The 72,089-nt window shown below is 41.4% G+C and overlaps 1 protein-coding gene across 4 annotated transcripts; it reads left to right on the top strand.

Moving 5' to 3' along the window:
* Nucleotides 1-21,758: 21,758 nt before the first annotated feature.
* ATP6V0A1 (ATPase H+ transporting V0 subunit a1) lies at nt 21,759-70,292 on the top strand. 4 transcript variants are annotated; one of them, XM_006199229.4, is made up of 21 exons: nt 21,759-21,879; nt 23,776-23,939; nt 29,976-30,054; nt 31,229-31,326; nt 32,270-32,398; nt 37,877-37,959; nt 38,274-38,400; nt 40,205-40,287; nt 40,880-40,973; nt 43,366-43,578; nt 45,446-45,596; nt 46,825-46,964; nt 47,784-47,941; nt 48,376-48,466; nt 50,750-50,868; nt 51,438-51,654; nt 52,037-52,144; nt 57,029-57,136; nt 62,625-62,742; nt 63,033-63,204; nt 68,888-70,292. In XM_006199229.4, the coding sequence occupies exons 2-21, from the start codon at nt 23,823-23,825 to the stop codon at nt 68,979-68,981; spliced, it is 2,499 nt and encodes an 832-aa protein (XP_006199291.1). In that variant the 5' UTR covers nt 21,759-21,879; nt 23,776-23,822; the 3' UTR covers nt 68,982-70,292. The 4 variants fall into 4 exon arrangements, with proteins under 4 accessions (XP_006199291.1, XP_006199289.1, XP_072795410.1 ...); XM_006199227.4 differs by having other exon boundaries at nt 37,856-37,959; XM_072939309.1 differs by lacking the exon at nt 68,888-70,292 and adding an exon at nt 68,598-68,863 and having other exon boundaries at nt 37,856-37,959.
* The last annotated feature ends 1,797 nt before the right edge of the window (nt 70,293-72,089 follow it).

The raw sequence follows: 72,089 nt of genomic DNA, 5'->3' as shown, positions 1-72,089 counted from the left end.
TTAACAGTCAGCTTTGGATTCCGATATGTCTCCTAAATGCCAGGCTCTCATCTCCCACTGCTTCTAGCCCTAGTTGGGTATGCCACCATCATCCCACCTCAACACTTATATAATCTATATTTTATATCTTTCCTCTCAGAACCCCTCAGGACTTTGTTACTTCTATTGGTGGTACCAACTTCCTCTCAGTCACCAACCTTGGAGTTATCTGTAACTCTTCTCTCTCCCTCACCTCCCAAAGCAAGTGAAATCCCAAATCCTGCCTGTCCTTCCCCCAAAACTGTTCTCCTGTCATTCCCATTTCTGTGTTTCTCGCTGTCACTAACCTCCTCCCTCCAATTCACCCAGCATGCACAACGCTGCCAATTAATCTTCCTAAAATGTTACTTTGATTGTTATCTCCCCTCTGCAAAAAAAAAAAATAATAATCTGTGGTTTACCTTCTTTACTCAAGATAGTGGAGATTTATTAGTTTTTGGTTGCCAGATTTTGTACGATTTAATACACATGGATTATTATTATTAATTCCTTATATTCCTTTACATTACCATCCTGTGATTCCAGTTTGCCTGGTAAAGCCTGTTTGAAAGCCATGCCATGAGCATCGTCCCCTTTGACATCTCTTGCATTATTATTTCTTTCTGTGTTTGCTCTCTCAACTAAGTTTTTACAAGCTTGGACTTCTCCGAAAACTATGCAGTGCCTAGCACAGTTTGATACATTTGGAAGTTACTCGGTTTAGAATTATGGCTTGAAATCAGTGAATTATGGAATCAGTAAGGGATCCTACTAGTGCAATATTCTTTCTGTTACCAAGTCCAAACTCCTTCTGCTTGCCGCACCACAGGCCAATAAATCAGGAGACAAAGGCATTGGGGCAAGGAATAGCAACTGTATTCGGAAAGCCAGCAGACTGGGAAGACGGCAGATTAATGTCCTGGAGGACCATCTTCCCCAAGTTAGAATTCAGGCCCCTTTTAAAAGGGGGAGGGGATATGCTTGGTTGTTGCAAACTTCTTGATGTAGGAATTCTTTGTTCTTGGAATCCTTTGTTCTTGCAGCTGTCCACGTGGGTCAGATCATCGTGTCCCTGTAAAACCTCCAACAAAACAAACGTTATTTTCTATTCTGCAACTTTTCTTTCTATGAATGGTAAAGTGTTAATATCTTTAAAGTCAGAGCCTTGAGAATAGGCTATGCTGTATATTTCAGGCTATAGGCAACATTCCTTTACAAAAGGTACAGAACCAGCAAGACTAAGCTAAGGGAATAGAGCACAGGGTTAAAATTAAAGGAGTCAGATTTGTTCTTTTCTTTTTTTTTTTTTACATTTTTTATTGATTCATAATCATTTTACAGTGTTGTGTCAAATTCCAGTGTTCAGCACAATTTTTCATTCATGGACATATACACACTCATTGTCACATTTTTTTCTCTGTGATTTATCATAACATTTTGTGTATATTTCCCTGTGCTATACAGTGTAATCTTGTTTATCTATTCTACAATTTTGAAATCCCAGTCTATCCCTTCCCACCCTCTACCACCCCCCCCCCCGGTAACCACAAGTCTGTATTCTCTGTCCACGAGTCTATTTCTGTCCTGTATTTATGCTTTGTTTTTGTTTGTTTTTGTTTTTTAGATTCCACATATGAGCGATCTCATGTGGTATTTTTCTTTCTCTTTCTGGCTTACTTCACTTAGAATGACATTCTCTAGGATCATCCATGTTGCTGCAAATGGCATTATGTTGTCGGTTTTTATGGCTGAGTAGTATTCCATTGTATAAATATACCACATCTTCTTTATCCAGTCACCTGTTGATGGACATTTAGGTTGTTTCCATGTTTTGGCTATTGTAAATAGTGCTGCTATGAACATTGGGGTGCAGGTGTCATCCTGAAGTAGATTTCCAGATTTGTTCTTTTCTATCACATTTCAAGATCATGTATTACCTTAGGGATTATCTGATTAAATGTTTTTTAGATGAGGAAGGCCCAAAGAGGTGGAGTTCATAAATGGAAGCTTGATTCAATGTGAATCATTTTAGAAAATCATTTTAGAAGATGAATTAGCAGGATATAAATTATAGAATAGTAAACAATTTTGAAAAGAATTCAACTTTATTATATCCTGTTGTGCATAGTTACTCTGATCACAAAAAGTTTTCCTAGTAGAGATTATGCTTCATCCTTCTGTGATAAACAGATATGTGGAATCTGAAATTAGAGCTATTCATTTGCATACCAGCAATACTTAACACAAATCCTTCTATTACTTTTTTTAATGAGTCCAGTGTCATCTATAGGCAGAATTGGTGGCAGTAATGAGTTTCTCCTAAGTAACCTGGACATATGGCTATCCTTTGAGAGTCTGACAAATTTAATTAACACAGTTTGAATGTTCACAATGTCTCGTGGACATTGAAAATAATGGCTTGCTTGAGTTTAATCAGAGATACCAGCAAGCCAAAGAAAATAAGGATCCTGGGCCACGATAACAGCAAAACTTTATCCCAGTTCAAACTGAATTATAATAAACAGTCCACTTATCCAGAAAGATAAAGGAGGGTTCCTGTTAATTTAATATTTGGTTAGTTGAATGTATATCTGATTAGAATAAATAATACGCAATCTGTTAGACCAGGAGAAATCCATTTTACACGAAACATCTGATGAACAGAATGTTTATTCACGGTTTTGCCTCCAAATTGGTGTGTGAATTCAAGCAAATGACTTTCCTTCTCTTAGCTCTTCACCTCCCCCTTAGTTTTTTAGTTCTTAGTTTTTTCATCTGTAAATGAAAAAATAGGCATAGACGATTTCTAAGGTTCCTTCCAGTTCTGACATTCTGTGACTCTATGATTCTAATCTCTGATAACTCAGGAAGCCCTTTGGGATCTTATAGTACTTCAGAAAAAGTTCATTTTGAACATCAATTAATTTAAGCAAACATTTAACAAGCAGTTTTCAAGTGTGTATAAATTGCTAGTTGTAGTGCTTGGAGATGGGGACCCGAAGATGTACAGACATGGTCCTTGCCATCAGGAGCTTATAGTCTAATATCAGAGCTAGATATGTACCTCGGCAATTACAGTTTAGTAGGATCACTGCCATGGAAGGCAGCATATACAAGGAGCAACGGGAGCACAGGGGAAAGAATGCTTACATTCACATAAGAGACACAAGAGACATTTCAGAAGAGTTGAGTAGTGGCTTGAAGAATGAATAGGCGTTTACTAAGCAGAAAAAGATAGCTGGGGGTTAGGATTCTAAGCAGAGGAAAGGTCTTGGTAAAGACATGAGGACATCTGAGCCTAAGGCAAAACAGCTAATTGAGGCTGGAGTATAAGATGTTTGGAGGCAGAGAGGCTAAAAGTAAGGCTGGGCAGGAAAATGTCACCCAATCACAGAGCATCTGGAAATCATGCTACGAGATCTGGACTTTATCCTAAAGGTTATAAAGCACTATTTAAGGACTTTAACCTAAAGAGGGAGAGGAATTGATTTGCATTTTAGAAAGAAAATTGATTTGAGGAAATGTAAATGATAGTTTGGAAGGGGCTGAGACTAGAAGCAGGGAGACCTAGCAGGAGGCTACTACAATAGTCCCAGCAAGAGAAGATGACTATCTGAACTAAAGCAGTGCAATGTATACAGAGAGAAGAGATCTGATGGGAGAACCCTATAGGAGGAAAAATCAGTAGGGCTTGGTGACAGATTACATGTAGAGATTGAGGGAAAGGGAAGACTCTAAAATATTACAGTTTTCATGATATAGGAGTATAGGTGTAGAAACCATAGAAGATTGAAGTATATATGTACTAATCCTATGGTATTCCCTGGAAATGCTTTTATTTTTATCTTTTGTTTATTTATTTATTTTATTTATTTTTTAAACTTCAGTTTTATTTATTTATTTTTATATGTACATTTATTTATTTATTCTTTGTTTTGTTTTGGTGGGGAGGTAATTAGGTTTGTTTATTTAATTTTTTTAATGGAGGTAATGGGGATTGAACCCAGGACCTCATGCATGCTATGCATGCGCTCTATCACTTGAGCTATACCCTCCTCCCATTTTTTTTGAGGTGTAGTTGGTATACAGTATTTTATGTTTCACGTGTACAACAGTGATTCACAATTCTTAAAGGTTATATTCCATTTATAGTTATTTTTTGTTTTGTTTTGGGGGAGGTAATTTATTTACATTTATAGTTACTATAAAATATTGGCTATATTCCCTTTGTTGTACAATATATCCTTGTAGCTTATTTATTTTATACATAGTATTTGTACCGCTTAATTCCCTACCCCTATCTTGCCTCTCCCCTCTTTGCTCTCCCCTCTAGTAATTGCTGGTTTATTCTCTATACTTGTAAGTTGGTTTCTTTTTTGTTATAGTCATTAGTTTTTTTAATTTTCCAGATTCCACATATAAGTGATATCATACAGTATTTGTCTTTCTCTGTCTGACTTATTTCACATAGCATAATACCCTCCAAGTGCATCCATGTTGTTGCAGATGGCAAAATTTCATGCTTTTTTATGGCTGAGTAGCATTCCAGCGTGTGTGTATACATATACATACACCACATCATCTTTATCCATTCATCTGTTGATGAACACTTAGTTGCTCCTGGAAATGCTTTTAAAAAGAAATTCCTGATGTTAGTTTATTTCTTTATAATTAATCTCTTTCTCTATATAAATAGCAAAGTATGTATAGAAAAGCATTGTTAGCAGGGAGGGTATAGCTCAATTAGTATAGTGCGTGCTCAGCACGCATGAGGTCCTGGGTTCAATCCTCAGTACCTCCATTAAGTAAACAAATAAATAAACCTAATTACCTTCCCCCTCAAAAAAAAAAAAAGAAAAACATTATTAATTTACTTTTCCAGTTGTTTGATTTCAGATAATATATATCAAATATGCTTAAATCCATGAGTTCAGAATAATGCTAAACAAACAAAAACTCTTTGGAAATCATCTTTGGAAAATACTAGAGAACCAACTTATTCTGAAAACTGGAAACAAAGGGAAATAATTAAGCACTTACCCTAACTTTTCTGTGTGAATTGTATCTCAGGACAATCAAATAGTTGGTGAGGGAAAGTTCCTATGTATGGAATAATATCAGCTCATAAATGAAGAAGAATTATAGAGTGAAAATGCCACTATTTTGTAGCCTCTAGTGAAATAATGATCTAGAAAATGATCATTAATGCCTGCTAAAAATATTAGGTGGAAACTGATGGAGAATTTTATAATTGTAGTTGTTGTATCAGACTAACAACACCTAAACCCACTCATTCATCTTTTTCTGGCAGAGGTGGTGGGGGAAAATAGTCTGTTTCTTCTTTTGCTTATTGAATGAAGATTCAAGAAAATGCCCCCCCCCATACTCATTAAAGGTAACATCACAAAAAGAAAAATGATTGGTATTATGTGTCTGGGGTGTGATGTAACAGGAAGTACACACCAACACCTATGACGTATTCTTGACAAAAACAACAGCAAAACAATCAAACTTGAATCTGACCAAAAGTCCAGCTCTAACCACCAGCTTATAGGAAATATAGGGGTCAGGAAAATATATTAAACAACACTGTAAGAATGCAATAAGCAAAATCCAGAGGTGGGAAATTCTACAGGAAACAACTCAGTTTCTCCAATAAACAAACTGTAGAGATAGAGGAGTAGGGGAAGAGGAAGAGATGATGATGATGAAGGGGGAAACCACTAAATAGTCCTGTATTGCATATTTGCATATGCATTTTCAAATATTGCATATTTGAAAGTCACTAAGAGAGTAGATCTTAAAAGTTCTCATCACAAGAAAAAAAAATTCTGTAAACTATGTATGGTGATAGATGTTAACTAGAATTACTGTGGAGATAATTTCACAATATATACAAATATCAAATCATTATGTTGTACACCTGAAGCGAATATAATGTATGTTACCTCAAAAAAAGCCTATTAAAAAAAGAAAAAGCCAGTCAACCAATTACAATATATGGACATTATTTAGTTCCTGATTTGAACAAATTGTAATCAAAAAAGGTTTATGAGACAATCAGAGAAATTTGAACACTGATTAGGTATGTGCTGACATCAAGAAAGTATTATAAAATTTTAAGGTGTCATAATGGCATTGTGATTATGCTTGAAAAACAATCCTTATAGTTAAGAGATACATGCTGAAGTATTTACAGATGAAATGATATCACATCTAGGATATGATATAAAATAATTCTGAGGGAAGTGGATGGGGATATAGATGAAGCAAGGTTGGCCATGTATTAATAACTGTTGAAGTAAGCAGTAGGTACATAGATATTCATCATATTATTCTCCCTACTTTCGTCTACATTTCAACTTTCCCATAATAAAAATAGTAAGGTTGTCTGAGGATGAAATGTGTTCGTGGCACATGTCTGAATAGTTGAATTGGTGGCAATAAATGTGCATGACCCTTTTCCCTTTGGTGCACTTGAACCGGTCAAGAACTGGTATTCAAAAGGACTTTCTGTTAAACCCATTCTGTTGCACATGAGAGGACCCCCCCCCTTCCTTTCAACTTTGCAGTTGGAACCAAAACCAGATCCTTAAAACAAGACACTCTCAATTAGCATAGTTAGTATTTAGCAGCTATGCATATTAAGCCAAACCATTTTATTTGTGGAATCTGGCCCTTTCCCCAGGAAATGATGTTTCCATTTCACAATGTAACAGAACAGGAAGAGTGTGAACCCTTGTTCGGATATAGATTGCTGGTGCTCCACTCAGATTCCCACATTTCCATTGTGGCCTAGGCGGGTGTGAGTCCAGCTGTGCATTGGTAGAATGACTCATTTTTCCACCAAGGCACGTATTTCTACAAATCCCAGGGGCTACTGATTGGTGTGAAAGGGCAATCAGCACAGACTTGGTGCCTGGATCCATCATATGATTTAAGACAAATGGTTTAAAGTATTTTGTATGGACTCAAAATGAAAGAGCCAGTTCAACTATTTAGATAATTCATGCTCCAAAACCTTAGGTGTTTACAAGTAGTTATTAAGAGCAGCTACTTGATACCACAGGGAAATACAAAAGAAATAGAGGCAAAATTACATCCTTTGGGTGTTTAATACTCTTATTGAGAAAATAAATGCACAAGAAGTAGAAGGAGTTCCAAATGAGTACATGATATCCAACACAAATGTATATAAAATATATCCATTGATGTTTAGGAGCCCTAGGATAATAAAGTGATCAAAATAGAAAGAGGCTATCTGGAAATTTTTTTCATTTACCAAATTGTTAAGTTTTAAAAAGTTACAGAAAAGCTTCTTTAAGTACAATAACATCATTTTTTTATGAACCATTTGAGAATAAGTTGGCAACCCGATGTCTGGTCACCCCTGAATACTTCAGTATGACTCTTCTACAAACAAGGACATTCTGGTACATAGCCACAGTACAACCATCAAAATCAGGACATTAATACTGATACAGTCCACCATCTGGTTCTCAGCAGCCTATCAGATGTCATCATTTGCCCCAGTAGTGTCCTTTATAGCTTAATGATCCAATTTAAGATCACACTTTGAATTCAGTTGTCACATCTCTTTAGTCTCCTTCAATTATACGAATAGTTCCTCATTTTTTACTTGACTTTCACAATGTTGACATTTTTGAAGATTATAGGACAATTATTATGCAGAATATTGCTCAGTTTGGGCTTTCTGATGTTTTTTCATGATTGGATTTAGGATTTTATCTTTGGTAGAAATATCATGAAAGGGATATTATGTTCTTTTCATTGTATCCTATCAGGTGGTATACAATTTTGATTTGTCCTTTGCTAGTGATATTAAACTTGATCAGTTGGTTAAGGTGATGTCTGTCAGACTTTTCCAGTGTAAAGTTACTCTTTTCCTCTTTGTCATCCATAAGTAGTTTGCAGAGTGGTATTTTGAGACTAAGTAAATACTCCATGTTCCAGTTCCTTGAAAAACACAAAACCACAACTCACCCAATATGAAATAGATAGTTTGGGTAGCTCTGTAACTGTAAATAAATTTGATTTGTGATTTAAAAGTCTAAAAAAGGGAAATTTCCAGGTCCAGATGGTTTTGGTGGAGATTCCACCAAACATATAAAGAAGAATTAACACCAATTCTACATAATCTTTCCTCAAAAATAGAAGAGAAGAGAACCCTTCCCATCCCATTTTATGAGAACAGTATTACTCTGATATAAAAAAGCCAGATAGACAATATAAAAAAAAAAGAAAACCACAGGCAAATATCCCTCATGAATAAGTATATAAGAATCCTTAACAAAATATAAGGAAATAGAATTCAGCAATATGTAAAGAAGAATTATATACATGGCCAAAAGGGATTTATTCCAGGGTTGCAAGGCTGATTCAGTATTCAAAATTCAATCAGTATAATCCACCATATTAACAAGGTAAAGAAGAAAAATGGCACGAACATATCAATTGATGCAAAAAGTATATTTGACAAAAGTCAACACTCATTCATGATAAGAACTCTTAGAAAACTAGGAATAGAGGAGAATTTCAACTTGATAAAGAACATCTACAAAAAAAAAAAACAACCTACAGTTATCATCATATTTAATGATGCTACTATCATTTAGGGGATTCTTTCCCCCTAAGATTGAAAACAAGTTGAAGACATCTGCTCTTACCACTCTCATTCAATATAGTACTGGAAGAACTAGCCAGCACGATGAGAGAAGAAAAGGAAATAAAAGGGATGCATACTGGAAAAGAAGAAATAAAATTGTGCCTTTGTGCAGATGATATGGTGTTCTATATAGAAAATCCCCAAGAATGTATTAGAAAAAAAAAAAAACCAAACTAGAATTAACACATGAGTTCAGCAAGGCTGCAGGATATAAAATAAAAGGACAAAAATCAATTGTATTTCTACACAGTATCACTGAACAAATGGAAACTGAAATTAAAAATACAATACCATTTATAATCGCTCAAAAAATAGATATGAATCTAACAAAATGTGTAAAATAAAGTAAGTTTTGTTCATTTATAGTTTTTAAATAAAATCACCCAGTCTATTAAAATTTTATTAACATTTATTAACAATTTATATTTATTGGGGGGGAGGGTATAGCTCAAGTGGTAGAGCACATGCTTAGCATGCAGGAGGTCCTGGGTTCAATCCCCAGTAGCTCCTCTAAAAATAAATAAATCTAATTACCCCCCAAAAAATGTTTTTTAAAAGTCAACAATTTATATTTATAATTTTATATAATATTTTCATGTTTTACATTTCTTCCATGTCTGTTGTTAAAACCAATTCTCATTCTTATAATATTTTTAATCTTTCTCTCACTCCCCTTACCAGATGTTTTCCTATTTTTTTATTAATATTCAAAAAGAATAGGCTTTTATATTTGTTATCCTTTAAGTCATTTGTCAAAATATATTAATTCTGAACTCATGTTTTAGTACAAGAGGCTTGTTTTTTTTATTTTTAAATACATTCCTTGGGATTTTCTACATAGACCACCAAGCCATCTGCACAAAGGCAAAATTTATTAATTTTCTCTTTCTGCTTTACTTGGGTTTATTTTGTTGTGTTTTTAAAACATGTTGAGAGGGGAGTGGCCAAGATGGCAGAGTAGGAAGACCCTGAGTCCACCTCCTCCCATGGGTGGACCAAAATTACAACTATTTGCAAAGCAACTATTGACAAGAAAGACCTGAAGACTAGTAGAAAAGATATTCAACAGCCAAAAGTATAAAGAGAGAACCGCAACGAGACAGGGAGGAGAAGCTGAGATGTGGTATAGTCTTACAGACCCATACCCCAAGGTGGGCGACCCACAAATGGGAGGATAGTTACAACCTTACTTGTGATTGAGGGTTCTCACCAAGGAGCAAGGGGTCCAAGCCCCACGTTGGGCTCCCCAGATCAGGGTTCCTGCACCAGAAAGATAAGCCCCCAGAACTTTTGACTTTGAAAGCCAACAGGGCTTACTTTTGGGAGAGCCAGAGGGCTGTAAGAAACAGAGACTCCACTCCTAAAGGGTGCACACAAAATCTAACACACTCCAAGACCCAGGAAAAAAAGCAGCAATTCAAAAGGAGATCCTGGAGAGACTCCCAGGGAAGCAGAAGGCATCTGGAGCTCACCCTGTGGAGATACAGACACAGGTAGCAGTCATTTTTAGGAACTCATTCTACTATGAGGATACTGTTGCTGGCTAGAACAATTTTGGAATCCTCCCTCTAGCTTATTAGCACTGGGACCTAGCCCTGCCCACCAGCCTGTCTGTGCTAGTACTGGGTGACCTCAGGCCAAGCACCTAGCCAGGTAGTGCACAGCCCCACCCACCAGTAGCCCAGCTCCCTTAAGGCTCCTTGGTCCTCCAATGTCCTAGGACCTGACCCTGTCCACTGGTGGGTTCATATTAGCCCCAGGACCAGCCTCAACCACAAATGGGTAGGATCCAGCCCTAGGACCCCCTGAGCCTCAGCCCCACCCACCAGCAATCATATCAAGGGCTGATATCAGCTTCAGGATACCCTGGATCCCACAGAGAGCTGTGTCAAGAAACAGCCTCATCCACCAGTGGGTCAACACCAGCTCCAGGGCTCCCAGGGCCCTATATACAGAGACCCTGGGACCCAGCTTTTCTGACCAGTGAGTCTGCACTAGAACTGGAACCACAGGGCCCTGGCCTGACCCACCAATGAGCCAACACCAACTCTAGGAACCCTAGGGCCCTGCAACCAGAGACCCCAGGACCAGTTCTACACACTAGGCCAGCAGTAGCCCTGGTATACCCTGCCCTGCCCACTAGTAGGCTGACACTAGATCCAGGACCCTTGGCCTGCAACCACTCATCCTGGAACCTGGCTCTGCCCACCAATGGGCCAGCACTAGCCCCCAGACCCCCAGGGGCTCCATAGCCAGGCACCTTGTGACCTGGCCCCACCCACCAGCAACCAGCAGACTCTATGCAAGGCAGGACCTGGTAACCAACTGGACCAGGGGCCAGCAACACCTACCAGACTACCCACAGTAGTCAGCCCACTATAAAAGAAGGGCACATGCAGCCCAAATAGGGGGCACCCCTAGAGAGTATAGCTCTGGTGACCAGAGGAGAATGCATTGCTGGGATGCATAGAAAATCTACAAAAGGCCACCTCTCCAAGGTTGGGAAATGTAGTCAGCCTACCAAATATATAGAAATAAAAATAGCAAATTAGGCAAAATGAGGCAACAGAGGAATATATTTCATATGAAGGAATAAGCTAAAACCCCAGAAGAATAAAGAGGAGATAAGCAATCTACTCGATAAAAAGTTCAAGGTAATGATCATAAAGTTGCTCAAAGAACTTGGGAGATGAAGGATGAGCAGAGTGAGAAGTTATAAATTTTTAACAGAGGGAAAATATAAAGAAGAACCAAACAGAGATGAAGAATACAACTAATTAAATTTATAAAATACACTAGAAGGAATCAACAGTAGATTAGATGATACAAAGGAACAGATTAGTAAACTGGTAGACAGAGTACTGGAAATCACTTAAGCTGAACAGAAGAAAGAATTTTTTTAAAATGAGGACATATTAAGTGACCTCTGGGACCACATCAAATATACTAACATTCACATTACAAGGGTCCCAAAAGGAGAGGAGAGAGAGAAAGGGTCATAGAATATATCTGAAGACATAACAGCTGAAAACTTCCCTAACCTGAGAAAGGAAACAGACATTCAGATCCAGGAAAAGAGAGTGTCCCAAGCGGGGTTGACCCAAAGAAGACCACAGCAAGACATACTGTAATTAAGATGGCAAAAGATGAAAGAAAACAAGAGATTATTAAAAGCAGCAAAGGAAAAGTAACAAGTTACATGCAAGGGAACTCCCATAAGGCTGACTGACTTCAGCAGAAACTCTGCAGGCCAGAAGGCAGTGGCACAATATATTTGAAGTGGTGAAAGGGAAAAAAACTACAACCAAGAATAAACTTCCCTGCAAGGCTTTCATTCAGATTTAATGAAGAGATCAAAAGTTTTACAGACAAGCAAAAGCTAAAAAAAAGTTCAGCACCACAAAACCAGCTTTATAAGAAATGTTAAAGGGACATCTCTAAGTGGAAAAGAAAAGGCCACAACTAGAAATATGAAAATTATGAAAGAAAAATCTCACTGGTAAATGTAAATATACAGTAAAGGTAGTCAACCATATATAAAGTTAGGAGAGTTAAAAGACAAAAGTGTTAAAATTATCTATATTCACAATAAGTAGTTAAGAGATATATACAAAAAAAGATGTCAAATATGATGTCAAAAACAATAAATGTAAAGAGGGTGGAGTAAAAACGCAGGGTAGTTAAAGTGCATTCAAATTTAAGAGATCAGCAACTTAAAATCATCATCATATATATAGCTATATATAAACCTCACAATAACCATAAACAAAATCTACAATAAATACACAAAAAAGACACTAAAGATAGTCATTAAACAAGGGAAGAAAGTAAACAAAGAAGAAAGGAACAATAAAGAATTACAAAAACAATGAACAAAGTGTCAATAAGTACATACCTATCAATAACTACTTTAAATGTAAGTCAGCTAAATGCTCCAAACAAAAGACATAGAGTGGCTGAGTGGACACAAAGACAAAATCCGTATATACACTTCCTACCAGAGACTCATTTCAGATCTAAAGATACACACAGAGTAAAAGTGAAGGGATGAGAAAATGTGTTTCATACAAATGGGAATGAAAAGAAAGCTAGGGTAGCAATACTTATAGGAGACAAAATAGATTTTAAAACAAAGACTGTAACAAAAGACAAAGAAGGACATTATATAATGATCAAGGGGTCAATCCAAGAAGAAGACATAACAGTTGTAAATATGTATGCACCCAAAATAGGAGCACCTCAATACATAAAGCAAATATTAATAAATATAAAGGTAAATATTGACAATAACACATGCTTACATGGCAGTTAATCTATGACAAAAGGAAGCAAGAATACACAAGGGGGGAAGACAGCTTCTTCAATAAATATTCTTGGGAAAACCAGACAGCTACATGCAAAAAAATCAAACTAGGTTACTCTCTCACACCAGACACACAAACAAAAAATTCAAAATAGATTAAAGACTTAAATTTAAGACCTGAAACCATAAAAATTTTTGAAGAAAATATAGGCAGTATACTCGTTAACATCGATCATAGCAATTTTTTGGATATGTCTCCTCAGGCAAGGGAACTAAAAGCAAAAGTAAACAAATGGAACTGTATCAAACTAAAAATCTTTTGCACAGAAAAGGAAACTATCAGTTAAATGAAAAAGCTGCCTACTGAATGAGAGACGATATTTGCAAATGATATATCCAATAAGGGGTTAATATCCAAATATACAAAGAACTCATACAACTCAACATCAAGTAAACAAACAACCCAATTAAAAAATGGGCAGAGCATCTGAATAGACATTTTTCCAAAGAAGACATACAGATGGCCAGCAAGCATATGAAAAGGTGCTCAACATCACTAATCATCAGGGAAATGCAAATCAAAACCACAATGAAATATCATCTCATGCCTATGAAAATGACTATTATCAAAAAACAATAGACAAAAAGTGTTGCTGAGGATGTGGAGAAAAGGAAACTCTCGTGCACTATAGGTGGGAATGTAAATTTGTGCAACCATTATGAAAAACAGTATGGAGGTTCCTCAAAAAATTAAAAAAAAATAGAACTACCATATAATCTACCACTCCTGGATATTTATCCAAAGAAAACAAAAAAACACTAATTAGCAAAGATATGCACCCTCTATGTTCATTACAGTATTATTTACGATAGCCAAGATATAGAAGCAATATAAGTGCTCATCAATAAAGAAGATGTTTTCACACATGTATATATGTATATATTTCATATATACATATATGAAAACAATGAAATTTTGCCATTTGAGACAACATGGATGGACCTAGAGGGCATTATGCTAGGTGAAATAAGTCAAAGAAAGAAAAATGCTATATGATTTCACTTATATGTGAAATCTAAAATCTAAACAAATGCACAAACATAATAAAACAAAAACAGAGTTATTGATACAGAGAACAATTGACACAGAGAACAAACAGATGGTTGCCAGAGGGGAGGGGGATGTGGGGAGGAAAGAAATTGGTGAGGGAGATTAAAAGGTACAAACTTCCAGTTGCACAATAAATGAGTCATGGGTATGAAACGTACAGTGTGGGAAATATGGCCAATAATTACATAATATCTTTGTATGGTGACAGATTGTAACTAGACTTATCTTGGTGATCATTTTGAAGTGTATTGAAGTATCAAGTCACTATGTTGTGTAGCAGGAGCTAACATAGTGTTGTAGGTCAATTATACTTCAAAAACAAACCAATAAACTCAGAAAAAGAGATCAGATTTGTGGTTGGGGTGGGTGAGGGGGAATTGGTTAAAGGTAGTCAAAAGTACAAACTTCTAGTTATAAGATAAATAAGTGCTAGGGATATAATGCACAACATGATAAATATAGTTAACACTGCTTTTTTTTTTTTTTTGAGTAAAAGTAGATTTATTTAGAAAGATACATACTCCACAGAGTGTAGTTTGTTTCAGAAGGTGAGAGAAAGGCCATGAGGTATGGGGGTTGGGTGCTCAGGTTAAAGTAAAAGCAGTTACACACTCAGGAGGGAGAGCAGCCAACACTGCTGTATTTCATATATGAAAGTTAACAGAGTACATCCTAAGAGGTCTCATTACAAAGAAAGAAGTTTTTTTTGTATTTCTTTAATTTTGTACCTATATCAGATGGCCACTATACTTATTGTGATAATCATTTCATGATGTATATAAGTCAAATCATTACCCTGTACACCTTAAACTTACATAGTGCTGTATGTCAATTATACCTCAATAAAACTAGAAGGAAAAAACATGTTGAGTTATGCTTATTTAACTTACTTTAATTCTTTCTTGTTTAATAAACACATTTACAGGTATAATTATTTTTCTCTGCGACTTTAGTGATATCCCATAAAATTTCATATGTAGTGTTGTCATTATTAAAAGATTGATCTTTAACTCGATCTTTTTATTTTAATTTTTTTAATGAAAGTACTGGGGATGGAACCCAGGACCACGTGCATGCTAAGCATGTGCCCTACTATTGAGCTATACCCTCCCGCCAATGCAGTCCTGAAAGAAACAATTTGTGCAGAGGTGGTGGAATCACTCCCAATGCTGGCAGAGAACAGACCAGGTTCATAGTCTGTTCACAGGCAAACAGCTTCTTATCCTTTAAGACAACTCAAATTTTATCTCCTCTGTAAAAGTTCCAAAGCATAGTTAATGATGCCTCTATCAGAGCATCCGTAGTACTACCTAGATATTATTGCTAATAAAGTCCTTATTGTATTATGGATTCTGAGCTCCTTTGGGTTAGAGGCTTTGTCCAATTTCCTATATCTAGGCCTGGATTATATCAAGCACAAAACCTTTTACAGAATGACAGAGTAGAAGAGAGGCATATACAAGTTGCCTAGAAAGCTCCTAAAATTCACTTTCCTCACAGATTTTATTATTTATTTATTTAATTATTTATTTACCTATTCGTATTGACACATAGTTGCTGTACAATATTATATGCTACAGGTGTACAATATAGTGATTCACAATTTTTATAGTTTATACTCCATTTATAGTTATTATAAAAATATTGGCTATATTCACTGTGTTGTACAATATATCCCTGTAGCTTATTTGTTTTATATATAGTAGTTCTGTAACTCTTAATCCCCTACCTCTATATTATCCTTCCCCCTCATCCTCTCCCCACTGGTAACCACTAGTTTGTTCTCTAAATCTGTCAGTCTGCTGCTGCTTTTCTGTTATATTCACTAGTTTCTTGTATTTTTTAGTTTCCACACTTAAGTGATATCATACAGCATTTATCTTTCTCCATCTGACTTATTTCACTTAGCATAATGCCAAGTCCATCCATGTTGCTGCAAGTGGCAAAATTTCATTCTTTTTTATGGCTGAGTAGTATTTCAGAGAGAGAGAGTGTGTGTGTGTGTGTGTGTGTACACACATATCACATCTTCTTTATCCATTCATCTGTTGATGGACACTTCAGTAGCTTCCGTATCTTGGCACTTGTAAATAATACTGCTATGAATGCTAGGGTGCATGTATCTTTCTGAATCAGTGTTTTTCTTTTTCTTCAGATATGTACCCAGAAATGGAATTGCTGGGTACCTCACAGATTTTACTCAAATGTGGTGTTCTCCATAGCTATACACATTGCCAGAAATTTTAAGGTCCCAAAGTATGTTTTTTAAATATAAATAATTGTTCACCTGTATTCAGAATCTCTAAGACTCTAAGCAAAAAAGAAACTTGTAATGAAAATACAGCTCAAGGCAATCTCCAACTGAAGGTTTCCTTTTGGATAACTTTCTGCTTCCCCTAAGAAAAAATTTCTTCTCTGAAGACCATGCTTTTATACACCTTCCCTACAAGTTTCCTGCAGGCTCCCTTCCCCACCACTCTCCCTCCTTAAAAATCCCACACAAGTCGGGTAAACTGCTTTTATAAAACAAAAACAACCCAACTGTAAAGCATAGCAATCTCCAGCCTTAAATAATTGTGTGACTACAAATACAAATAACCCACATCTGTTCATCACAAATTAAGAAACTGAATTCCCAATTTTGCTTCCTTTCTTTCAAAAATATGTATTACGTGTACACTGAATGCCAGGCACTAAGCTAAGCAGTAGGACTACAACAGTTCAAGACAAATCTATCCCTTGACCATTGAATCAACCAGATTCAATGAATCTGCTGGAATTTTCCAATGTATTTCTTTACTACAGATCTCACCTCCTTTCTCTAAGTCACTAGAAACCCAGTATAGAAACATTTGCCAGATTCTCTGCTTCAGAAATCTTCTTGAACTCACTTCTTGTTTACCTGGGCAAATATTTCACGTCTAATGTCACAGAGAGTTTTCTCTGCCTCATGTCACTCAGTCCTTTCCCTCCTTCCCATCTCAAGTTTTCTCAGTTTTATTTCTTTAAGAAGCCTCCTTCCATGGCATTCTTAACTCCCACAAGTTAAGAGGCTCCTTGTCTCATGTGTTGGTCACAAGTCTTAAGGGTTGCATAAAACGTCACATGCCTTGGGCTCATTCATATCCCCTTGTGGATGTAATCATTACCAGAGCTAAAGGAAGCCGACATTCCTTGAGCTTCAAAGGGAGCCTCAAAATCTATGAGTATGTTTTTACTTAAAGACTCTCATTTGAAATGTTAACAGGCTTTGCAAGTGAGAGCAGAGTCTTATCCTGAGGAACTCAGAGTGAAACTGCAAAAGGAATTACATGTCTCTGTGAATCACTATTTCAAGAACAAAGGTCAAAGGTGATGACAGGTCACCTAGAGGCTGTGGCAGGAGAATTCTCTCATTCAACACTCGAATCAGATCCTTGGTAGAACAGTTTCAGAATTAGAGTTCACTTTTATGTAAAGAGGAAAAACCCAAAAAAATTATTTGACTGGACACATAAAATCATTACACTCAGCTACTGTCACCTCAAAGAATGCAAACAACTAGCATTACATTTTATTTTATTTTTTGTCTTTTGCACTGTTTATTGCATATTGTGTGAGGCTACAAATACATAAACCCAGATGATTCTATTTTAAAAACAATCCATCGTAAATACTGTTATGATAAGCTCTAAATAGCACTTTCTGTGATATGCTTATACAGCTAAAGATTGTGCGGGTTTTAGGAGCATGTTAATTACAGAAGGACTTGAAATATTTCTTTAAATGTACTATTCAGGTGACTTGACATACTGTAGATCTCTGGATGGTTCATGATAACAATGAAAGCAGTATCACTGTAAACAATCAAATTATATGCATGTAATTTTGTACAGATATAGGCTTTCTTACTGTATGCTTATGTAATGTGACTCACATTAGCTAGCTCTCTATAATTAGCTGATCTGTTTAAACAGACTTCTACTCCAATAGCTGCTATATTGTGCATATTACATCACAATTAGTTGGTTGTCTTTCTCCCCTGATAAGCTCCTTGTTGCTTTTAGTATCTCCAATTTCTAACATTATGCCTGGTATAAAGCACACATGTAACAGATGTTTGCTGAAGGAATGATGGACTTTTGATGGCTGAAAGCTATTTATAAAAGTACTCATCATTGAACTTAAAGAGCATTTTCCTCATAGGTATGTTCTGACGTAGAGTAACTTTGAGAACTAATTGGAATACAAACATCAGCAGTATTATTGTGCTAAACTTGACGATCTTGCAAAGTTTTCACAACTCCACACACATTTTCTGATTCTAGCTTCTGCTCTGAACCTTTCCCAGCTGTCCTTCATATCTCTGTTACAAGAATACAAGCATCTGTCATGAACTCTCATACCTACAGATAAAGAGGTCCATAAAACAAACGGGAGGGGGAGGGTATAGCTCAGTGGTAGAGTGCATGCTTAGGATGTACGAGGTCCTGGGTCAATCCCCAGTACCTCCATTAAAGTCAATCAATCAATCAAACTAATTATTTCTCCACACACACACAAAAAAAATTTAGAAAATAAAATAAAACAAAGGGGAAAGAGAAAAGGGGGTTGTGATCCCTTTTGTCTGATACATGTGTTCTTTTGTTGATGGTAGATTTCTATTAGAAGGTCCCCATTTCTTTCAGAATCATCTACACACTCACCCATTCATTCAAGAATTGGTTAGGCTCAATGGGAGGGGAGAAAGTTCAGGTAGAAAGGACTGTGTTTTATAAAAAGAGATACAGAAAAGTCCCATGAGAGTTCCAACAGGAACAGGAAGCTCAAGGAGGTGAACTAACTTGCTCGAGTTCATACACCTTGGAACTGTTAGAGCTGAGATTTATTCCTCTTACATTTGATATCAGATGGAATACATGCAGGAACTGAGATTTGAGTCTAGTTCAGGATGGCACAAAAGCCTGTGGTCTTCCGCTACACTACATCATTCTGTGCCCCATAGGCTACTGTTTTAGTTATCTGACAGAAGCAAGTGGACCTGTACTAGGTTATCGGCAATGAAAATAAAAAGGATAAAGGGGTAGAGACAAGAAATACAGGATATACAATGAGTACGACATGTAGCTGACTAAATTTGGAATGAGAGAGAAAGAATGGAATTTAGTATGGCTTAAGCTTGGAGTCTGGGTAACTAGGAAAACAATGATGCCATCAGCAGGATTAAGGATCTTAGAAGAAGAGAGAGTTTTTCTTCAGTGAGAGTTCTAAATCTTCAAAACTCATGTCACCTCCTCCATATAACCTTTTCTGACATCCTCAGGTCCATCAAGCAATATTTCATATCTCAACAGTAATGATGATGGCAAGATAGCTAACAGTTTTTGAATGCAGACTGAGTGCCACGCTTGTACCAAGTTCGTTTTCTTCCCTACAGAAAACATATGAGGGAAGTACTATTATTAACCCCATTTTATAGAGGAGGAAACTAGGGCTTGGAGAGTCCTAAGAGATATTAAATGGCAGACCAAGATGTGAATTCAGGTTGGACTCAGAGACAGCACTACTAACAGAGGCAGAAAAGTGCAGTACTTAGAGCACAAGAAATGGGGCCAAACTGGGTGGGTTTGAATCCTGCTCTGCTATTAGCTGAGTGACCTTGTGCAAATTATTGTGCCTCAATTTCACCATCTCATCTGTTAAATAAAGACAATAATAGTATCTGTCTCCTAGTATTGTTGTGAGGATTAAATGAGTTCATATCTATAAAGCACTTTAAAAAGTGGCTGGCACATAGTATTAATCACTGCACTCATCTCTCTCTCTCTTTCATAATTATTGGAACTTTCTTATCGAGCTGTGAGTTCCTCTAAGATAGGAAGCGTGTCTGTTTCATTTTACTATCTCCAGCACCTAGCACCATGTCTGCCACATAGCATTTGTTGCCTGAATGACATTATTCAGGCAGCTTGAAATTCCATCTCTGAACCTTGGAGAAGGGAGGTGGATGGAAAAATAGGTACGAGTCCTACATCTAGACATTTAAGCCTGACAATAGGCAAGACTACCAAAGAAGAAAGCGTGGAGGGCAAAGAAATAGAACACTGGAGAAAGACTGATGGCAGGAGATGAAAGGAGACAGAAACGGAGCTCTGAGAGTATACACTTTCAAAGAAGCCGCGGAAAAAGAGAGTTCAAGGGACTTGAGGTGAGTCCAGGTGAAAGGCTGACTTAAAGGAAGAGTATGAAAATTTTGTGGTTAACAAGCAGCTGACCCTGAGGTTTAAGAAAATATTTTTTTGAGTCTCAAAGGAAGGAAATGAGAGTCCTTGTGTAATAGTTTTTCTAAAACTTGGCAGGCTTTCAAATGTGGGTCCCTATTCACCTTGCGGGAAGCGAGGGTGAGGGGTAGTTGAGAGAATTAGCATTTAAGCTTACAGGGAAAGGGAGGGTCTGGGGCTCTCCAAGGTGCTACTTCTTAACTAAACCGTAATGAAGTTATATCTTCTTTCCCAAAGTGAGATAGAAAATGCAAACAAAACGTTCGTTTTTGCCCCTCATTATTTCATTTAGGCTGGCAAAGCAAGATTGATGATGTTTTTTGCCAGGTAGACATATCTCACTCATTACATTTGAATCTCAATAGGGTTCTACCACCCACGAAGTATGAATAACCAGTTTTCCGAGTTTTTCCTGATACAGTTCTGGTTAACACTTGGGATCCCCACTCCTCCTTTAAAGAAGGGCAAGAAAAGGGAATCGATAACAATAGCTGACAAATTGCGTTTTTATGAATAATAGGCATCACTGACGCGTTTTCAAGAACATTATTCTTTTACAAATTTTGAGTAACAGAAAACTCTTAAGCGGTCAAATGGGCCCACAGGCATCCACCATACAAGATTCAAAATTTACTTTCACAGTATATTGTCTAATAACGTTTTCCCCACTGTTAATCGGAGAAAAACAGACCCTGGACAGTCGCTGGAGGGACTGAATCAAATACCTTTTTAAAGAGAGGTTTTCAGGGAGGGTATAGTTTAGTGGAGGAGTGCATGCTTAGCATGCACGAGGTCCTGGGTTCAATCTCCAGTGCCTCCATTAAATAAACAAATACATACAACGAATTACCTCCCCTCTAAACAAATAGATTTTTTCCATACTTAAATGAATAAGACCCTGTACAAAGCTCGACAAGCACCTTTAGAAGTCCTTCCCCACTCTGGGGCTCAAATTTTCTCCTCTGTAAAATAAGGGGAAAGGGTGTGTGTGCGCGCTCGCGCGCAAGAGATTGGCTGACAGCCCCCCTCCAGCTCTCAAGTCATTTCATATTGATTTCTCCCCTTCATGCTTCTTCCCTCGAGGAAGAATGTTGCGAATTCCCTGGGTATGAAAATAAAGAAAGCAGACAGCCTGTCTTGGAGGATACGTGTTAAGGAGCAGAGATTCTGAAAGGCTCAAGAACTTAATGTCTTGAGCACTTGCGCGGCCAGAGCCGGCTCTCCAGCCCTCGCCTGCCGGAACCCGCGGCTCCGGGAACAAGATGGCGTAAGCACTCAGGCTCTCGCCCCCGCCCCCGCGATTCCGCAATGCGGCAGCAGGCGCAGGCCGCACCCCATTGGCCAACGACGATGAGGTCATCGTGGGGGCGGAGGCCGGCAGCGGCGCGGGGGCGGGGCTTTGCGGACGCACGCACGTCGAGGCGCTGCTGCCCAGAGCTGCGGAGTCTGCGGGCTTGGTCTCGAGCGGCTGCTGTGGCGGCGGCTCGGCCTGCGGCCAGAGGTGAGCAGGGGCTTGTAGGTACAGCGCGGCAGGGAACAGCCTCCAAGGGGCACAGCAAATCCCCCCTAACCGCCCCCTCGCTTGTCAGAGGAATTAGCAAGGACCTCAGGTCTCTGAGGGGAAATGGGGGTTCACCCCTCTTCGGGCACCTCTCCTGTGGTCAGAGGAACAGGAGGTTCACTCCCTTTTGGAGGCCCTGATCCCTTCCCCCACTTAAGTAGAAGACGGAGGAACTGAAGGTTATTGGGTAGGCAGAAGAATTTGGGGGCTTCTTAAAGAGACTCTCAATTTGAGAATTTTCCCCCTTTTATTCCCTACTCCAGGAGGTAGGTGTGCCTGGGCTTAGAGAATTCCTGTTTTCTCATTAGGTAGACAGGAAATGAGGCAGGTGGATTTGAGTACCTCGTTAGGAGGCGAGGACTGGATGACAGTAATGAAGCAGGGCGCGGGAGCGCTTTATTTGGATTCATCTTGCTCAGGATAAGTGCTTTTTGTGTTGTGACCCCACACCCTCGAATTGCTTTGGCCTTTTTAGTTTTCTCTTTGGTTCCAGTGGGATAGAGATGTTCTAGGGAGACTTCTAATCACTAAAGAACAGAAACAGGGAGGCAACTCATTGGAGGCTGTCGTTACTGGCAGCCTCTGAACTATGCTGATTTGGCCTAATTTTACGTGTTTAGTTAGAGGTTATGGAATCTATTGTTGTTGAGGGGGGTGTGGGGGCTGGTAACAGCTGTTTTGGATGATTCAGGTGTAGGCAGTCATAAAGTCAGACTACCTAATCTCTTGAGAAATCCTTGCTTATATCTGAATGTGTTGTTTTGCTGCTTTGTAAGGTCAAGGCACAAGGTTTTGTCATTCGAGTTTCTCAAAATGTCTCCTAAGCTTCCGGAAGAATAACTCTTCCTTTGACGCCAGTTTCATCTATCATTTGGGTTGCCCTCATGATACTAAAAATACTGCATATTTTGTAGAGTTTAAGGACTGTACAGTCTGTGCCTTAACAATAGCTAACTGGGAGTAAATAATTGCAGTTTCAGGACCACTGATAGCGCCAATTGTCTTTCCTACCCGGTAACGGTAAGACCGCCCAAAAAGGAAACCTTTATTGGCTCATGCATGAGAAGCTTTAACAGGTGGAAGAATGTAATTAATCTTGAATGTGGGGATAAGAAACAGAAAAGCTGCGGAGGTCGAAAGCTTATTCTCTCTGGCTTGATAAAATTGCTTTGTCATTGCCATGTATTCCTGTCATGCTTGACTTGAAATTGAGCTTAACATGCAAGGGTTTGTTTTTTTTTTCTTTAAGTTAACGCTTATATGTTTAGATTCTCTTGGGAGAAAATGATGTTTTCTGAGGAGTTTGGAAAATTAAACCCTTTAAAGTAGGCTTAGCTTTAGGGTAGTGCTGGGACTTTGACTGTTAGAACTTGGCAGTAGAGGGCAGAAAACTAGTCACAACAGAGGCATCCTTTATGAGAGGGTCACCAAGGTCTCTTCTGTTTGTTTCCTGACACAAGCAAAAAAAGAAAGAAAGAAAAAAAAAAAGAACACTGCGAATGTCACTGCCTCATAATATTGTGTCCAAGGTGTTAAAGAGCTGTTTGGGATTCCCAGTTCCTGTTTTTAATTTGAATACATTCTTATCTATTGAGATGTCCCAAATTATTGTCGTTTGATCCTGTTGTTGAATGCAAAGGAAGTGATTTCATCAGGCACTCTTTGAGAGAGGATTCAGTAATAGCTTCACAATTTCTCCTCTCTGTCCTTCTAAGCAGGATGTCAAAACAGTTGTCAAAGACCTCTTAGCATGGGATGGAAGAAATGAAATGCAAAACGGGGGTCTCAGTCCTCTTGGTAATTCCAAGGTCATATAATTTTCTCTTTTTGCCTTAGGTCAGAGAGAAATCCAGGCACTCAGTTGACCTGTCCTTTCTGCCACCATGGGGGAGCTTTTCCGGAGTGAGGAGATGACGCTGGCCCAGCTTTTTCTACAATCAGAAGCTGCTTATTGTTGTGTTAGTGAATTAGGAGAACTCGGAAAAGTTCAGTTTCGTGATGTAAGTAATTGTGGGGCTGCTTCTTGTTTAGTGCTGAACTCTTATTTTTCTTGTCATGGTCAATTGCCTGGTGATGAATGTTTTGCTTTTTATTTGCAAAAATAACATTATAACACTAGCTTACTATTGGAAGAGTGTACACTTCAAGTTGTCTTTGTAGAGGTGAGAAATGTTTTGTGCCAATTCTTCCATATTTTTATTAGCTACCCCTTTGAGACTAATCCTAAGGGTTCTCAAAGTATTTGCTTGGAATGCAGGTGGAGGACGCCAACCTAATCTGTTCAAGGCTTGCTCTTTACTTTTGGGCTCCTTAACACCCATAGCATGGTATTTTTAAAGAAAATTGTCATAGTTCTTCCATACAATGGGGCATATTTATTACAAAATCTGAAGCATCCAGTTACAGATATGTAGTATATAAGAAAGCATATATTGAATACTCATTATATTGAAGCATTATGCTGAGCACTTGGAGGAGATATCAAAAGAAAATGGACAGTCTAAGAGTATAAAAAGTATGTCCTATGGAGTGTACAGTTTCATCAGGAAGGCACAATACATGCTCCCAAAAGGAGGGAGTAGTTAACAATTCCCTCTTGTGCAATATCAAAGCTCTGTGTACCTTTCATATACAGCATTCATTGTAGTCATGATTTTACATTCATTGGTGTGAGTGGCTGATGAAAGAATGCCTCCTCCACTATGATCTAAGCACCAGGAAGACAGACACATTCATTATTATATCTGTAGTGCCCACATACGAGATAATCAATAGTTGTTGGAATGAATGAATGGATGAAAGAGGAGTGGTCAGAAAGGAGTGGAAGTAATAAATACTGGCTTCCTGGAATTGGCAAGCTTTCAGGAAGTTCTTTGTCTGAGCTGAAGTTGCACAAGTATGACCCAGTGATGTGGTCTTACTCCTTATTCTCTTTGAACCTTTTTCTGCTACCTCTCTTTGAATCTTCTCCTACCTGACTCAGATTCCTTTTCTTAACCTTTCTGAGGACTCTGTTATCTTCCACTAACCTCTCTTTTATCTTCCCTACCTCCACTGTAGGTGTCAGTGTTCCCTAAGCTCTTTTCTGTACTATCTCCGGATAAGCTTCTCCAAACTCACATCATCCCTTATCACCTTTTGTGTGTTTGTGTGTGTGTGTGTGTGTGTGTGTGTGTGATCTCATCTATTCTCAAATCTTCCATCTTTATTCAGTGAGTCTCAAATTTGTATCTCTGGTCCTGACCTCCCAGACACCGTCCCTGAATTTATAACTCTAAGATTTTTGTCATCTCTGTGTCTCAAGCTTGGTATGTCTAAATCCCAACACCTTGCCTTTTAACAGACTATTTCTTCATCCTGACTTTCTAAGTGTGAGCTAATGCAGCAATATTCTTCCAGTTTTCTAGACTTGAAACCTAAAGCAAACCTAAGTCACCCTTAATTTGCAATCCTTCATCTGGTCCTTTGGTGTCTCCCTTCCTAACACCCACTGTGTCTACTCAGTGTTCTTAACTTTTACTTATGATTTATTTCAATCATACAAAAAAAATTATAGGGGATAATACAATGAATATTTATTGTAGTTCCACACTACTACGGTAAAGTGAATAGTTAAATAACGTGAGTACAAATTTTTTGGTTTCCCAGTGCGTATAAAAGTTACGTTTATGCTATATGGTAGACTGTAGACTATACTGTAGTCTATTAAGTGTGCAGTTGCAATATGTCTAAAAAATGTATATACATTAATTTAGAAATACTTTACTGCTTAAAAATACTAACCATCTTTCAAGCCTTGGAACAAGTTGTAATCTTTTTGCAATCAAAAGGTCACTGATCACCATAACTAAACAGAATAGTGGAAACATTTGAAATATTTCGAGAATTACCAAAATGTGACACAGAGACACAGTGAGCAAATGCTGTTGTTGGGAAAATCATGCTGATAGACTAGCTCAGTGCAGAGTTGCCACAGACCTTCAATTTATAAAAAATGCAGTATCTTCAAAGTGCAATAATGTGATATACAATAAAATGAGGTATGCCTGTAACTATGTTATCTACTATGTAATTAAGAGAAACATTCCACAAATAATTGAAAGCTCCTGTGTATCTTTCTTCCATGCTGTTCATTTCTTTCTCCTCCCCCTCAAAGGTAATCTCTAGAGTGATCTTTGCTTTTATCATTCCCATGTGTTTTTTCCACTTTTGCTACATATGTATGTTACCACTAAACAATAATATGTAGTATAATTTTGTGTGTTTTAAAACTATGTATATGGTATCGTATGTATCCTTTAGCAAGTGCTTTTTAAATTTAACATTTGTAAGATTTGACTATGTTGATACAGGTAGTGCTTGTTCATTCCTTTAAATTGCTGTATAGTTATTGTAAGAATATACAGTTGATCTTTTTTTCCTTCTGATGAACATTTTGGTTGATTGCAGTTCTTTGCTTTCATAGTGTTGCAGTGAAGATACATTTATATGTCTTGTGGTATGTATGATGTGAGGTAGTTTCTCCCGGGCAGCGGTTCTCCAACTTTTTGGTCTAAAGATTTCTTTATATGCTTAAAATATTATTGAGGAATCCCAAAGGGCTTTTATGTGAGTTATAGCTATCAATATTACTATATTGGAAATTAAAACTGAGAAATGTTTAAAGTGTTTACTTATTAAATTATTTTAAATTATAATAATAAGCACATTACATGTTATAACATTTTTATGAAAAAAACTATATTTTCCAAAATGAAAAAAAATAGTTTCGAGAAGAGTGGTATTGCTTTTACACTTTTGAAAACCTTTTAGTGTCTGAATTAATAGGAGACAGCTGGATTCTTATATTGACTTCTGCAGTCAGCCTGTCATGACATATGTCATGAGCCTCTGAAAAACTTCACTGAACAGTCATGAGAAAATGAGAATGAAAAAGGCAAACGATCTCTTAGCATTACATGAAAATGGTACTGATCTCATGAACCTGCTGCTGCTCAGGGATTATAATTAGGAGGGGCATTGCTGAGCGCTGTGTACGTCCCAAACTGTCAGATGCTGTCAGAGTGTACTTCACAGTGAGTGTACCTGTTCATTCTCCCATCGCTGGTTGAGAGTTCCCGTCATTCCACAATTATGTCGACACGTCTGTGCTCAGAAAGAAAAGAAATTTGGTAATCTGATGGTGGGAAATAGTATCTTGTTTTAATTTGTATTTTCTAGATTAGTACACTTAGTATCTTTTTATTTGTTTATTGGACATAAAGGGTTTCATTTTCCATGAACTTCTGTCCATATTATCTGCCTGTTTTTCTATTGGGTTTATTTGTCTTTTGCTTATTGACTTGGTGGGGTTTTTGGTTTTTTGTTTTTTTTTTTTGAAGGGGAGGTAATTTGGTTTATTTATTATTATTATTATTATTATTATTATTATTATTATTATTATTATTATTATTAATTATATGGAGGTACTGTGCTAGGGGTTGAACCCAGGACCATGTGCATGCTAAACACGTGCTCTACCACTGAGCTGTACCCTCCCCCATGACTTGTTGTGTTGTTTTTTTGGTTTTTTTTTTTTTCAAGTTCTTCATGTACTCTGGAAGCTAATCTTTTTCTGATCCTTTGCTGATAACTTCTTCCAGGCTGTGGCTTGTCTTTTCCCTCTGTTTATGGTATATTTTGTCAAGCATAAGTTTATTTTTCTTTTTTACTTATTGGTATTTTCTTCTTTCCTAAATTTTTGTCTTGAAAAATTTCAAGCCTGAATACCCTGATGTAGATTCACCAGTTGTTAACATTTTGCTACGTTTGATATAATCTTTTTTACTGCACTGTCAGAAAGTTAGCTGTTTCTTTCTTTCAAATCCTTTTTTCCTTTTCATTTTCTTTCTTTTTCTTATTTTACCATAGACATTAAGACCTTCAGTAACATGTTGAAGAAGAGTAAGAACAAGCTAATACTGGTTAGGATTGTGTTTAGTTGTATGTAATTGAAAACCTAAATGGTAGGGGTGTACTTTTCTCATGTAACACAAAGCCTGGCTTCACACTGTCATCAGTGTCCTAAGATCATTCTGTGTTTCTCTTTGGCCGTCCTTAAGGCTTTTGTCCTTGCAGATGACCACAACAGCTCCTAGCATTTCATCCGTATGCTAGGCGGGAAGAAGGAAGTGCAAGGAGGAAGGGGAAGTCTTACATATGGAGGGAAAAAGCTTTCCTAGAAATTCTCAGCAGACTTTGTTAATTTATCATTGACCAAAATTATGACATACTCTAGCTGCAAGGGAGCCTAGGAAATGTGATTTTTCAACTGATCAGTTGCTGCCCTGAACAAAATTGGGATTTTTGTTAATAAGGAAGTAGAGCAAAATGCTATGTATCTATCACAAAGTATTCCAGTCTTGCTGCTGACTTTAAGGAGAATCTTTTAAATTTGTATCATTTAAATATGTTTATTCTTAAGTTTGGAGAGATTCTATTGGATTATACAGAGTCCTTCCAATTTCTGATTTCCTGACATTATTGTCACAAATAGTTGTGGAATTTTCTTGAATGACTTTTCTTTATATGTTGAGGCTATCATGTTTTTTTCTCCTTTAATCTGTTAATTTGGTGAATTATGTGTCCAGATTTTTTCCTACTAATTTTTTGACAGTTTTACTGAGATATAATTCACATACCATACAATTTGTCCATTTAAAGTGTGCAACTAAAAGATTTTTAGTATATTCACAGAGCTGTACAACCATCACCACAATCATCTTTATAACCATCACCCTAATCAAGACAGAGTATTTCCGGCAGCCCAGAAAGTTTTCTTGTGCCTGCTTCTGGTCAGTCCCCACCCCCTATAGGTAACCACTGTTTTGATTTCTACCATCATAGGTTCGTTTTACCTGTTCTTGAATTTATATAAATGAAATGTTACATTACAAGCTCTTATGTCTGACTTCTTTCACTTATGCATAATATTTTTGAGATTTATTTCATTTTGCTTGATTCTTTTTTAAATTACTGGATAGTACTCCATCAAATGAATATATCACAATGTCTTTATCCAGGCTTCTATTGATGGACATTTGGATCTTTGCCCATTTGGGGCTATTATGAATAAAGCCGCTGTAAACATTCTTGTATAAGTCTCTGTGGGCATGTTTTCATTCCTTTTAAGCAGGTGCCTTGTAGTGGAATGCTCCGTCATGAGGCAGGTAGATATGTGTTTAGTATAGGAAATTGCCAACAATATTTTACTTACTCTTTAACAACACAAGTTGTATTTATTGGTTTATGTCTGTCTCTTCTTTGGGATTGATAGCTCTTTAAAGCTAAGACATATCTTATTCTTTGTATTTATACCAATGCCTAATACAGTGTCTGCATATATTTGGTGCTCTGTAAATGTTAAGTAAGTAGCTATAGTTCTTTATTTCTATTACTCATGTGGAATTTATCACGTGCTATATTGTTAGTTGAACTCATCTTTCTTCTCTATTAGATTGCAAGCTTCTTAATAAGTAGGAACTTGTTTTATTCTTACAAAATTTCCAAGAATATCTGTCACATTGCTTTGAAAATTATGTGTGATGTACGAATGAATAGACCAGCCTGTGACCTAGAAGGTGAAGATCCTGGGACAAAAGAACAAGAAAAGTTTGCCTTCTGTCTCGTCTGATTGGGAAGAAGGAGAGAAGGAAAACCAGGCAGAGCTTCTATCATATCCATTGCCCAAATTTTGGCAGGGGTGGGATGGGCACCTATATTCAGTGGAGACTTTCGGCCTGGGAAGAACATTTTGCACCACTGTGCTTTGTCTAATTTGCCTCCGTTCCATTATATGTTGCAGCAGTGAAGGTTCTTACCTTTAGTTGGTGTGGCTGGCCCCAAAGCAGGTGGTGTGGATCACTAGACAGATTTTATTAGCGTTGCATTATACGTTGACACAAAATTAGGTTTTCCCTTTGCAGGATGTTTTGTTTGTGAAAGAGAAGAAATAGATAAAGTATTTGAATACTTAGTATTCTGTTCTTATTTTGCAGTTAAATCCAGATGTGAATGTTTTCCAGCGGAAATTTGTGAATGAAGTTAGAAGATGTGAAGAAATGGATCGAAAGCTTCGTATGTGCACTTTGGTCTTGTATGATGTTCCTGTTGTGAGTCATTTGATTTAAATTAACATCTTCTCAATAAAGGAAGAAAATACTATAGGAGGAAAAGAAGAGAGGAAAAATCTTGCAATCTGATGTGAAGATGAATTTCTTGTGTACAAGTAGATTTGTGGTGTTTGGGCTAGGTGGTGCTTAATGGAAACTTTGAGATGATAAGGCCGCAGGCTGAATATATTGGTTATTTTTTTGTGGGAAGAGTCTTATAGCAGCACTACATTATAGAATTCTAAGAGGTAGGACCCAGAACACCATCATTTTTAGATGTCAGCATAGCCATCTTTTAATTTGAGCTACTTGTGGGGGAAGAAACTAACATCTGTTAAGGTCCTATTGAGAGTTTGGGTATTCATATACTTTATTTCATTCATTCCCCACAGCATTCCTTCAAGATAGGTGCTACCACATTTAGTAAATGAGGAAACCAAACATCAGAAAAGTTAAGTGACTTGCCCAAGAACATAAGCGGTCTTGATGGAATCAGTGTTTGAATCCAGGTTTTCTGTCTCCAAAACCCAAGATCCTCCTACTGTATTATGCCAGCCTTCAGGTAGCTGTTAGGTGAATTTAGTCCCCATGCTAAAAAAATAAGTCAGTAGTTATCACCTGAAACACTTTTCTCTTTTGATGTTTTGGGACCTTATTCTGTGCTTTGTTTTTTGTTTTGTTTTAACTCAAAACCAACCTGTTTTCAAGTTTAATGAAATCCTTGTGGTCTGGAGTTGTCTCCCTAGCGTGCTAAGCAGCAACTGCTCTATTGAATCACACTCTTCTGAAGCTCTCCTCTCCCAACAGTATCTGTGAGCAGAGCCATCACACAGTAGTAGTCACACGGGGTGGAGTGCTGACACCGATGAGGACCAGTTTTAAGGTCAGAAGAGGGAAGGAAGACAGTAGTGGGATGATAACCCTCTTTGGGGTACCTGTGCTTTAGAGAATATGGGGTTGGAGGAAGAGGAATGTGGAGAAAAAGGGATTTACATATTCTGCTTATTTTATGTAAAAATGTCTTTCTTAGAATGAAGCTCTTTTTAGGCAGGTTTGGGGTCATCTTATTTTTTTCCTCAAACATTGGCAGTTCCAGACATGTGCACTTAGACATGAATGTCCTCATTCTGTCATTTTAGGATTTGTTGAGAAAGAGATAAGAAAAGCTAATATCCCAATTATGGACACTGGCGAAAACCCAGAGGTGCCCTTCCCCCGGGACATGATTGACTTAGAGGTAAACAGTTCTTCTGAGGAAGCCAGATAAGTTTCTTTCTCCTTAAATTACTTTTCTGAGTAGGTGGAGAGTAGGCTAATTCTTGTTGTCCTTGTCTGTTGATTGCAAGTTTCTTGTGCATAGGATTAAAATGAATTCACTTTTTTTATAGTATAGAATGCTGTGGTATCTCAAAAACTATCACATCCACTAAATAAATTATTTGCTTATTAAATTAATTATTGGCTTATTGAAATTTTATTGAATGAATATCAGTTTGTCTAGTAATTTATTAATCTCATAGACTAGATGAATAGCCAATAGACTTTTCAGTAATTATTTTGTCTATTCAAAGTCCCCTGAGGGATTTAACCAAGAGTATATAATAGACAAAGACCATTTTAAGCAAAAATAAACAAACAAACAAAAGTTATAAAGAAAATTGCCCTGGTAAAAACACAGTAAAATTGTCCCTCAGTATCCAAAGGGGACTGGTTCCAGGCCTTCCCTTGGACACCAAAATCTGCTGGTGCTCAAGTTCCTTATTTAAAATGGCTGTGGTATTTGCATATAACCTATTCACATCCTCCCTCCTACTTTAAATCATTTCTAGATTACTTATAATCTCTAATACAATGCAAATACTGTTAAGTAGTGGCAAATACAATGTAAATTCTAAATAGTTGCTGGTGGGTGGCAGATTCAAGTTTTGCTTTTTGGAACTTTATGGAAATTTTTTTCCCCCAGATATTTTCTAACCGTGGTTGGTTGAATCTGCAGATGTGGAACCCAAGGATATGTAGGACTAACTGTACTTGCTGGGTGAATACAAGATACCTTTGAATTGTTAGGGTGACAAGAGTTCTGTGGGATGGATGGATTCACCTGTCTTTCAGAGTGAGCATATTAAGCTTAGTTTGAGTTAATAGGTTTCTTGGTTTCTTTTTTTTTTTTTTTTCTGTAGGCCAATTTCGAGAAGATTGAAAATGAACTGAAGGAAATCAACACAAACCAGGAAGCTCTGAAGAGAAACTTCTTGGAACTGACTGAATTAAAATTTATACTTCGCAAAACTCAGCAGTTTTTCGATGAGGTCAGACTATCGTTTCTGTTAGTATTTGAGCAGCTGAGATTGCACCAACACAAGTGGGCCATGTTTTTATTCCAGTGATTATTTTAATTTGCTGATTTGAAAACAATGCCATTTTTGCACCCTGTTTTAGTTGAAGAAATGTCAGATTATGTTCCATTTTTCATGCAGTACCCAGCCAGCCATGGTTTTGTATATTTTTGCATTTTCAGCAATTTTTCATCTCAAAATGGGGAAAGGAACCCTAAAATAGTTATATAAACATAGTTGGATGAAATTTTTACATTATATTTTAAGGTAAGTATATGCTTAAGGTTAAAGTTGAAGCAGTAAGAAACATTTGGTTATACTTAAAACTATAACAAAGATCTAATCTCCAAAACCTTTTTGTCATTAAATTTTAATTTTTTTTCTGTGTTTGCTTATTGACCTTTCAGCACATTTTTAAGTGCTTCAGAAGCACATGTCACAGTTTAATTTTTCAAGGACTTTTCTTAGTGTTGTGTGGAAATACTGGTAGGATGCCTGTTTGAAATTCCTGGATTTTCATATAAACTCAACTGCATTACCTTGTAGGGAAAAATGTTAATAAGTTCCTGGGTTAAAAATGTAGGTGACTAAGTTGCCAGCTGACAGCTTGCGGAGGTGACCCCAAGGAAAGGATTTGGAGCAAGGCTTTCAGAAGGCTTCCTTCTCCTAATTAAACCTGGGGAGGAGTCTTAGCTTTAAGCCTGGACATGGTTTTTCTGATGGCCTAAAATATGGGTAACTCTTTTATAGGTGTCTTTGCCACCAGATTAACATCAGATGTTTCAGAATTTGTCCCAGTCACTGTTCAGTGTTCCTTCCCATAAGTTCTTCATTTCCTTTGCTCAACAACAACAACAAAAATTGGCAAAGCTTTTTAAAAAAATGGAGGACCCATTTTAGTTAGCATCTGATATATTCTCAGTTTTACTTTTAATTTCTGTCTTTTGAGGAAAGAACAACTCTCCCTAGTTCTCTAGACTGGAGCAGGGGTTTGCCAACCAGCAACTTCAGCCTCACCTGGGAACTTGTCCGAATGCAAATTTTCAGTCTTCACACCAAACTTACTTAGTCAAAAGCTCTGTAGGTGGGGCCCAGCAATCTGTTCTCACAAGGTGATTCTGGGGCATGCTAGTGTGACAACCACTGGGCTAGCCAAAGTCAGCTGAAGGTGTGATACATTCCTCAGTAACTAAGGATCTGACTCAGAGAAGCTATGCTAATTAAAAAGATCTGCCAGAACAAGGGAAAGGGGAGAAGCTCATACGAAGTTAATTGCCCAGTCCTCCTAAGAATCAGGATCTGGCTCTGTATCAGGGAGGGTTGGTGTGAATATTCAGTTTGTTCACTTAGTTGAGAATTTTGAGACTCACAGTAACTTCTTTCACCAGTCCGCAATATCATCACATTAGAGGGTATGGAATAGTGTGATTTACTCATTCCAAGTGTTTCAGGTCTTTTGCAACAGGCATGGCCACTAATACCAGATGGTTCTGATGAACACATAATCTGGAATTCCAGTATGCTCACTGCCTAAACAGTATTTTATTTATACTCATTAATTCATGGAGCATTTGATAAGCACCTACTCTTTGCGAGGCATCAGATGAGTAAGACATGGTCCCTATGTTCAAGGAATATATCACTTGGTCATATCAGGAAACATCCCTGAACACAGTGCCTCCACATGCTATACACATCCAAGCTGCTGCCCCCAGATTCAAAGTAAATCTGGCCCCAAGATCAAAGTTCAGTTACTTTTATCGTTATTTGGGATTTAACTCTTTTACTTCCCTCTCCCATTTTTTCCTCTTTTGATATAGTGTTTAGTTTACTTCTGGGATGTTGTTGAGATGTATGAAAATGTTTTTCATAACCTCCTGAGTTTAAGGATTGGGATAGGCTTCCTAGTCTAGTTCATTCTGAAGAAATTCTGAGTAAAGACTGACAAATGGACTCCCTTAAGGGAAATAGTCACTTAAACTGTTAATTTTTATAATAAAAAGTAAAAACAAAATAAGGGCAACCACTTGGAAGGATGATATAAGACTTTCACATTGTAGTTATGGGTTTAGGAATTTTCTCTGTAATTAATAGGTCTAAACATGAAATGCCCATCCTGAGAAGGCAGGCTTTATCTAAGTCTTCATGACTGTCATGCCCTACCCACGGTATGTTGTTTTCCCCCTCCTACTTTTGCAAAGCATTTTTAAAAAAAATCTCTGAAATTACTTTTGAGCATGAGACCTTGGTTGCAAGTGGTTCTTCTACGGCTTTTGTCATCCATCCCTCTCATTCCAGGATGAGGTGCCTTCTGGCAAGAACAGCTCTCCCCTTTCTCTCCCAGTGCACAGTCAGTGCCTTGCTCGCTCTTGCTGTTTGCTCGTAGTCTCAACCAGGTGCCTTTCAACAGCCCCTGCCCTGCTGTGGCCAAACAACAGGCTCAGGTGTCACTGCCCTGATAGGAGACAAGACCTCACAGAGTTAAGTGCATCTGCAGGTGTAACTGCACCCTTTAAATAATGCAAAAGATAAGGAAACTTGGGACCCTCAAATCTCAGAAATGTAGATTTTTCATGAGACTTTCTTCCATGCCTAAGATTATAACGTTTGCAAATGGCCTAAAACACTACCAATTTTAAACCCTTCTTTTTAATATAATTTGGTGAATATGATCAGTAATTTGCAATAATGAGTTGGTAGAAAATGGCTAAATCAGAAAATGATTCTTTCTATCACCAGGCATAGGGGTTATGATTGGCGAGGTGTGTAGAAGGGGAGAAGTAAACATATGTTGAATATTCTTATGATTTACCATGATTACAAATTCAACTTAGCCATTTCTTATCCAGAACATTTAAAATGACTTGTTAATGATTATCCTTTTCTCAGTCTTCTTGTTTATGAAGAACTGTAAGAGCTGGAGAGATTTCTCTGCATCTTTTACCATAAGCACCATAACATATGAGAGCATAAAGAAGACTGGAAAAGTAATGGTTAATGGCATGCAGATCCCTGCCTTCCTTTCCTTCTGAATTTTCCATCCATTTGCTTTCTTTACTTTTCTTTCTCATCTGCCATCTCCTTGGGGCTTCAGTGAATACTTTAGGTAACGAAATGTAATTTCTTTCTCCATGTAGATGGAGATAAAAGTGTTTGCTCTTGGTAGTTAATGCAGCTTGAACTGAATGTGCTGCTTATACTGAAGTATAAAAATAGAACTTCTGAGGTTCTGCTACTTCCTTTTCCAAGGCGTGGTTTTAGCATTCTGACTGGGGGAAGGGGGTAAACCAGAGGGCTCAGCAAGTAATTTAGAAAAACCTTGGCAGTATTGTCATTAGAGAACCCAGATTAGGATTTAGACACTTGATCATATGGTTTTAGATATTGTTTTAAAGGCCCTCAGTTAGTGGTTCTGGACATCCCAGCTTCTCATCAGGCACAATTATTTGATTTGAAAAATTTTGACTTTCCTAAGACTTAGGGTTCATAAGTGAAATTATTCATTAGGATATTATTACAACTTTCTTTTTAATTCTGCTGTTTTTGTTTTTGTTTTTTTTTAATTCCCAGAGAATTCTAGTCTTTGGAGTAGTCTAGTTGCTAAGCACTATTTGCTGTTCCATCAATTATCCCCTTTAGAGCACATTGTTTGCACTGGGTCTGGTCTTTAGGGTTTACTTAAAACAGGTCTTGTGAACCATGTAGGAAAGTAGGCGGGAGTCTTGTGGGTAGTAGTCAGTCTCATTGGTTTTTGCCGAGGGACATCCTTCTTAAACAAGTTAAAATATGGTTGTCATCTGGATCCTGAGAACAAGTTGCCTGTGGCTTGCAGAGGGCTGATTTGATTTTAAGGAGAAACAGAAAGAGCCCCTAAACTTCCATTTGACAACAAGTGGTAACCTGCACCCCTGTTACGTCATCTTAAAGCTTTCCAAATCTCATGACAATATTTCTCTGCACTTATGGTGTACCCAGTGCCTATCTTTCCCTTTTTTTTTTTTTAATGGTTGTGGTTGAGAGTTGATCAACTAGAATTTACTTCCTGAACAATTGCTTTCACTCATTTAGGCTTTCAGACTTATCATCGGGTTTATACTCAGTTCCCCACCCCAACCCCTCTTTGACTTTACGTTGATGGTCCTATGACTTTATCAAATAAGATTCCCTTATTGGATTTTTTTTTTTGATAGCGGGGTTGACAGGAGTGGAATCAAGTTGAAATTTGGAGTGAAAATGATAGAGGAAAATTCTGACTTTTTGTTAGTTTAGCTTTTGAAAAGGAAGATTATTCTGGCTTACTTCTAGCCTTTGGTCAAACAAGCAGTGTGTGGATATTAAAGTTGGGGAGATAAGCAGTGGAGAAGTCAATTGGCCTTCATTTTTTAGGGCAGCTTCTCCTTCCTGAGAAGAGGAAGAGGTGGGATGTCTAGAGAGAGGCTAGAAAATGTAGACCTACATCTGAGAAGGTCCCACTACTCCTTCATTTTATTGTATAAACTGTCATGGTGGACATCATTTTAAATCTAAACAATTAAACTAGCCCACATGCTCTCTAGTGGCTTATTATCTGTTACTTTTTCTTCACTTGATTCAGATTATTGGCTTGAGTTATGTTCCCAAGAATCCTTAAACTGTAAAGCCTACATGAACTTTTTAATATTGCTAGATGCCTGATCAGAAACTCAGACATTCAGATATGTTTTCACTTTTCCTTCCCTTTATGGTGCAGTGGAGGCTCATGCCTGCGCAGCTATTGGGCTTCTTATCCTTTTAGAGAAAGAAATACTCTTTAAATCCTATGGTTTGGAGTACTTTCTGCAGTGGCCGTGCTGAAGGTTCTCATGTTCTGAATTTTAAAGAGCATGGAAAACCTAGAAATCTGGAGACGCCCCTTCTGTCTTTCTCCTGTACAAGACAGTGACGGTGGCTTGCCTTCTTCCTTGGGAAGAGAATCTCCATCTTTCACAGGGAAAATTCTAGTTTGTAGCTGCCTGAAAATTCGATGTTGAAAGTATCTGCAGAGCTGCCTTGTTTTTGCTCAAAAGAAAGAGATAGTTCAGCTTCTATCCAAATGCAAAGGTGTTTCCTGGTACTTACATGGCTCATTCAGGGAAGCGTAAGAGAAAAAATGGTTTCCACCAAGTGACAGATTTATACAAGTGTCACCATCATTTAATGTTTTTTTTTCCTTTATTCCTTATTTCTAAAACCATTTCCCCAGATGCTTTACTGGGGCAGTTGTGCTTTCTTTACCTCTTGTTTCCTTCCTTTGCTTTCTTCCTCTATTCTTCTTGTCTTCTTTCTGTGGGTATGTCTTCTCTTTTGGTGATTTTTTTTTCATCTTTACTTTCTGAACCTTATCTCCTGGTTCCTCGTTCCCTGCATGCCACTAACTATTTTCATTAGATATTAATTGATTTGTGAATTCAGGCTGAATTGCATCATCAGCAGATGGCGGATCCAGACCTGTTGGAAGAGTCTTCGTCCCTCTTGGAACCAAGTGAGATGGGAAGAGGCACGCCTTTAAGACTTGGGTAAGTACCGCTTCAACCCTTCGTACTCAGTGGGGTCATGTTCGCTTTTGCTGTTCAAAAGAACAGTGAGACTAGGCATTCACTTGCTTCCAGGATGCGCTGTCTTTTGAGCTCATTCCAAGGTGTTCTAGGTCGCTTTGGATTCAGTTCCTGAGTTGTTCTGTCACCTCTGCTGGGTCCGGGAATCAGACTTTGGCAGCCCCACTGACATAGCGATGTGTAGCCTCGTGTTTGTCATCTTTGCCCCCTCCTCTCACCTTCCTTCCATCCCATGGTATGGACCAGTTCCCAATCTGGCTCTTCTCCCCCCACAGCTTCGTGGCTGGTGTGATTAACCGGGAGCGCATCCCTACTTTTGAGCGCATGCTTTGGCGGGTGTGCCGGGGGAATGTGTTCCTGCGGCAAGCTGAAATCGAGAACCCCCTGGAGGATCCTGTGACTGTAAGACAAGGAAATTGCATCCTGTGGAGTAGGTCTTGTAAAGGGAGCTCAGAGCAGTGACACAGCAGGCACCATCTGAATCTGACCGTCCCACAGAGAAGCCCTTATGTGTACCCTGCTTTTATCTGCAAATTTGAAGGACTGCTCTTTCCTTTTTACCTCCATCATATGTGTACATACGAAGTGTACATGACATGTGCACATACATTTTTTAAGCTTTACCCATGTAGATATTATTTTGATTGGAAATGTTTTTTCCAGTTATTTTAAGCTTTAGCTTTATATATTTTCTGTTAGTTACCTGGGGCCAAAAGAAAATTAACTTTCTATGAAAATTAATTTAAAGCGAATCACCTGGTTCCAAGTTTGGTAACATCCATGCGTAAAAAGAGATTTCCTAAACTGGGATCTTTGTAAGCTGATGAAATTTTAAGTTGGTGAAGTTTTTTGTCTATTTGTTGAGAGATTTAGGAACTTAGTTTAGAGATTTGTATCGTGCACAGTAGGCTGATCTTCTCCATCCAATGCTTTGGAAAATAGGGACGGCTTAACATCTTGGCATTTGACATAATGGGACAGAGTTCTTAATATAAACCTACATTAAGTATGGTGAGTCCTGATTTCAAGGATGACAAGCAAAGATTAAATATTCTGGAAAAAAATTTCCTTCACTTTTGTATTACTATTATTTAGAAGCCTAGAGTTGGTTTTTATGTTTTCAATTATCTTTTGGGTTTCTTAAACTACTATTCTTTGCCCTACCTAAGAAGAGAGGTTAAATTATAAGACTTCTCAGAGTGGGTGGGTCATACAGCTAAAAATGATCTTGGTAAATGGATTTTTATCCTTGGTACCAAGTAGGAATGTGGTGACACCTAGGTTACAGTGAGTCCCTTTACCTGGAGGAGCAATTGAACAGTCTTACTGAAGGCTGTCCTTAGGTTGTGGAGACACTGCAGTCAGCAGTCACACCTAATGTGGAGCTGTTCTCAGGAATATTCAGACAAGTTCCTGGGCAACAGAAACATTATTTTATCAACAAATTGAGGAGGCGAGAAGGTGTATGAGTATCTCCAACAGAACAGCTGCATGAGGAATGTGCTGCAGTTTATTCCCAGAGAACTTAGGAATTTGACTCTTTGAGCCTTTCTTCACTCCTCATCCCTCCTTATCCTTCTAAAGTTTTGTTGGTTTTCCTGTTATAAAAGCTCTATAGGAATAAGAGAAAATACAGGCAACCAGAGACAGTCCTGGTTAACACCCAGTATAGCTTATTTTCCTGATCTTTTCTTCTAGTCCTCGCGTCAGAAACTTGTGTTTGGAATGGACTGCCTTCCTCTCTGGCCCTGAAGTCTAAATTAGCATGAATCATAGATTCTACACCAGCATTCTTCCTAGCCACTCAGTTCCTTGTGGTTATTCAGGCCCCTTTATCTGGAGTTTCTAAGCATGGGAACAGGCAGGAATGGCTTCCTTCTCTGTACTTATGTCATTTAGACCATATAAGATTTAAAGTTGCATTGATAAATAGGGCTAAATTCTGCTAAGAAGAGAATCATCTTAGCATCTGTGTCAAGCTCCTGGTTGAGTTTAGAACGATTTTTGTGAATTTGCGATTACAGGGCAAATATTCTTGTAGTGGAGCTTAAGAAATGGATTGAGGATAATGGTTAAAGTACAGGGCTGCCACTTGAGGCCACTTAAAGGATTCCAGTTGTTTCTATATCTCCAAGAAAGTGAGTTGTTTAAGAAGTTTTCTTCTGGATTGGAAGTTTGAATTCTCGGGTTTTGGTTTGGGGCCTAGGGCGACTACGTGCACAAGTCTGTATTCATCATTTTCTTCCAAGGAGATCAGCTGAAAAACAGAGTCAAGAAAATCTGTGAAGGGTAAGAGAAATATGCCTCCCTCGAGGGTGCAGCCAGGCCACCTAACTGTTAAGCCCATAGAATAGTGAAACACAAACCCTCTTAGTCTGCCTTGACCCGGTGAGTGTATCTTTTAATAATGTTAAGGTTATTTTAAATGATTAGAAATGGCCTAAGTTTTTTTTTTTAAAGACCATCAAAATCTCAATTTCTTTTCCTTGGAAAAGAGCAATTAGGACTCATGGTTTAGAAATTCTACATCGTCCTGAAACAGCGGGTCTGCATAGCTAGCAGTGTACCATAGGCACTGTGCCCTTCAGCTTTTCTGAAATTCTGCTTATAAGCTTTTTTTCATGCCATTTTTTTTCCAGTAATTTATAATGTAATTTGTATCACGTTTTTTTAATCTAAAGGAATTTAATAGCTCCAGAGAATGTCAAGACAGTTCAAAATTTGTTCTATCTGTAGGCCACTTCCCGTAAAGAATTATGATTGATTAGTTCAGCTAATCCTGTTTTGTTTCTTCTAGTAAATTGGGTTACTTTCTGAGATTACTTGAATTGGCTCAGGTAAGAAATTTCAGCATACCTCAGGCTGTGTCTGTGCATTCCAGGTTCCGGGCCTCACTCTATCCCTGCCCTGAGACGCCACAGGAGAGGAAGGAAATGGCTTCTGGAGTTAACACCAGGATTGACGATCTCCAAATGGTACACAGAGGGCTGGAGGGAACTTGTTTTTGCGAAATACTGCAATAAGAGAACACTTCACTTCCTTGAAACACTAACAGTTTATGAGGCACTTGCGGCAGCCCAGGATACATTTCTCGTTTGCTATTTTAAGTCATCCCCTGAAACTTTTCCCTAGCTCCCAAGGGGAGTGACTTAAAAATGGCGTTAATCATCTTCAAATAAGACAAGAGTGCTATGCACCTAAAATCGTTGTTGCTTAGCATATTCAATTCCCCTCCTCTTGAGTTTGAGATATTTTTATAATAAAATTTAGTATGCTTAATTAAGGGAAAAAAAATCAAATGCTACAGAAGTATATACAAAATCAGTTCTGGCTCTCACACACACATTCTACCTCCAGAGGAAGCCACTCTTAAACAACTTGGTGTGCATCCTTCTGGTCACCTTGGATCTAAACCACTGAGTCTAGCCAAAGAGGCCTGGTGTCACGCTTGTACCCAAGAAGAGACTGTGTTAGCTTTTTACCAAATTGCAGTGTGTGTGGTTTGCACACAGCAACGTTGTCACAGAGTTCTCAGGAAGGATTGATTCATGCATACGTGGAAGGAAAAGGGTGCCCAGTTGGAGCTTTGCTCCCCTTTGAAAGAATGTGGTGATTGCCCCCTTGAAACATTAACAAACATACTTAATCCCAAAGGCAGTTCTTTCCAGCAGTGGCAGAATTGTCAGAGATATGTTGTAGCTCCCATTTCAACACTTTTTCTCATCTTTCCGTATGTGACCCACTAAGACCTCTTGCCCGCTCCTCTGAGATACACTTCTCTGTTTAACCAAGGGAAGAGAGTATTTTAGAACTGCTGGTGGGTGAAAAGTCATATTAGTATGTTCTGGGTTCTAGGGCTGTCCTATCCTTTCCTTGTGAGGTAGGCTTGTGGTAGATTTTAAAGAGCATGTTTAATAGTCATTGTAAATGACTAGAATTTTTAAAACACAGAACTGTATGAACTGAAACTTTTAAAAAGGAATTGAATGGGGGGAGGGTATAGCTCAGTGGCAGAGTGCATGCCTAGCATGCACGAGGTCCTGGGTTCAATCCCCAGTACTTACATTAAAGATAAATAAATAAAAACCTGATTACCTTTCCCCCCAAGTAAAATAAATAAAAAGGTTTTTTTTTAATTAAAAAGAGATTGAATACCAAGGAGGGAGAGGTAGGCATTGGCGGGTGAGGAAAGAGAAAAGCAAATAGAACATTTCTTGCAAGTTTATTTAACATCCTCCAAGAAGTTTAAACAGTAATTGTGAAATCAGCAGCAGCCAGAAGGAGAGAAAGTAGCTTTGTTCCTTTAGTCTCATGTGATACACGAATTTCCCTAGCATGCCATGGCTTTTTTTTTTTTTTAAAAACCTCTCTATGGAAGTTACTTTCTGCTGCCCAAAACAGTTTCTCAGGAAGCAGTTACTACTTTTTTCCTGAACTAACTTGAAAAGCCAGCTATGATGAAGACTTGTGGTAAAATGATTAGTATGTAGTTTTTTCCTCTTCAGACAAATGTGGAGGTTTAAGATAGATTCTCATGCAGAAGTGTGAGCGGTGGGTTGTTTGTCCAGTTTTGGCGTAGACCCTGTTCTGCTATGGAAATCTTAAATATTCGATGATAAACAAGGCAGTAGAATGTAAAGTGTCTCTGGCCCACCCTCCCACTCTAGTCTTAGCAGTGTGGTTCCTCTGAGGGAAATCTGTACTGGTTTCCAAAGGGACAGAAAAATTAAGCCTTATCTGCTCTGTGATGACAGTGGTATGTGGCAGTCTAAATCCCTTCTAAAGGCCATGGTGTCTCCTGTCTCCTCCTCCCTGGCATGGAGTCTCTCTTGGTACAGGCAGATGACAGTGTTCAGCAGTGCCTCTTTCCCACCATTCCCTGATGCTGGCTTATGTGCAGGGGGTTCTGCAGCTTGCGATTCTTAAGTATGGACTTGTTGGCTTGGTCAGCTCCTGGGCCTGTGGTGCTGACCTCTTTGAGTCTGAGTTACAGGCTCTACATGGGAAGTCATTGCTCTTTAATGATCCAGATAAAAGCTGATGACCTACATCATTCTGCCGTGGATTTGGTGGGAAGTTTAAATATAGGGAGAAAGGCTAAAAAACATTTTCTCAGGTTTCTTTTCAGCTGGAAACTAAATAAAAATGAATGTTAGTAACTGGAACTCTAATTTCTTATAATTTGGCCAACCTCCCCTCCAAAAATCAAAAAAAAAAAACCCATTCTAGCTGGAGGAAGGAAAAAAACAGATCCCAAGCAACCCTTCTCAGAAAGCTGTGCCTTTTTGCCATTTATATCCTGATGTTTAAGACTGGTGTTAACTGGTGTTAGAAGGATCACTCTCTTGCTCCTTTCTCTCCCAAAAGGTTCTGAATCAAACGGAGGATCACCGCCAAAGGGTTCTGCAGGCAGCTGCTAAGAACATCCGTGTCTGGTTTATCAAAGTGCGGAAGATGAAGGCTATCTACCACACTTTGAACCTGTGCAACATAGATGTGACCCAAAAGTGCCTGATTGCGGAGGTCTGGTGCCCTGTCACTGACCTTGACTCCATCCAGTTTGCACTCAGAAGGGGCACGGTGAGTCTCTTACAGCTAGCAGTGCAGCCTACAGCCAGGAAGAGAGGTTCCCATCAACAGTAACATTAATCAGTTAAATTTTTATGGCATTTTTAGTCTCAGAGTTCTTTAATATACTCATCTTGTACTCATCTGGCTTCCTGACAGTACATTTCATATATTCTTATTTTCCAAATGCAGAAATTGCAGTTCAAAAAAAAGATTGAGTGATTTAATCACATATCCATGATCCTTCAGGGTTGCTCACAACCAGAACATAAATGTCCTGATCCACTGTCTCTGTCCGTTAGGTTAGTTCCATAGTATAACCCTTGCAGTCCCTTTTAGTAGTTAATTAGAGCTACATCCCTGTTTAAGGCACTGATGTGGGGGCCGAGAGGTACAGATGTGTAAAAAATAGGCTCTCAAGTACCATGATTTACTTGGAGAGGCTGATGTGCAAGCATACAAGACAGGCTGTGCTAAGAGTAATTTATGTGTGTGGAGGGAAGGTACTAGCTTTTCCAACTAGGATCAGAAAAAGCTTTAAGAAGGTGGCATTTACTCAGGGCTTTGAAGAATGGGTAAGATGTTGGTTGGCAATGATGAGAAGAAAATAGCACAGACAAAGACAGAAGTACAGCGTTACAATGCATGGTTGGGCCAGAACGAATTGTCACAGGAGAGCTGAAAGAATGGGAGGTAAATAAACCTGGGTCAGGTGGACTGGAACCTAATTGTTTTTAATACCAGGTTAGGGGGTTTAAATCTTATCCCAGAGGGAGTAGAGAGGCATTGGAAGTTTTTTAGCAGTGAAAAGACATTATCAAAACACTTTTAAAAGAGTAATCCATCGATAGTATCTGGATTGGATTGGGGAGTAGAGAGAGTCTATAGGTGGGGGGGGTCAGTGAGGAGGTTATTGTAAACAAAGTAGGTGATAATAACCCCAGCAGTAAGGCTGGGCAAGGAAAAGCAAACCAGGATGATTTGTGAAACATTCTAAAGGAAGTATCAGTAGGTACACTAGGTGTCTAGCAATGTGCAGGAGAAATACAAGGAGAAAAAATTTAAATGTTTCTGAGGCATCAGTCCTGAACGGCTGGTAGAATAATGTTTCCATTAATGGAAGTAAAAGCTCAGCAAGGAATCGTATTAATAGGGGAAAGGTGGTGAGTTCAGCTTCAGTCACATTGAGGGGCTGAACAGAAAGCCACATGGAAATGTCAAGCAGGTAATGGGATAGGTTCTCGAAAGAAAAGGCAAAATGAAAGAAATAGGATCTGTGAGGTTGGAAGGGATGAGATCTCCAAGAGAGAAAATGAGGAAGCTAAGGGTAGCACCTCGGGGGCCCCGCAGTGGTACAGGCAGAGGAGGAGGAAACAGAAAGGGCACGGTTAGTGAGCAGAAGAGGAAGATCTCTAGTGTCAGGGTTTACACATGAGAGAAAAGACCTTTGGATCTGGTGATGAGCCAGCACTTTGACTAAGAGTGCTCAGCTAGACTACAGGGAGTTAAGACTAGGTGGTGAAGGAGGAAAGTCAGAGAATAACTTTGCTTTCTCCATACCAGGAGGAGAGAACAGTGATACTTGGAGATAAGGATGTCTCTAGAGAAAGTGGCACCACATTTTTTTTGGCCACACATTTTAGAATTTTTTTTTTCAAAGTTAGGATATTTTTCCTGAGACTTCATTTAAATCTCTTACTATAAAATTTATAGCTAGTTCCAGTTTCCCCAAAGACTGGAAAGATTGAGATATAATTTACATGAAAGAAAACACACATACTTTCTGTGTACTGCTCGATGAGTTTTCATAAATACATACACCTGTATAGTCAGTTAGGCCAATGACCTACTTCTGATATACGTGCTTAATGTTTCCCAGGAACACAGTGGTTCCACCGTGCCCTCCATTTTGAACAGGATGCAGACAAACCAGACTCCCCCAACCTATAACAAAACCAACAAGTTTACATGTGGCTTTCAGAACATAGTGGATGCTTACGGAATTGGAACTTACCGAGAGATAAATCCAGGTAAAAAAGCTTGAATCTTTTCCCTCTAGAGGTTTTATTCTTTGTTATTTCTTTTAATGCCTCACTTTGCATGCAACTGAACAACAGTTGGCTTAGAACTAAAGATACTGTCAAGACCACAGCTCTTGTGTAATTCCTGTGCCTGTTTGGACATAGGGAGTGAGATTTATCACTGGGTGGCACTCCTTTAAGAGATAGTTTTATAGGAATTGTGTAGAAATGAGCTCTGTAGATTAGAGTCCTCTGTTTGTCCCCATGGCTCTAAAGTACTGGGCTTTCTCTTGCACATCATTTGCTGGAGATGCTTTAAGCAAAAAGTTTTTTCCAAGATAATTGATATTTTAAAATAGCTTCCCTGTGACTTTATTCCTTTGATAACTATGTAAGTTTAAAAAGCTAAAGCGCCAAACCGTCTTAGAAACAATGAACAGTACAAATGTATAAATTTAACAAAATACATGCAAAATATTGTGTATATGTATTCACATGCAGTACATTGTATATATGCACATTGTAACAGTTCTACCTAATAAAACTGAAAAATGAAAAAAATTTTCCTGTTCCAGATTAGGCAGAGAAAATAATAGCAATTCTGACAATTTTAGGCACAAGGCAGTTTTCTCTTCTGTTTGGAGAGTAAATTATTAAATCAAGAGTCTGAGAATCGTAGGGGAGTAGGGGAGGGTATAGCTCAAGTGGTAGAGCACATGCTTAGCACGTATGAGGTCCTGCATTCAATCCCCAGTATGTCCTCTAAAAATAAATAAACCTAGTTACCACCTGCCCTCCCCAAAAAAAAACCTTAAAAAAAAAAAAAAGAGAAAGAGTCTGAGAGTCCATGTTCAGTGGGAGCCTTCTGCAGAGCCTGCCCTGCTCAGGGGTCTGGGCTTTCTCCCACTTCATTCAGCTGGTTGCTGCACAAGAGAGGAAAGCTGGCCTGCCCCAGGATCAGTAAACCAAAGGTTAGGAAAAAGGACTAGAAGAACAAACCACAGTGTTGCCAAGTCTAGGACAGAACTTTCTGGCAGTAGCTTGGATGCCTTCAGAGCTGCTTTGTGAGGCTGTGCAGATCCTACCATGGAAGTTATTTTCTGGGAGTCCCTCTGACTGACAGCTTGGGAGTAAGTCACCTTACTTTGAACTTAGAGTATGAAGAGAAATGTGGTATGTTGGGAGTTGTTGCTGTTTTCTGTACTTTGTTTTTTCCCTTCTTTGGTTTCTTTGTTAGCTCCATATACCATCATCACTTTCCCCTTCTTATTTGCTGTGATGTTTGGGGACTTTGGCCATGGCATTTTGATGACCCTTTTTGCTGTGTGGATGGTGTTAAGGGAGAGCCGGATCCTCTCCCAGAAGAATGAGAATGAGGTAATGTTTTCTCTTTCTTTCTTTTTTTTTTTTTTTTGATAAAAACTACGAAACATAAGATAATTTTATTATTTTCTTGACATAGCTCTAGTATTTTTCTCCTATAATCTTTGGCTGCATACTATCATTGTCTCTTCATATGGCAACAAATTTATAATAATTTTCTACAGTCAGAAGGATAATTCAGTCTTTCCTCTAGCATGATTGATGGAAGTTATTTTTATTTATTGCTTATTGAGATATAGTTGATTTATAATATATTAGTCTCAGGTGTACAACATAATGATTCAAAAATTTTATAGATTACACCCATTTGTAGTTAATTAGAAAATATTGGCTGTATTTTGTGTGCTACACAATATATCCTTGTAATTATTTATGTATAGTAGTTTGTCCTTTTTAATCCCCTATCCCTATCTTGTCCCTCCCACCTTCCCTCTCCCCACCAGTAACCACCAGTTAATTGGAAGGTGAGGTAATACTTAAGTTACATCTGGGTTGGACTGAAACTTTATAATTTCTCAAGCATTCATTATGAGAGTCATGATCTAGAAGTCTTTTATCCACGAATGTATACAGATGTTATAGAGAGTATTTAGAAAATAGAGAAGTTATGTTCATTTTAACACTAAATAGGCCACATGCTGTGACAGCAAATTTCTTGTTATCATTGTATTTTGGTCTGTACTCCAAGCCCTCTGATCCAGAATAGGGTAAAGTAGTGTGAGAGGAATTCTCTAGTATATTCTAAATAGCATTGTCACAAAATGAGCTGCAGTGAGCAGTACATTTCATTGACTTCTTCCTTCTGGCTCCCAGATGTTTAGCACTGTGTTCAGCGGCCGGTACATTATTCTGTTGATGGGTGTGTTCTCCATCTACACTGGTCTCATCTACAATGACTGCTTTTCCAAGTCTCTTAATATCTTCGGGTCTTCTTGGAGTGTACGGCCGATGTTCACTATATATAATTGGACGTAAGTTACAAAGAAGCTAAAAGTCAAAACTTATTCCTTTCATGGTCATCAGCTCTGATTTTCCAGACAAGTGGTAAACTAACACTTCTTTGGAAAGTGATGCACACTGTCTCTGTTCCAAAAGAATATGGTGTCTCCTCTTGTGTATGCTCCAGCCTGGGAAGTGCGTTGTGATTTGTTCAGCAGTATCATGGAACTGAAACTGTAAATTAGGCACGTTGATTCTTTTTGTATGTGTATATTGTATGTATTGTATGTGTGTTTGATTTTTCTTTCTCTTATCACTGATACCTTCTCACTCTGATGCTAGTCCCTCCTCTTTTACTGAGGAGACGAGATAGCTGTGGTAGTTTCTTTTGGGATCAGTTTCTTGATCCCAATAGTTTTCCTCTCTTGATAAAAAAAATTAATGCACTTTTCTCCTAACCTGTTAGGGAGGACACACTTCGGGGGAACCCTGTCCTCCAGCTGAACCCAGCTGTTGATGGAGTTTTTGGTGGACCATATCCTTTTGGCATCGATCCAGTAAGAGCACTTCTGTCCTATATGTCTAACACCAAAATTTTTAACTGTAACCGAAAGTAAGAAAATTTAAATGAAGATAAACAGTTATTTGGGTTTTAGTTAACATATTTTTGGAAAACCTCTGTGTGTCTGTCCAGAGTACTTCAAACCCACAAGAGACCCAAATGCCTTGGGGAGCCAAGTAATTTTTTCTGCACTACTTATTTTAGAGGTGGCTAATAATATTGACTCTGGGAAGACTGGTTTTCAGGACTTCTTCCCAGTTTATTTCTGTTTAACATAGTTTGGTTTTTATTTTTAGCAAATTTTTAAAAATTGAAGCACAGTCAATTTATAATGTGTCAATTTCTGGTGTACAGCATAATGTTTCAGTCATACACACACATATATTCATTTTCATTTTTTAGCAGATGTTTTAACAAAGCAAAAATAGCTCTTTTCTATGGATTTTATTCTGTTTTATCTTACTTATTTTTATTGAATTATTGTTGATTTACAATATTGTGTTAATTTCTGGTGTACAGTCTGGTTATTCAGTTATATATTTATATAATATATATATTATTTTTCATGGATTTTAGATTTCCATTCTTTACATACTCACAAAAGCTTATCCCAAAATTTGATCTTTTTTCAAGTACTTAGGCAAATAAAGTATGATCAAATCTTTTGTGTAGTTAAAAAGGGGAGGTGGGGGGAATTTAAGTCTAAGTGTTAGACTGTAAGGATCACATAATTCCAGAGGAAAAGCAGATCATTATGGACCAGAAAGGTTAAGGTGTCTTATTTTTTTAAAAAAAAGGGGGTTTGGGCAGAGATTAATCTGGCCTTCAAAAAATATTTCAGATTGTTGTAGGCAAGGAAAAGTATGTGCAAAAGAATGGAGGTTGGGAGATACAAAGTTATTATGATTAAAATAGAAGCAGTGTTACTGAAATGCTTCTTATGGGACAAGCACTGTACTGAGCCCTCAGCTTACCTGATTTATCCCCAAACAATTCTATCAGGCAGGTATTATACAGATAAAGAAACTAAGGCTTGGAGAGATTTAATAACATTTCACATATGCATTTAACAAATGTTTACTAAATCCCTGTTGTCTGCAAGGCATAGTGCCTGCTGAGGGAGATAAATAATTTTGAGACATAGCTTCTGTCCACAAGTAGCTTGGAGTCGAGCAATAATATTACCTCACGTTTATATAGTGTTCTGTAGTTACAGAGTTTTTGTTTGTTTGTTTGTTTTTGCAAACATCACATTTGATGCTTACAAGGTAGATACTGAGTTTAAAGTGCCTGTGGGACACTCAGGTATAAATGTCCATCAGGAAGTTGGAGTCGTAGAACTTCAGGCAACACTGGGGCTGCAGAGAGAACCAGCCACAAGTTTTCAGATTAGAAGTCACCAAGGAAGAGCCTTTCATGAAGAGGCCAGTTCAGAAAAGAAGATGCTGTGCTGGATGGTGGAAGATCTGTTTCATAGGGTATAGAGTTTGCACCTTATCATAGAGAGATGACAGTCGGGGTTCTGAGAGGTTTAGGCACAGGAACATGACTGTATCGGCGTCATGAGCTAGGAAACAGAATCTGACGGCCAAGTGGAGGCAGAATTGTCAGGAAAATTTTGCAGGCATCCAGGCCTTAGGTGACAAAGCTTAAGGCAATTAATATCTAAAAATAGAACAGCAGCACCACAGAGTTTCTATTAGCAAAACACAGATTGTGAGAGCATCTGCAAGATAAACGTCCCAATTTCTCCAGTAGATAATTTGTAAGGAATAAAAAAGAAGAGCTAGAGGGAAATCAGAGACTTACAAGCTGTATCAGCATTCACAGTGTATATAGACCTTATCTGGACCCTGCTTTGACTAAATGAATTATTAAAAAAAAAGGATATTATCAAAAAATGTAATATTGGCTATTTCATGATATTAAAGAATCATTAATATTCTGGGATGCAACAACAGTATTGTGGTCAATTTTTAAAAATGAGTTCTTACCTTTTAGGGACCCATACTGAAATATTTACAGGTAAAATGATATCTAGACTTTGCTTCAAAACAGTGTGGAGACGGGGAGTGTGTTGGGGGTATGATGTTGAAATAAGATGAACAGGAGTCATTGTCGAAGCTGGGCCACAGGTTCATGGGATTTTGTTATGCTATTCTCTCTGCTTATGTGTATGTTTAGGATTTTCCATAACTTAAAAAAAAAGGATTCTTTAGACTATTTTTCCATTTGAGAACTCTTTCTAATGGCTTTTTGTTTTCTTGGATTGTGACAGATTTGGAACATTGCTACCAATAAACTGACCTTCCTCAACTCCTTTAAGATGAAGATGTCTGTTATCCTTGGTATCATCCACATGCTGTTTGGAGTCAGCCTGAGCCTTTTCAACCATACGTGAGTTGCTCTGTTTGTCATATAAGAATGCACATAGTTTATTTAGACAGCACTTTTGCCTAAAGAAATCATAACATTTTTGGGGAGGGATTAATAACTCAGAACACTGTTCTGTATTAAAGAAGTACATTTATAAAAATCTCATTTCTTTAAATGAAGCTTACTTAATATTAGTCCCTCAACAATGTACAGTTGTACTAAAGATCTCTGAAAAAACCTTGTGTGATTTTCATCAAAATGAGACTTACGTTCTTTTTCCCTTGATGTGTAACTCACATAAAATTATGAACTGTGGTCTCAGAATATACTAGATTTTCCCATCTCTTTCTTATGGGAGATTTGGGTTGGGGGGCGGTTGTGATACTAGAGCTGTCCAAGGTCCAAAAACTTGGAAGTCATAGTTAATCCTGCTTGTCTTTGTTGCCTCCACGGCTTCTGGCTGTTGCTTCTTAAAATGATAAACACAGGACCAAGGGAGTTTTAGGTACAAAATCTTGTAAGCACTCCACTTGGTATAGATGTGACCCTGGGTATGTTCATCTTTGACACTTTTCTCTCTTACTTTTTAGCTATTTCAAGAAGCCCCTGAATATCTACTTTGGATTCATTCCGGAAGTAATCTTCATGACCTCTTTGTTTGGCTACTTGGTTATCCTTATTTTTTACAAGTGGACGGCCTATGATGCTTACACATCTGAGAAAGCACCGAGCCTTCTGATCCATTTCATAAACATGTTCCTGTTTTCCTACGGGGACTCTGGTAACTCGATGCTGTATTCTGGACAGGTGCGTCAAACCAGAGGTGGACTGTCCTAGGTGGTTATTCTAGGTCAGGAAGCCAGATGTTTCTGTGACTCTGAAAAAGCCTTTTAAAAAAAATCCCTTTCTATAGTGTTTGGTTTTCAGTCCATGCATCCTGATCTAAGTTCAGCCCATCCTCCTTTTTTGGAGGATGTAACTTCTGTATCCAGAAAGGGTAGAACTTATAACTCTCATCATGTGGGACAATCCTGGACTTTGCCACAACATATACTAATTATTTTGAGAAACTAGATTGTGTTATTTATGCACAGATCAGCAAGACAACACTCTTTTAGGGAAATTTATGCTGGAGTTGGAAACTGCGTATTCAATTAATGTGATGTGCCTTGGCCTTCTTACTTTGCAGAAAGGAATTCAGTGTTTCCTGGTAGTGGTGGCACTACTGTGTGTACCTTGGATGCTACTGTTTAAACCACTCGTCCTTCGCCGTCAGTATTTGAGGAGGAAGCATTTGGTGGGTGTATTTCTGTTGCTGAAAGTCACTAGATTTCTTTTTTAAGATCAAGACACTTCCTCATTGGGTATAATGAGTTGTACATAAGTCTGTATTCTCTTCAAATGCATTTGTGTTATATCCCAGCATGAGCACCGGACCTGCATTAAAAACAAAACAAAACCAAAAACCGAAAACAAACATGTAATTGCTGCCCAGACATCCAGACTCAGCTTTGAGTAGCCCAGGAGAACAAGTCATAAGTTTTTACCTTTCCTAGTCATGCTGTGCTCAGCAAAATCTGGGTCTGGACCTGTCTGGATACAGCATCAGCCAAAGCAAGGCTGCAGGCGCTGCAGACGAACCCACTCATGTGGTTGGCCTGGACAACCACAGGGCTGACACTGAGACATTTTCTTTTAAGAAAAGATCTTAATACTTTCACCAACCAAAACATCCGGGACACACACACACACACGTTGCCAGATGTCCGTTTCTGGCTATGCAATAATGCTTACTTACTACATTGCCTGGAAAAACCCGAAAGATCTTGTTGCATGACTCTCATACGGCTGTTAGGTTGTTACTCCTATTGGAGAGCAGCTGAGTTACAAGACCCTCCTTCTCCCTTTTCTGACCATCTTCATCCTTCCATGCCCTCCATTCGTCTCCCCTTTCACTCCCTCCCTCTTTTGTGTCCTTCTCCCTTCCTCTTTTCTTCTGTTCAGTATCAGGAAGGGCTACCTGTGGAGGCCCCAGTCAGCCCAACCCCGAGCCAACAGGGACTAGAGGCAGCAGCGGCTGCAACAGTGAGTGAGTTGAAACCAACAAACCATCATTTCGTTGAAAGAGGTGGCAAACAGTGCAGCAGAATTCTTTTTAACTATCCTAAGAGCATGGGATGTGTGTGCTCTTGAGAAGTGTCCTTGTTACTCACTGAGATGATGGCAGAAAAGATTTCCACCTCTTAGGAATAGATTCTGATGGCATCTTGACCATTGGTCTGCTAAGTTTCTCTTCAGTATATAAGCACAGTCATGTCCATGGAAGCAAGGTGGTGGTCATACCCTCTCCAGGTCCATCATTTTACTCCAAGAGGGCAGCTCTTGGACTCATCCACCTTTGTGTCTGTGTTCTGTGACCATGTATTGAATGATTTTTAAAGCATGGAGCGAGAACATCTCTGTGATTCTTGAATTGATTTCCCCACACTTTACAGTTCTGCTTCAGAGTGATGCTTGGACATTTGGTTCATTTCAGTTGTGACGTACTCTCTTTCCACTGGGAGCTTGTACATGTTGACTTTTTCGTGAGAGACTCAGAAGCCTCATGTCTTCAGCTGTTTCACTGAGACCTCCACTCTGCCGTGTGTCTCGTGTGTACTCCGCATCTGGTGTCATAGCCAAAGTCATCTTCTGTTTTGATCTTTCCTTCTTCCAGTACTAACTCATGATTCAGTAACAGCACTTTGAATGTTAAGCATTTCAGTATTTGTCCCAAAACATCTCTTAACCAAAATCTTATAATGTGCTGAGAATCAGATTAGCCTAGTCTATTCTAGGTAATGAATCTGTAAGATTTCTAAAATCTCACCAGTAGTGATGACTCCTGTACTGCTGTGTTCTAGTAGCATCCTACTCCTTTAAATAAATGAATATTTAAATAAATAAATAAATAGATGGATGACCATTTCCTTCATTAGGTGTTTCTGATCATTTTAACTTAGAAAACTGCTATTCTGAACTAGTCTAAAAGGGCTGATATTTTGGATCAGAAGATATTTTAATGTTGCTGCTTAAAATTATCTTCAAGTGGAGACTTAACTCTCTCCTTTTCTTTGAGAAATTAAAAAAACAAAAAACCTTAAAGCACAGACTGTCCATTCATTGGCATTCTTTCCACGTGCCCTTCTTTCTACCAGGCTTAGTTTATTTAAGATGCACTTCTTTAAAAAAAAGAAAGAAAGAAAAAAGAAGCCCTTCTGATGCATCAGTCTTGATACTTTTAAATCTGGCATCCTCTTCTGTGATACTGTCCAAATTAAAAGTCCCCCGTCTGGAAACCTATACATTCGAGTCTTCTTAGCCCACTGTTTCTTTAGCCAAACATCTGTTTCTGGAGAGCAGCTGTAAGGTATCAGGGTGATCATTCTGCAAGGGTCCTGGATTCTTGACCCCAGGGGCCGAGGATCTGAATCCCGATATGTTTCTGTCCTGTTCTCAGTCGTCTTGGTTGTCTGTAGGCAGTGTACCACAGTTTTTTTTTTTTTTCTTTTTTATGCTGATGTGTGTGTCTCATCCTCCTTCCTGTAACTCACATTCCCTCTGTTCTGAAGGGACACTTACCAGTGTCTGGCTGGGAGGTTTAATCTGTCTGCCCCTCATTTCATCTGCTGGTTGGGGAAAACTTCAGAAATGGCTTTCTGCTTTAGGCCCTAAAGCCCTCCTTTACCCTATGACTCACCCCAGGGTACTCTGGGGTCCTCTCCTGTCTCGTGTTGTACAGAAAGTGATGCAGAAAGTGCACCTTTGTTACACTTTCAGTCTACCTTTTGAGGGTTGTCGAGTGTAATATTTGCGTGACCTGGAGGTGCCCAGGGCTTTAGTGGTTCCCAAGTCTGATTACACATCAGAATCACCTGGTGAACTTTAAATTTGTTTCTTAGGACATTAAAACAAAATGGATAAGTGGGAAAAGACATAAAGATTGCCCATAATTCATGACCCAGACAACCCCCTGCTGACATTAAAAATAAAATTATAGCAATAGGTGCACTTGGTTGGAGATACAAATGATACTGAAAGCCTGCCTGTCCCCAGGGCCCTCCGTCCCCACCCCCTGCATTCTCCTCCAGGGTATTGTTAGCAGGTGGAGGAATCTTGCCTTTAAATTTTTTTCTGCACATGTCTGTCACACACTGATAGAAATATGTTTACGTACACATGTATATTTAAAGCACATTAGCAATTTTGTTTTAAGTTGTAGCACTCTTCTGCCCCTTGATTTATCAGGTTTATAAAAATTTAGAGTATCTTGTTTCATAGTGATACTGTTATAGTTGCCTAGCATTCCATAGAACATTCTGTTGGATGTGCTAAAATTATGTAGTCATTCTCTTGTTAATGGATGTGTTGGTTGTTCCCAGTTCTTTGCTATTCCAAGTAACACAGGGAACATCCTTGTCCATGTATCTAGATAAAACTTCAGAGGCATAGATGTTCCCAGAGTGGGATTGCTATCTCAAAGGAAACATGCCTTTTTTGTGTGTACATGCCTTTTCAATATTGATAGACAGTTGAAATGATTACAGTTTGTACTTGGGGAAATATTTTTTAAATATGGATTTCCTTGGGGGAAGGGTATAACTCAGTAGTAGAGTGTGTGCTTAGCATGCTTGAGGCCCTAGGTTCAATCCCCAGTGCCTCTGTTATAATAAGTAAATAAACAAACAAACAAACAAACAAACCTAACTACCTCCCCCTCCAAAAATTTTTTTTTTAGTTTTTTTTGGAGGGGGGGTAATTAGGTCTATTTGTTTTATTTTTGGAGGAGGTACTGGGGATTGAACCCAGGACCTCCTAAATGCTAAGCATGTGCTCTACCACTGAGCTATACCCTCTTCCCTCCAAACAATTTTTTTTGAAAAAAGAAAAAAAGATTTCCTAGGCCCCACCCCAGACCTACTAAATTTACAATTTCTGGGAATGGTATCTAAGAATTTCTGTTTAACGAAATGCAGCTTTCAAGGTGATTCTGATGCAGCTGGTTCTCTGGCCAGCATGTGAGAACAACCGCTAGAAGAAGAGAGAGAATTTGTCCAATCACTGAGGTCTCGTGGTCATAAGCTGTGGTCAGAGGTGCACACCAAAAGGTGGAGCTGCGGGTGGGGACCTGGGGACAGCTGATCGAAGCTGCCTGCACATTGTTTGTGCTGCTGCTTGGAGGCTGTTTTGCAGGAGGACAGCCTTCGAACTCTTGCCTTGTTTGGCTCCCCTGACAAACCACAAGAAGTGGGTGTAGGAGCTGTTTCTTTAGCTCCTTTTCTCTCCATGGCAGGTTAGCGCTAACTGTTAGACTTATTCCCCAGTTCTACCTGGTATTTGTGCCCTAAGAGTCCTTTTGCCTCAGTAAACCCAAATCAAGTTGACTTAGAAATTCCCATTCTGGAGACCCTGCTGAGAACTGTGCCTGGGAAATGAGAAGCAACAACCAGCATCTGCCCACATGCCTCTCCTCCAAGTTGTTTTAACTCTCCAGAATCCTCCATTGAAGGAAAGGAGCCTTTTTTTTTTTTCCTAACTCAGTATTCTCTAGCCACAAGCTAATGTACATTAAGGGGTTTTTTTGGTTTTTTGTTTTCCCTGTGACCTAGGAAGTCCTTTGTTCATGGGTAGAGACCCAGTACATTTCAGGGAGAGGTTGCTTGAACTCTTGGGCTCCTGTCGAAAGCTTATCAGACCACGTTGCAATCACCATGTCATTTGGCTCCCCTCCATCTTAGGAAGTCTAATCTTTGGTTCCAGAAAACTTTGGCCACTGAAGTCTTTACAGATAGAGCTACGCTTGTTAGGAGAGTCTGTTGGTATTAAGCTTTTCATTCAAGAGGATTCCCAGTTAGCATTGACCAGGGCGAGGCTGGCGTCTCTTGGAGCAGCAGGCAGACCTGCCTGTGTCCTCTGCTCAGAACGAGGTGGTACATGTAATTCGGGCTGGGCCCGGGCGGTGGTGGGTGGGGTGGGAACAGTGGTTTGGTTTTACTGAGCCGTTCGATCAGTGGGTTTTGTTTTTGTTGTTAGAATATATTCTTTTCTGAGATGTGAATGTACTAACCGTCACCCTTCCCTACCTCACAGAATGTCACATTAAAGCCCAGGCAAATTCTACTCTTTCTGTTCATCTGTGTAGGGAACTCTCAACTTTGGTGGGATCAGGGTGGGCAACGGACCGACAGAGGAGGATGCTGAGATTATTCAGCATGACCAGCTCTCCACCCATTCAGAGGACGCAGAGGAGGTAAGATCAGTGGTGTGGGCTTCCTCTCCTTCCGCCTCAGGTCAGCCCTCGTCTTGTGTACCTAAGTGGCCTCATTCTAGTCAGCTTCTTGAAAAATGAAAATACTTTTCCTGAGGATCAGCCTGCCTTCTGGACCTCTCAAGGCACCACAGCTTTTTCCAGCGGCCCCTGCTCTAAGCTCCAGGTACTGCCTGCAGAGCCCGCAGCAGTTTTGTTCTGTCGTCTGGCTTCTGGAATTCCGAGTGGCCCGCTGTGCTCAGCGTGCAGATCCCGATTACCGACTGCTCTCCTTGGGCCAAGGCGGAGAGGGCCCCAGCCTCCCAGCTCTCGTTACTGGGAACACGGCCCACTTAGGCAGCTCCTTCCTCTTTTGCCCCTCCCAAGAATGGTTCTAATTGGAGCTGTCATCATTGGTCTTTTGAGGTCCTGTTGTGCTAACATGCTCTTGTTGCAGACATTTTACTTGAGCTTTTTAAAAATGTTATTTGCCTACTTTCTACAGGGAGAGTGAAGTCTAGCCAAGCTAGACTTTTCCTTAAACCACCACCTCCAAGCTCAGTTTTTAAAAATCCAGTCTCCTTGCCTGACCACTCATACCACAAAGCCTCTGAGCTGAACTTTTGAATCTCATCTATTCATTACATTCTTTTTAAAACAAATAGAATAGGTGTTGAGGACCCAGGAGGCTGGACCTTGCAGTTTGACCGACCACTTCCACTATACGTGTATGACTTTTTAAAAAAGAAATTGCAAGGCTTGGGGTGCCTTTTAAAAATAAGTATCTCAATTCTCTAAATCCTGCTGATTTTGCTTTCTGTGTATGTTGAGGAGGCCTGCCTCCAACATGTTAGACCATTTAGTATTCAGTCCTCCCTCCCCCACCAAGAAGCAATCAGTAGCTTTGTGCTCATAACTTGTGATCTTGTGTGTGGCGTGGCTTCCCACTAAGTGTTAATTTGTATTTTCAAGCCGACCGAGGACGAAGTGGTAAGAAACAAGCTGGCTTTGGCTTCATGTGTATCTTGGGCTTCTCTTCCCGTCCTTGTGATCACTCTGCTGACCCTGCCACATCCTGGGGCCACACGTGACACCCCTGCATCCTGCATCTCACTGGCCATTTCTAACCAGCTTATGAACCCGTGTTCTGAAAAAGCTCATCTCCATTAACTGCATCTCATGTCGGTCACCTCTGTCTTTGTTTCATTGACTTTGCTGATCTAATGCCTCTGAGAATGGCTTTGCAAGGAGCTACAAGTAATGTCTGCACTGGCATTCTTGAAGTGACTCCCTTTGGGAGTTAAATCCCACTGGCTCTGCCTTCCTCTCCTGTGATGTGTCTGGTCCTCTGCCCCTGGGAGTAACTGTTTCCCCCTGCTCCTCTGAGTGCTTCTGGGAAAGCTCACCCTTCCTCACTATCTGAGATGCAGCCAACCTCTTCCTGCTGCCCTCACCAGCTTGATGATGCTTGGAGTGAGAATGCTGGGACCCTCACTTGGGGTCAGCTTTACCTCCATGTGAGCCATGTGGGAGACAGACAGCTTTCAAAAGGAGGCTTTACCTCTCAGATGCATTCCAGAAAAATACAATCCATCTACATGAAAGGAGTTCATATTATATCAGCCACACATAGAGAATAACAGTGTAGAAAGAAAATTGGTTAAATATTCAGGTTACATCCGGAGTAGAAGAGGCCTTCCAGCTCAGCAGTAATTCATTTAGCAATAGACAAGTTTCAAATTGGGTTTTTAATAGGCCTTGCTGCACTGTTTGCATCTTTCTCCCCAAATTTCTCTCTGAAATACCTAGACCTGTGAACCCTCCCCTTTTCTGGCTCTCCTGGTCCTCTCTAAAGGGTAAATGGGAGCAAATGGGTAAAGCTTTGCTGTTCTTTGTGAAAGCAGACAGTGTTCAGTCTTCCTAAAGGCCAGAGAGGCTCCTTTGCTGGCATCCAGGAGCTTCTGTGTTCCACTCATCAGTGCACAGTCAGGCTGAGCCACCTGGAAGTGCCCTGTGGGAGTGTGCCCATGTTAGTGAGGAGCCCAGCCCTCTCCCAGGAATGCCACCTCCAACAATACTGCTCTTTCTAAGTATCTTCCTAGTGGAGCCCCAGTGCCCTGGTCCCTGTCAGCACAGTCCTCATTTGTAGCCATGTCCCAGGCTGGACATTTAAAGGAAATAGACTAGAATTCAGCCTCCCCAGGCTCTGGCCTCCCAGCTCCCTCAGGGGTTCAGCTTCTCATAGCTTCCTTATTGGGACATTTTATCTTTATCAGGCACATACACAGTCTGGTTCTCTACAGCCAAATTTAAATAGCTTTCACAGTTATCTAAGGTTTTCAAATAAAACTTTTTTTAAGTCCAGCCTACTTCTAGAACTTTCCCATTTTGCATGGCTGTGAAAACCTGTTTGTCCCACACAGACAGCCTAGTGGAATCAGCAGTGCCTCTCCTGGGGGCGGCACCCAGTCCAACTGCAGACCAGAGCCAGGGCTGTCGATGGTCTGGGAAGTCTTTGAAGGCTGTAACCATTGAGCAAGGGTTGGTGGCACCTCTCCCCACAGTGTTGTTTCATCAGGTGCATTCCTCCAACCCACCCACCCATTCAGCCTCCATGTGCCAAGCACTCTGTTTAGTGCTGCAGGAACTGAGAGAAGGAAAGCATAGACCTTGCCTTCAAGGAACTCCCAGTCAAACTGAGGAGATAGTCTGGGTAACAGATGCTATGGTCAGGGTGTGCCGGATGCTGGGGGAGCCCAGAAAGAGGGCCCCTGACAAACACTGGGCGGGGGTGGGAGAAAGATCCCTAAGGAAATCATTGCTAGGGTTAGTCTGGTGGTGCAGGCAGCTCTATGGAGGGAGGGCGGAATGCAGATCCATCAGTGTGTGTACTTATCATAAAGACACAGAGGCCTGTGGGCCCACTACATTTTGGGGATAAACAAGTATTCAGCTTGGCTGGAGCTCAGAGTCAAGAGTTGGGGGACCGGTGAGAAATGAGACTAGAGGTTGGCAGAAAGCAGCCATAGTAGAGTGGGTACTAAGGGGCATCAGAGGGCAGGGAAGCAGCGAGTGACCAGCACACACCATTGCTGAAACCTCCTGTTGGGGGTGGTGGAGGGTGGGTAGGGAGGGACACAGTGTCTGAAGGCATGGAGACCAGCTGGTCTGACAGGAGTCAGGACAGGACAGAGAGGCCTGAAGGGATGAAAGGCATTTGCAATGGGAGCCGGAAAGGAAGAGACCAACCCAACATGAAATCAAGGAAGTAAAAACTGCAGGTCCTAGTGCTCTAGTGAATGTGGGCAGTGAGAGTGAGTGAAAATTCAAGACTGACTTCCAGGTGTGGGTGCCTGGGGCACTCGGAGTGACTTTCTCTTAGACCCAGGATGAGGAGCAGTTGGTCTCGGTGGAGAGCAGTTGGTTAGTTCAGTTTGAGTGGCCTGGAGTCTGAAGCACACGCAGTGCACCAGAAGGAGACAGGGCATGGCTGGTTGGAAACGGGCAATGTGGAAAGGGAAGTGACCATTTAGGATTCCCTCCTGTGGTGGCTGCTGAAGGCCTGCGGGCAGTACTACAGGAAAGATCTAAGGGCTGAGGCTTGAAGGAAGAACCAAGGTGGAGGCTGAGAAGGAACATTCAGAGAGGCAGGAGGAAAACTGAAGGGAGGTGTGTGTCCTAAGAGGGAGGAGGAAAAGGCAGTAGCGACAGACACCCGCAGAGGCTCAGTCAGGTCACAGAACGTCTGTTAGACAGGAGGTGAGGGTGAGTGTGCCGAGAAGGTGTGTGGAGCCAAGGGGTAGGAGCCAGGCGCAGGAGGTGAGGAGTAGGCATGGGTGGGCGATGAGAAACGGGCAGAGAATGCAGACGGGGAGTCTGCTGAGGTTCAGGGTCAGTCGGAGCTGATGCCCACAGGCAGTGGCAGACTCCTGCCTGCTTGGCTGGATTTCTCACTTAATTCTCACCCCACTTAGTATCAGTCCCCCAATGTATAGATAAGGAAACTGGCCCAAGTTTACAAAGCAAGTTGGGAATGAAGGACAGGAGAAAGCGAGGGTAACACCTGGAAGGGAAGCTTCCTCTGCCATCTCATTTGTTTGTTTTTGTTTTGCTTGTTCATGGGAGAAACTCAATGTGGAATCAAAATACTAAAAGGGGCTGGTTTTAAGGGAACCCCCCAGTCACTGCTTTCATAGCGCTCTTAGGAGTAAAGCCCTTTGCTCCTTAGAGCCGGGAGCTGTCCTTCCTCTGAGCACGGGCTTTGGGGCGACAGCCAGCAGTGGTGGCAGAGGGCTCTTAACAGCATTGTTGGGATGGAAGTAACTAGGATTACCCTAGTTTTTCAGGGTGTAGATAGGGGTGAGGGGAAAAAAGGCTGTCGCCCAGAGATGGTTGGCCCCTCTCCCCACTGGCCGCACCCATGAGGCCTGAGCTGTTTGCACTTTACCAGCTGGCCCGCCTCTCCTGCCCTCATGTGGTTTCTCAAGATAGTTCTTTCTGGTTTCTTTTGGGGGTGAAGTCATGTAAGTCTTGAAAGAAACTGGTGAAAAACAGACTCTGACCTGTGGGCAGGGCAGGCTGCGGTGGCCCCCTGGGCAGCAGCCTTCTGTCCCCCCACCCCCCGGGTTGTGCACTGGGCCATGTAGGGAGGCCTCGGGAGGGGAACTGCCTCCTGACCTTCGGTGGAGGAGTGAGAGGCGGAGAAATGCACCTGGTGTTCCCGGAACAGCCAGGTGTTCTTCCCCGGCTGTGCTTGGAGCAGTCCTGAGAGTGAGCTCCTGGACGCTCCTTCTAGCCCTTCCTCTTTACTCTGGAAATAATTTTTGATGTTGAAAGGAAAACTGGAAGAAAGGGAGTGTGAGGAAAACAGAAACACAAAACAGTACATGTTTTGATTGGTATTTGTCTGTTCAAGTAGGAATTTGTAAAACTTTTTTTGCCAGGACGTCCCTGTGGAATCTTCTAAGAAGTCTCAAAAGTAAAAGGAGGTTATCTTGCTCCCAACATGTCGTAAAAATAAGTGGCTGCAGAAGTTTAGTTGTCTCCAAGTAGTTTCCAGCCTGGTGGCCTGTCCCCTGAGGCGCAGCCCAGGGAAAAGCCTGTCCTGGCCTCATGACTTGTTCGGAGCAGAGAGCTTTTCTCTCGGGCACCTTCAGGTGGAGGTCAGCTCCAGCAGGCGCTGCCCGACAGCCGTGTTCTACCTGGGCATGCACTCCACTCCTGAGCTGACTGCCTAGCAGGGAGAAAAACCAAATGTGTTGAGAAGAGTCTTATTGAGATGTAGTTTGTTCAGATGTAGTATATTGAGAGGAACGGGGTATCTCACCTGGGGGCTAAGCTGGGCAGGATTTAGGGGATGGCATAGCTGAAATCCCCACCAGGATTAGGCCCAGGGGTCTCCTGGCACATGTAGCCTTTAGCACCAGCGCTCAGATCCCTGCCCACTCCCCTCCCAACCTTATATCTCCTCTCTGGTTTCCTTACATGACAGTTTGACTTTGGGGACACCATGGTCCACCAGGCCATCCACACCATCGAGTACTGCCTGGGCTGCATCTCCAACACCGCCTCCTACCTGCGGCTCTGGGCCCTCAGCCTCGCTCATGCACGTGAGTGTCTTCTCTCAGCTCGAAAACTGTTTTTCCCCCTCTCTGGGCACTCCCTCAGGTGGGGGGCTTAATGAGAGTGGGAATTACATAAAGGCTCCAGAATTACTCAGACTCCTGAAACCAGGGAAAATGACATCCAGGTGGGAGGATCCACACTTTGGCCGGGTTAGCTGGTGAGGTCGCAGGAAGCCGGGGAGAGGGGGGTGGGCAGGAACACGCAGGGGAGGGATGGCAAGGCCCGCAGCACCTCTTGCCCAGCTGAACGCACTGTGTCTCTCCCCATCCCCCAGAGCTGTCTGAGGTGCTTTGGACCATGGTGATCCACATCGGCCTGAGCGTGAAGAGCTTAGCAGGGGGGTTGGCGCTGTTCTTCATCTTCGCCGCCTTCGCCACCCTGACCGTGGCCATCCTCCTGATCATGGAGGGCCTCTCAGCCTTTCTCCATGCACTGCGCTTACACTGGTGAGGGGCAGCATGGGGCCAGGGGGTGGGGACATGTCCTTAGCTGCACTGAAGGCAGTTTTACTCCTGCCTGGAGTCCAGAGACACTGGGAAGTGTCTGCTTTCACATCCTTACACCCAAGGACCTACTTGGTAGCGAGCCTTGGGAAATGTCACAGACACGCACAGCTCACTTTCATAGCCTCCAGAGAGGATTGTCTGGTGAGTGTTGTCAGGGTCCCTCTCCCTGTCTGCTGCTTTTGTCGGTGCTCTTGATTATGACTTAGAAGATCTGCTGGGGTTTTATTTTTTTGTTTGCTGGGGGTTTTTGTTTGTTTGGGGGCTTTTTGCACTGGCATATAACTCTCTCTTGTGTTCAGAGCAATGGAAGCAGCCCTGGAATAGAGTCTAAGCCCAGGAAAGCGCTAGCGCACACTGTGCCCTAGTCTGTCCTCCTCGTTCTGTCCTCGCGCCAGTGTCTCTGGGCAGCCCCGCGGCAGCTCTGTGTGGGTAAGGGGATTCCTGGCTCCTTAGTATGTAGCTTGGTACATTGAAGCAGCATCTTCACAGGGAAGGTTTTGGATTTACTTGTTTTCTTGAATGTAGTTTGTGGCTTTTAATGGTACTGCATGGAGATAGCTCTGTCCCAGGGATAGAGAGAACTGGGGTCTGGTCTGGACTGCGACCATGACCTCAAAGTAAAGTTGCCAGATTTGGCAAGGAAAATTACAGAGCACTCAGTTAAATTTGGATTTCAGATAAACAATGAATAATTTTTTTTTAGTGTTGAGTATTTCCCAATGTACATGGAACATATTTATACTAAAAATTGGGCATCCTGTACTTTATCTCACTACCCTGCCTCAAACCCTATTTCTAAGTCTCTGTTTCCTCCTTTACACTGTGATCCCCTCTCTCTTTTTGGGTCCAGTGGCTCTGGAAGCTCTAGATCCTCTCCCCAAAGAAACACCCGACCGTATGTGCACACATAGTTTTACCAGTTTAGGGGCTCACAAACCCACTGACCCTGCCTCAGGAATCCCCAGACAGGATGAGCTGTGGTGTTAATGATCTCAAGGTCAGAAGAGGGCTGTCTCTTTCCATCACTTCTCCAAACCAGTAGAAAATAAAAATCTGAACCTGAGAAATCTCTTCCCCACTCCCCTTATCTTTGATTTTTCTCCTAGGTTGGTGACAGCTAGCCTGCTCAAAAGATTCTGCTGTTTGTTGCTCTAAATTATAGAGGGGAAAAGTGAGGCATGTAAGGGCAAGATGCAGCCCAGACTTACTCTTCCCTCAAAAGCTCCTTTAAGAAATCCGACCTGCCCCGTCAGTACACATCGCCCTCTCTGGCCGGCTCCGCCTCCTGCCCCTCCTCCCCCCAGCTGTTGTTTACTGGCGAGCCAGGACTTAGCAGCGATGCGAGGCTCTGCTGCTGGCGTGCTACCTGCTCTCAGCTTATCAGCCCACTCTCCCCAGCACACTTCCTCAGCCACTTGGTGTGCTGGACCATCTGTGCTGCCAGCCTCTGGTGACTCACTTTTTCCTGCCCTCTTGGCTTCCTTCCTTTCCTGTTCTCTTCTCCGTCACCCAAGCCCCTAGCTTGAGGGAACAGTGACACCCCACCTTGATTCCAGCCCCGGGGAGGGACTGCTGCCTCCTTCCTGGGTGGGTGGGTAGCAGTCAAGGAGCCGGACCAGAACTGTCAGGGCCATGAGCCAGGCCCACCATGGCGCAAGGAAGGCTGCCTGGGCTTGGGCCCGGTCTCCAGAGTAAGCTGAGGCAGTTGGGAAGTCGTGTACTGTTGCCAGAAGGATTACTTCTTCCTCAGGCTGACCCGTGGCCTTCGAGTGAAGGTGTCTTCCCACGTCCTCATGAATGAGCTCGAGGAAGTGACAAGTGGTGAGAGAGCAGGCTTCAGAACTAGGCAACCCGAGTTTGAATTCCAGTTCTGCTGGGCACTGGCTAGGGGACCCTGAGGAAAGCACTTAACTTCTCAGAACCTCACTTTCTCGTGTGTGAAAAGAGGATAACGTCCACATGACAGGGTTGTTGTGATTAAATATGAAATAATGCAATATCGAGTGACTGTCACATTGCCCTATAAACTAGGTTCAAGTGCAGGTGGCGGCTGCCCTGCGGAGAGGGCATCTCGTTGAGGTCTCCCATAAGGAAACTGCTTCCAGGCTTTTTAGAGAGAAGGGAGACCCCAGGGGGAGGTGCCTGATACCCATCTGAATACCTCTCAGATGAAGTTTGCAAGGAACAGGCTAATCAAACATACTGTACCCGCAGGGCTGTTGTTGTTTGGTAGTGGAAATACTGGGTAGAATAGAAAAAGTAGTGAAAACTTTGTACTGCTCTCAGAATCCCATCATTGGAGGCTTATTTGGAGCATCTCCCCTACCACTAAAAAAAAAAACAGTGAATGAAATTGGTGTTCATGCACCCCCTCCTGGCCGAATGTGGATGTGCTTTGAGGATTCCTGGCTCTTCCCAGTCCAGCAGGACTGCAGGAATGCTGAGTTGTGGCCACCCTGTGAGGGGTGGGAACAGCTGGTCCCACTGAAAATGGCTGCAGGGACATTGCTGCTGTTTTTCCCGGCATTCACCCTGAGCATCTTTGTACCTGCCACTTTACCCCTGGTGTTCAGCTGGGGTTTCTTGATTCTGATGCAGGGGCTGTCCCATTGGTGAGGACAAGAAGAAAAACATTTGATTCGATAACAAAGATAAACCCTGACTCTGAGGTTCATGTAGGGTCACAAGGAGGCAGGTGACATATTTGGAAACAGCGGTGAGCACATTCACGCACCAGCCTGCTACTTCTGTCTCCTCCTGAGTTACATCTGTCTCTCTCTCTTCCTCCCTCCGACAGTGTGAAGTGTGCTTGGCCTTCTTGCCAACCACAATGAGATGTCTTTTCTTCCTCAGAAAAGGAAAAGGCAGGAGTATGATTTGTGGTTTTAACTGTGGGTACCAAACTGATTTTAACAGAAAGACTGAGGCCCCGTGGAACCTACTCCCTTGTTACCCAGCAGACTCCAGTTGGACACACACAGGCTGGTGGCTAAAGGGGACCGGTGTGCTGTAAGGAATGCCATAGAGCCACAGCAGGACATGGCGGGGTAGTGGGGGAATGGCTGCCTAAGGAGAAGGGGGACACCTGAAAGGTAGCCCTGGGCTGACCTCAGCGCCCCAGCCCATGCATGGGCCCTCAGCCACTGTGTGTCCCAGGCCCTGCCCTGTTCAGAGAGTGACAGGCAGGGCCAGAGGAGCAGCTGGGCCTAGAACCGTCTTACTAAAACTGCCTCCCCTTGCCATCCCACAGGAAAGGTAAGAGGCCCAAACTCCTTCTCCGTTCATTCACTCAAGAAAACTAGGTTTCTGTCACGTAGCAGGAGTACTCTCTCCGTGGACTCCCAGTCAGTCCTTCTGGGTCACTGGAAGGGGTGACACAGAACCCATCTGCCTGCCTGCAGCTCTCCTCCCATCTGTTGAACGCTGAGGTGCATTCTAGTGGCTTGGGGCAGGGCCCTGGAGGCGACTGGGCAGAGCCCCTCAAGAAGGAAGAAGTCACAGGGCAGCCAGCGGGGCCCTGCCCGCCCCGGCACAGAGAACTTCATGTTTGTACTTTCTCAGGAAGCACACATTTCCCTCGCTGGGAGGGAGGAGCAGGCGGGGAGCCCAACAGGGAAATTGCTCTCCAGCTTTGTTCTAGGAGGCTGGAGTGAGCATGGTTGAGAAGGGAGGCAAAGTCCGTCTGACCCTGAGATACCCAAGATGTCCCTAGTGGTGGCCACCCTCGGTCCCTAACCTCGAGGAGCAGCTGGTGGGAGAGGTGGTATCAGGTGGTGTGTCAGAGGGTCCTCCCATCTCCTCACACAGCAGAACTAATGTGCCCCCAACCCCCTGCACGTGCCCCCTGATGGAGGGGAGGCAGGTAGGGGGATGCCCAGAGAAGGGCGGTGACCCCTCAGGCATCTGAAAATGTCTGAAGCTTCCCCATTTGCCCAGTTTGGAGAGAGAGTTGTTTGTGTGATTAGCTATCCAGAAGGCGGAGTTCTGGATACTTAAGACCCGAAGGTGGCTTGCTGACCATCTGGCTGTATATTTTTGAATGAAATGAAATACCCTTGCTGTGTGTAAACACAGCCTACCCAGCATGAAGAATTCAGACCTAACAGCAGTGGATGAGAAGCAGGAACCTTCCCCTGTCCCCATTGCATCCCCCAGAGGAGGCCTCAGTAGCTGGAAGGTCTTCTTGGGGGTACTGGGACATGGGGTTGAATCCAGGTCCCCGTTTGGAATTGTTCTTGCTAGGAATCCTGTGACTGACTTCAGTGTGAAGCACCCTCTCCTGGATCCCATTTCCTCTAGGGGGCTTGGCCAAGGCACTAATTGGGAATCCTCTGCGGGCTGGGAGGCTTTGGGAGCTTGGCCCAGCCCCTGGGATGTGGGGTTGGGGAGAAGGCTGCCTGTTCCTGTGCCCACGCAGAAGATTCTGGTCACCTCTTCTCCCCCGGGGGTAGAGCTGGCAGCGCTGCGGTCAGTGTGCACAGACAGCCCCCCAGTTTTGAAGGGGCCTCTGAGGACCTCTCGGGGCCACTGGCAGACTCCGCTTTCCACCCCCTTTTCTCTAATCCGTCCCTTGGCTTGGAGGGAGGATGCCCTGGCTGAAGGCTAAGGGCTGAGTGAGGGGCGTGAAGGTGGACCACGTCCTGGAGCCCTGCCGGGCATGCCAGCTGTCACCTGCAGCCTGCACTGGCCTGCTCGGCCTGCTTCTGCAGGGCTCAGGGGCCCCCCAGGTCACACAGCACTGAATGGAAACTATTCCTCAGGGCAGCGCTCCTTGGCTATTTTATCCTCTGAATCATGCATTTTTCTGCCCATATTTGGTGGTGATTTGGTTGCTGGGCAGCCATCCAGGGCGAGCTTGCAGCCTGGCTCCGCTTACAGGCGTGTCCTCCTCTTCCTGCCCCCTCAGAGTTTGAAGGGCCCAGGGACACCATCAGGGAGGGATGCTGAGCTGCCAGGGAAGGGAGTTAAAGCTGTTTTTCCTTTCAGTCCCCAAGAGAAGAATTCTTTCTCAGATGTTTTTGTAGTTGGAGAATATTTTCGCCATTGCTTTGAGAAGACTTCCCCTTCTAACTTCTCCCTTTCCTGGGAATTTCCTCCCCTAAACTGAAAATCTCCACCAGTCACTGGCGACCCTCCCTTCTCCCTCCGCTAAGAAGAGATTAACAAATAAGAAAACAGTGGCCCCTGCCAGGGTCCCTGGCTGAGCTCACAGCCACTCAGGGGCTTCCTTGGAGGGCTGCCAGGGGCTGCCAGGAGCGGCTGCTGAGGGTCCTCTTCATTCTTGTTAGAGACCCAGACTGACAGACCGCTTTTTTGCACATGATCCTCTACAGAAAGTCTTGCATGAAGACACCCCGCTCAGCAGGACAGAGCAGGAGCTGAGGCCAACCCGTGACTGGTGTCGTGATTGGTGTCGTGCGCTCCTGCCTGGCGGGCAGGTGTCTGTCCGTGTGCTGTGGGAAGTAGGCTGGGGCCTGGGCTTCATGGGAGGCAGAGCTGCTCTCAAGCTGGTGTAGGAACCTGAGGTGTGGTTGAGCTTGGGGTCCAGGCATCTTTCTGGTGCAACCTGTGAAGTCCCAAAAGGTGTCTGTGGAATGATGACTCTCCTCTTCCCTTTCTCCAGGGTCGAGTTCCAGAATAAATTCTACAGCGGGACCGGTTTCAAGTTCTTGCCCTTCTCCTTCGAGCACATTCGGGAAGGGAAATTTGACGAGTGAGCCACTTGGGGCCTATGCGTCTGGCTGCCCCCGGCACTCCCTCCACAGTGATTAGCTGTGCTCCGCTTGCCTGTTGGTTGTGATTCCTGGGTATCAGGGCATTTGTGTCATCCCTGCCACCCTTCCCCCAGCCGCCTGTGAGTTGTTTAGACCTAGCGCTCCCTGGGTCCCCGTCACCCCAGCTTTGTGTGTTGTAGTGTAGTGATTTTCTCTAGAGAGAAGCTGGGCTCTGGCCGTCACTCACACCCACTGGGCACCAGCCTTGCCTTCCTGGCCTCCATCCAACCCTTTCCCTGCCCCCTGGTGGTAAACCAATTTGTGCATTCACACAGGAGCCCAAGGCCCTTGGAAGGAGTGCCCTCACCGTCCACACCCAGACTTTGAGCCCCCTGCTCCTGCTGCTCTTGTTACTGGTTGGGGCCGGGGGTGCCCTATAACACTCCTCACTCTTGGGTTAGCAGGAGTGGGTCCAGGAAGATGGTATTTCTGTCCTTGGTCATTCCCCACCACCCCACTACCCCTGCCCTCTGGTCTTCATCTTGCTTGTTAATCAGAAGTTCAGCTGGACCCAACTGTGCCAGGGGGCAGGGCTTCTCCCCAGCAGCCCCAAGGGTCCCAGGATATGCAACACCACATTCCTAACCCCCACCTACCCCATACTCCTCCTCCCTCCCAGAATCCCCTTCCTTTTCCCCTCCCCTTTTCACACCCAGCTAAACACACAGCTGGGAGTGACCCAAAACAGGTTTTGGTTGGCTGCTTCTCAGGCCATGCATGGGCCTTGCCACAAGCACATTCTCTGGGCAGAGGGTCCAAATGGATGCTCTTTCCTGGTGTAGACCCTGAGACCTTTCCCCATCCCCAATCATGAGTCTTGAGTGCAGAGCTGTAGTCAACGAGGATGGTTCTGCCAGCAGCCCTGGCTGCTTGAGCTAAATTAATCCTTGCACCTTCAGTGGTCAAGAGAACCCCCTAAATTGGCCGGCCCTGCCTGCTTCCCCTTCAGAACCTCCTCCCGCCCCCCCCCACCCCCTGCCCCCTGCCCCAGGCTTGTCTTACAAAGCTGCTTAGAGCTCACTGGACTCCCCTAGGCTGGGCTGCCCTGGGCGCGGCCTGCGCCCAGCTTCACTGGCCAGTGTGACCTGACCCAGACCTTATGAAGAGCCCCCTCCCATCCGGTCCCTGTGGTTTACATGATGATCTTTGCTCTGTTTACAGCGGGGTCTGAAGCAGAGTTCTTTGTCAGAAATCCTACCCAGGGCCCTTCTGTTCAGACATTCCTTTGCTGAATAAAGTGTGTTCAGACTACCAGGGAGGCTGCCTGTTGCTCAGGGCTCAGCCCTCTTGAGCCTGTCTAGTATCCCACACCCTCCACTTCCCTCTGGCAGCACTTCTGCTCTTTTTCTTTTCTCTGGTCAAAGGCCACAGCTGCTGTGGCCCTGGCCAAGCAGTGAGTTTGTGAAATTCTCACCTTATCTCAAGTTTCCCAGGCGCACTCCCTGAGCCAGGGCAGCTTTGCAGACACTACCCGTCAGGGGGAGGGGACTTGGAGATGGGCTGCATCTCCCCCTCTAGCACCACGCACCCAAACAGCCAGGGGAGGAGGGGGCTTGGGCACCTGCCCACTCACCTCCCTCTCTTCTGCAAGCATGCTGTCTAGGGCTCAGCAGCCTGGCTATTTTGAGCCCCAATGCCTTTGGCCTTGGTGCAAGTGGAGGCTCACTCAGTGTGGGCATGGTTCCTCAGGGCAGCTGGAGAACTTGAGGTGCTGAGGCAGGCAGCCCAACAGCCAACAGACTCTCCAGGCAGGCGGGGTGGGCCCAGCAGGCGCCTCCGCCCTCCTCACTGCCGTGCGAGGCATGCACCCACATTCTTTCTCAGCCCTCCCTCCCCCTGCCTCCCTCCCAGGGCCTCCAGGGCAGAGGCTGCACAGGAATTCGAGCCTGCTGCGCCAGGAGGGGCAGGAACACCCTGTTTACTCGATGTTCCTTATTCCCACTCACAATCCCCCCTTCCCTGCCACCTGCCCTGGAATAGGCTGGATGCAACAGCCAGCACTGGCTCCTCGAATAACAGTTCAGGGTGGAAATTCAGAAAATGAGCTCTTTTAGCCTCTGCTCTGTTACTGACTCAGAAAGGGAGGCCTAAAAAGAACGTTACAGCAAAGTGTGTTACAGCTCAGTGTTACAGCTCAGTTGTGACAGCAACCACGATCCAGGCGAGAGACCAAGCAGCACTGGGAGGGTTGGAGAACTCAGGTTTATTACACCAGCAGGCCCAGAGGAGTTAACATTCCAAGCTCTGGACCCTGTCTATAGGTTTACACAGACTTTTATAGGCTACCAGTCTAGACTTTGTAACATTTTGCAACATCATATGCAAATAAGGTATAACAAATGGGCCAATCAGGAGTGAACTTAGGGATCCAGCAGAATCTTAAGGGTAAGTTTCACTTTTCTAGAAGTAAGCCGTTTCAGAGTTAAGAAGCGGGATAATGCTGCTGGGCCAGGGCAACGAATGGTGCTGGCAGGAGGGTAGTGGCCCTGCCTGGGGGTCTTGCTGTCTTTTTCATGGGGCTTTCCACCTCAAGAATAGATACTTGAAATCAATAAAACAAGAGTTCAGAAATAAACTCTAACACTTACAGTTAATTGATTTTCCACAAAGGGGCCAAGATAATTGAATGGATAAAGAACAGTCTTTTCAACAAATGATATTTGTTAACACAACTGGGTATCCACATTCAAAAGAACAGATTTGGACTGTGGCCCACTATCCACAAAAATAACTCAAAATGGATCATAGAACTAATGTAAGAGAAGTCTTAGAGGAAGTCATAGGACTACATCTTCCTGACCCTGGGTTAGGCAGTGGGTTTTAGATATGACATCAGAAGCACAAGTGATTGAAAAAAAGAGATAAAAAATAAGTTGGGTTTTAGCAAAATTAAAAACTTTTGTGCTTCGAAGGACAGGGTCAAGGCAACACTCACACTGGGAGGAAATATTTGCAAATCATAAATCTAATAAGGGACTTGCGTTTAGGGTACGTAGAGAACTTGTACACAACAAGACAAATACCTGAGTTTTTAAAAGGGCAAAGGATTTG

This window comes from Vicugna pacos, chromosome 16, assembly GCF_048564905.1.
Source record: "Vicugna pacos chromosome 16, VicPac4, whole genome shotgun sequence".
Classification (NCBI taxonomy): domain Eukaryota; kingdom Metazoa; phylum Chordata; class Mammalia; order Artiodactyla; family Camelidae; genus Vicugna; species Vicugna pacos.
Note: the sequence above shows the minus strand (reverse complement) of the source record. Positions and strands in the feature narration are given on the sequence as shown.

Coding starts and splice junctions, on each gene's coding strand:
- ATP6V0A1 (XM_006199227.4), top strand. CDS start 23,823: ATGGGGGAGCTTTTCCGGAGTGAGGAGATGACGCTGGCCCAGCTTTTT. Junction 40,974..43,365: donor GGATTGACGATCTCCAAATG/GTACACAGAGGG, acceptor CTCTCCCAAAAG/GTTCTGAATCAAACGGAGGA. Junction 45,597..46,824: donor TTACCGAGAGATAAATCCAG/GTAAAAAAGCTT, acceptor TTTCTTTGTTAG/CTCCATATACCATCATCACT.